We start from the raw sequence: 67731 nt of genomic DNA, 5'->3' as shown, positions 1-67731 counted from the left end.
AGGCTGTGTGTGTGTGTGTGTGTGTGTCTGAGGCTGTGTGTGTGTGTCTGAGGCTGTGTGTGTGTGTGTGTGTGTGTGTGTGTGTGTGTGTGTGTGTGTGTGTGTCTGAGGCTGTGTGTGTGTGTCTGTCTGAGGTGTGTGTGTCTGTCTGAGGCGTGTGTGTGTGTGTGTGTGTGTGTATGTGTGTGTGTGTGTGTGTGTGTGTCTGTCTGTCTGTCTGTCTGAGGTGTGTGTGTCTGAGGCTGTGTGTGTGTGTGTGTGTGTGTCTGAGGCTGTGTGTGTGTGTCTGAGGCTGAGTGTGTGTGTGTGTGTGTGTGTGTGTGTGTGTGTGTGTGTGTGTGTGTGTCTGAGGCTGTGTGTGTGTGTGTGTGTGTGTGTGTGTGTGTGTGTGTGTGTGTGTGTGTGTGTGTGTGTGTGTGTGTGTGTGTGTGTGTGTGTGTGTGTGTGTGTGTCTGAGGCTGTGTGTGTCTGAGGCTGTGTGTGTGTGTGTGTGTGTGTGTGTGCGTGTGTCTGAGGCTGTGTGTGTGTGTCTGAGGCTGTGTGTATGTGTGTCTGAGGCTGTGTGTGTGTGTCTGAGGCTGTGTGTGTGTGTGTGTGTGTGTGTGTGTGTGTGTGTGTGTGTGTGTGTGTGTGTGTGTGTGTGTGTGTGTGTGTGTGTGTGTGTGTGTGTGTGTGTGTCTGAGGCTGTGTGTGTGTGTCTGAGGCTGTGTGTGAGTGTGTCTGAGGGTGTGTGTGAGTGTGTGTCTGAGGCTGTGTGTGTGTGTCTGAGGGTGTGTGTGAGTGTGTCTGAGGGTGTGTGTGAGTGTGTGTCTGAGGCTGTGTGTGTGTGTCTGAGGCTGTGTGTGAGTGTGTCTGAGGGTGTGTGTGGGTGTGTCTGAGGCTCTGTGTGTGTGTGTGTGTGTGTCTGAGGCTGTGTGTGGGTGTGGGTGTGTCTGAGGCTGTGTGTGTCTGAGGCTGTGTGTGTGTGTCTGTCTGGTGTGTGTGGCTGTCTGGTGTGTGTGTGTGTGTGTGTGTGTGTGTGTGTGTGTGTGTGTGTGTGTGTGTGTGTGTGTGTGTGTGTGTGTGTGTGTGTCTGGTGTGTGTGTGGCTGTGTGTGTGTGTGTAGTGTGTGGCTGTGTGTGGCTGTCTGGTGTGTGTGTGTGTGTGTGGCTGTCTGTGTGTGTGTGTGTGTGTGTGTGTTTGTGGCTGTCTGGAGTGTGTGTGTGTGTGTGTGTGTGTGTGTGTGGCTGTCTGGTGTGTCGTGTGTGTGTGTGTGTGTGGCTGTCTGGTGTGAGTGTGTGGCTGTCTGGTGTGTCTGGTGTGTGTATGTGGCTGTCTTGTGTGTGTGTGGCGCTGTGGCGCTGTGGCGCTGTCTGGCGCTGTCTCCCTCTCCCTCCCTGTCACACACGAGTCAGTCAGTCACCCACCCACCCAAGTGTCAGTCACCCACCCCGTCACCCACTCTCTCTCTCTGTCTAGTTAAAATTATGCCCCCCCCCTGAAAACATTTCTGCGGACGCCATGCTACACCTGAGACAGAGACCCCGCAAACAGCTGTGCCTGAGACAGAGACCCTGCATGCAGCAGCACCTGAGACAGAGACCCTGCAAACAGCTGAGTGGAGCAGAAAGGTGCAGGAATTAGCAGCCACACCCAAGGCAGACACACTGCGAACAGCCCAAGCTTAGAGCCTGAATAATGCTGGCAATACACCTGAGACAGAGCAGCAAAGAGCCCAAGCACAGGAAGAAGTGTCTGAGATAGAAATGGCTGAAGCAGTGGAGAACGCTGAACCAGTAGAGGGGGTTGAAGCACAAGAAATGGAGATTCCTAAAATGGGAGAGAAATCCATACAGCCTGAAGCAGCATCAAAGCCCTTAGCAGAAACAGGAGCGGCAAAGGCAAACTCCTTAGGTGAAGCAGGAACAGCAGCAAAACCAACAGAAGCGGCTGAGCCAGCTCCCTACCCCCCTCTGCAACCTGTGCTATAAATGTGGACATTCCTTTAAAGATTGCCCAGAAGCCGAGCACAACCATTATAGGCAGAAGGAAGTGTTTAATGTACAGAATACAGCATCTCATAGTGATAAAGTGAATAAAGCAGAGACATCAGAAAGTCTTTAACTTACACCTGTAGAAGAGGTTTTAAAGTCTCTGGGTCTCCAGCCCAAAGGGGGTCAGATGGAGAACACAGGAGCAATCTGAGTTTTGTACCAAACACAGAAAATTCTACTCAGTGACAATGACATAGGGGCCTATGCTTAAAGCAGTGATAAGTGGTTTTTAGTGCGATAAATGGTTTATAGAGTGGGTAGACCCGTGGGTGTCCAGGGGCCCTCGGGTGGTCCCCATGAGTTTCCAGGGGCCCTTGGGTGGTCCCGGCGGGTCACTAGGAGCCCCTCAGGGGTCCCCGGGTGGAACCCACAGGGCTCTGGGGGGTCCTCGGGTAGTTCCCATGAGTGTTCGTGAGTCCTCGGGTGGTCCCTGCAGGTGTCCGGGGGCCTTCGGGTGGTCCCTGCGGCTCTCCCTGTTGGTCAGCGGTGCCAATCCTGTGCCTCAAAAAGAAATGTCCAATACTTTGGAATAAATACACCCCCCTCGCCCCCCCCCCACTTAACACACAGTACATTAATGGGCAAAAATACTCTTATCCAGATATGGATAATGGTGCATTTGCCCATTTAAAATAAAACATTAACCAGCAGGAATAAAGTAAATAAAACTTTCACATACATCTGCCAGCCGTTGCCAGAAACAATGCAATAAAAAATACAATCTAATGGCCCCTAACCCCTAATCACCTTAGTGGTTTGTAACTGCTATAGTAATTAAGGGCATAACCTTTCTCCCCAGGCAACTACCCCCACCCATTCATTGGTACAGTGGGTACTTCATGCTCATATAATATGGGCATGATTTTCCACTATAGCAATAAATGGTGAAGCTAAAAAAAAGGCCCAAAATATACCACATTACATAGAAAAATCAACACATTACTAATGCTAATAAACCAATTGATTGGCACAGTGGGCACATCATGCCCATATAATATGGGCATGATTTCACACTATGGCAGTCAATGGTCCACCTAAAAAATAAACAACCAACAACAATATCCAATGCAATCAAAACACTCACCAAATAAACAACAATACACAAGTAAACACAACAAAATGACCAACAATCAATTAAGCAAATACCAAATAAACAACAGAATTAACAAATAAAACACCAAAAACAAAACCATCAATAAATAAAAGAAAGCTCCAAATAAACACCAGGCAAACATTTAGGTTTCTGTGCTCGAGCTGTAAATAAAATCAATTGAAGTAATCCATTTGCAGCTGCGAGTGAGGAGCCACTCCACAAACACTCCTATAAATGAGAACTCCAAATGGAGCTCCCAAAATGACAAAAAAACAATGCACACAAAGCGCACCACGGATTAGATATAAAATAATTTTAATACAATAAATATCTGGTCAATAGAACACAAAAGACGTCACAGTAAATAATATTCACGATAATAAAATAAAATAAAATGAAAACCCTATAACACTTTACATAAGTATATAAACATATAAACAATCCCACTGTAGGGTAAAAGACCCAGTGTTAGCTTTGTCAGAGCATAGCAGCCAAACACGAACAGCCAAGAAAATCTAAAGATACTGTCACAGTGGAATTACTAAGAAAAACTCGGTTAAAAACCACAATGAGGGGAATGGACACTAACCACAAGCTCCAGCAGGTGACTTGTGCGAACGCGAAAAAGTCCGGACACCGCGAACACACTGCAGATCTCACCTCTGCTGGCGCTTCCTGGTAGTTCCCTTCCAGCCAATGGGTGAATGCGCAGAGCAAACTCTCGTGACCTCTACGCGTTTCGCAACCCGTGCTTCGTCAGGAGTAACCAAACTATATTTAAAATACATACTGTAAAAGCAAGCATTTGCCAAGAACAACTTGTCACTGTATGTATTGTATTGTATTGTATTGTATGTCTTTATTTATATAGCGCCATTAGTGTACATAGCGCTTCACAGTAGTAATACATGTGGTAATCAAATAAATAACAGATAATATAAATAACAGATCATGGGAATAAGTGCTTTAGACATAAAAGTAACATTTCGGAAGAGGAGTCCCTGCCCTGAGGAGCTTACATTCTAATTGGTAGGTAGGGAGAACGTACAGAGACAGTAGGAGGGAGTTCTGGTAAGTGCGTCTGCAGGGGGCCAATCTTTATGTATCCTGTGTTCAGAATATCCACAGTGCTATTCATATGCTTCTTTAAGCAAGTGTGTCTTAAGGTGGGTCTTAAAGGTGGATAGAGAGGGTGCTAGTCGGGTACTGAGGGGAAGGGCATTCCAGAGGTGTGGGGCAGTCAGTGAAAAAAGTTTAAGGCGGGAGAGGGCTTTAGATACAAAGGGGGTAGAAAGTAGACATCCTTGAGCAGAACGCAAGAGTCGGGATGGTGCATAGCGAGAAATTAGGGCTGAGATGTAAGGAGGAGCAGAAGAGTGTAAAGCTTTAAAAGTGAGGAGAAGAATGGAGTGTGAGATGCGGGATTTGATCGGAAGCCAGGAGAGGGATTTCATGAGGGGAGATGCTGAGACAGATCTAGGAAAGAGTAGAGTGATTCTGGCAGCAGCATTTAGGATAGATTGTAGGGGAGACAGGTGAGAGGCAGGAAGGCCAGACAGCAGGAGGTTACAGTAATCAAGACGGGAGAGAATGAGGGCCTGAGTCAGAGTTTTAGCAGTCGAACAACAGAGGAAAGGGCGTATCTTAGTTATATTGCGGAGGAAAAAGCGACAAGTTTTAGAAATGTTTTGAATGTGAGGGGCGAATGTGAGAGAGGAGTCGAGTGTGACCCCTAGGCAGCGTGCTTGGGCTACTGGGTGAATGATTGTAGTTCCAACAGTAATGTGGAAGGAGGTAGTAGGGCCAGGTTTGGGAGGAAGTATGAGGAGCTCTGTTTTAGCCATGTTGAGTTTAAGGCGTCGGAGGGCCATCCAGGATGATATAGCAGAGAGACATTCAGAAACTTTGGTTTGTACAGCAGGTGTAAGGTCAGGTGTTGAAAAGTATATTTGTGTGTCGTCGGCATAGAGGTGATAATTAAACCCAAAAGATGTTATTAGGTCACCTAGAGAGAGTGTGTACAGAGAAAAGAGAAGAGGTCCCAGGACCCTAAAGGGTCATAAATAAATACATTTGCAATTAAAGGGAAATAAAAAAATGACAATAACAATAAAAATACAATGAAAAAACCTGTAAAATAAAAATAACATATATTCGTTGTTTTTTTCTTACCTTTAGATGTCTTCACCCTCCAATTCCAGGGGTCTCTGCAAGCTCTCGAACAAAATCCACAATCCAAAACAGCAATGGGCCACAGGTAAAGTCCAAAGTACTTTTCTTCTTTCTTTATCTTCATCTGTTAATTGTAATCCATTTGGGGTTCTTCTTTCTTCTTCTGTATCTTCATCCATCTTCATCTGCAACCTTGTTGTAATCCTATTGGGGAGGAGGTCCTCACTCCTCGGCTTCTTGGCATCAAATGAGGCTGCACAGGCTTTTATAGGGCCTGTGACGTCACCTTTTTGTGGCAAATGTATGCCAAAGTGCCTCGCTCCACTGAAAGTGGCAACTATTAATGTAAATAGCATCAATATAAGAAAGACACAGACGGAAGTAGGTGTGTTTTCCAGTCTAGATAGAGTTAATCTCCTCAGAGAAAGATCAGCAGCTGAAATCTGATTAATCAGGGGCTGGGCTCCTCAGTGAAATGAGGAAGTGTTTTAAAAGACTGAAAGCTGCCATGCACGGAGAGAGGCTGTTTTCCCCAGAGAAGGGTGGAGATAGAAGTGCTCCCAAGCTGCGGAAGCTGGTTGAATAGTGCCTACAGAGGAGAGTTTCTCTGGGCTCAGGTGGGGCCGAGTTCCCCTAAGAAGGAAAGGACGCAAGATCGTGCTGAAGCAGGGATATCTTCTTCATAAGGACTAAAATAAACAAAACCCTTACTCTTGTATGAAATGACTGTGTTACATTGTTACATATGCTAGGGCATGTTTTGGCGTGGGAACCAGCTTAGCTGGCCATGCAGTTATTGAGGGCGAAAGCTACGGTGTAGTTAGCTTTCCCTAAAGGGAATAGGAGTTTATTTTATTGTTTGGTTTTCTTAAAGGGACGGTGGGCCTGTTGGTATATGATTTAATCCCTGTAAATAAACCCCTGCTTAGAAAATACAGTGTTTCCGGCCTTACATTGGGATAAAAGAGACTGCAACGTGGTGTGGGCATCAGAATATGGTGGAGTTGAATGTGGGCAGTCCAAAAGGTGCTGCACTCAAGCAGAAAAAACACATTTTTTTCTGAAGAAAGTGAAAGTTGTAGCTGGCAATTGCTGAGCATAAAGTCTGTCCCGTCTGATACGAAGAATTGAGGAAATAGCGCATCCAATAGGTCAAGGTGAAGAATACACCCGAAGGTAGAAAATGGAGGATACAATGTGTTTTATGTGTAATGTGTCTGGCCACACAAAACAATGTCCTTTCAGGAATGACTATCCCGGTGTGGTCCCACAAAAGGAACTGCAACAGAGATGTTTATAGTGTGGAAAGCTGAATCATACCAAAGACTCTCCCTTCAGGCTGGATGATGATGATGACAATGATGATGATGACTCCTGCAATGAGGCCCCGCGAAGAGGACAGTCTCCATTTTCAGCAGGACCTCCAGAAAAATTATACCCTGTGTGTTCAGGAAGGCGCAGGTCAGAAAAGACTAGAGATGAGCTACAGCCCAAAGCATTTGGCGCAATAGTCACGGGAATGACGACCAGCCTAGAGATGACAAAGGCTACCGCTACCGCCATATACAGAGAGCCGAGCGAATCAGAGAAAACAAGTGCTGACTTGAAAACTATACTATGAGATGTCCCAGAAAGATGTGCAAAACGTCATCACAGATTTAGAAGTTTCTCAGCAAGAGGCTCACGCGCTCAAAACAGAGCTGGAACTTTCAAGCCATGAGGTCTACGCTCACAGCACTGAGGTCTGTGAATTGAAGGTTTCTGAGGAAGAGATCCTGATTCGTTTAGAAACAGTAAAAAGAGGCAAATACAAGTCTGGGACAGAAAAATTCAGACCTGACTGACCAGATCAGTGAAGGTGATAAGAAGCTTCACCAATCAAAAAAAGTGAAGAAGCAATTGATCCAGGAGAAGTTAGAGGTGCAGGAAGCACTGCAGAATGCAGAGAGGATGCAACGTGTCTCCCTGGAGCAGCACACACAAGCAGCGCACCTACGGCAGAGCCAGCTGCAAGAGCTACGTGCAAGTCTGCAAGCGGCCAAGGAGAAGCAGCGAGTCCTACAGGAAGCAAGTGACCAGGCAAATAACCAAGTACAAGTGTTACAGGAATGGCTGAGTACCCAGTATGTCCCCACAGAGCAATATGAGGAGCTGAAGGAGGAGCTTAGATGCCAGGTGACTCTGTATGAGAGGGAGCGGGAGAAGGTCCAGAAACTGGAGAAAGAGCTGTAGAAGCAGAGAGGCAGCTCCATCCCCATGAGTCAGTACGCCAAGGAGAAAGAGGCCTGGAAAACAGAAGCAGCGATGATCCTAACGACAAAAACTGCAGAGCTCCAAAAGAGGAAGGAGGCGCTGATGCAAACCCTGAGCAGGCACCGGGAAGAGGGGAATGCCCTGAGAGGGGACTTGCAGGATCAAACTGAAGAACTGCAGATGCAGATTGCTGAGCACAAGATATAGCTCTCCGAGAGGGAGGAGGTGTCCGTCAGTCAGGTGGCTTGCCTGACATTGCGCTATGAACCCGAGATGGCCGATACCCGTGAGCTGCTGGACCACACAGCTGATGAGGGTCTGGCTGCCGCTGGAGCTGGACAAGGTCCGGGAGGAGCACCGGCAGCTGCAGATCAGAAAGAGTGGAAAAGAGACAGATTGAAGCCTTGCTCTGAGTCTGCTAGGAGATGTGAAATTGCGACTCAACACCAAAGAAGCTGAACCTGAGGAAGGACCTGGAGTCTGAGCGTGCTGGCCGCAAGATGGCAGAGAAACAAAAGCGCAAACTTGATTGGTGCGGGGCTGCTGCTGGGGGGGATTGGTGTGGGGCTGCTGCTGGGGGAGATTGGTGTGGGGCTGCTGCTGGGGGAGATTGGTGCGGGGCTGCTTCTGGGGGGGATTGGTGTGGGGCTGCTGCTGGGGGGGATTGGTGTGGGGCTGCTGCTGGGGGGGATTGGTGTGGGGCTGCTGCTGGGGGAGATTGGTGTGGGGCTGCTGCTGGGGGGGATTGGTGTGGGGCTGCTGCTGAGGGAGATTGGTGCAGGGCTGCTGCTGGGGGGGATTGGTGTGGGGCTGCTGCTGGGGGAGATTTGTGCGGGGCTGCTGCTGGGGAGGATTGGTGTGGGGCTGCTGCTGGGATGGATTGGTGTGGGGCTGCTGCTGGGGGGGATTGGTGTGGGGCTGCTGCTGGGGGGGATTGGTGCGGGGCTGCTGCTGGGGGAGATTGGTGCGGGGCTTCTGCTGAGGAGGATTGGTGTGGGGCTGCTGCTGGGATGGATTGGTGTGGGGCTGCTGCTGGGGGGGATTGGTGTGGGGCTGCTGCTGGGGGGGATTGGTGTGGGGCTGCTGTTGGGGGGGATTGGTGTGGGGCTGCTGCTGGTGGGGATTGGTACGGGCTGCTGCTGGGAGGATCGGTGCGGGGCTGCTGCTGGGGGAGATCGGTGCGGGGCTGCTGCTGGGGGAGATTGGTGCGGGGCTGCTGCTGGGGAGGATTGGTGTGGGGCTGCTGCTGGGATGGATTGGTGTGGGGCTGCTGCTGGGGGGGATTGGTGTGGGGCTGCTGCTGGGGGGGATTGGTGCGGGGCTGCTGCTGGGGGAGATTGGTGCGGGGCTGCTGCTGGGGAGGATTGGTGTGGGGCTGCTGCTGGGATGGATTGGTGTGGGGCTGCTGCTGGGGGGGATTGGTGTGGGGCTGCTGCTGGGGGGGATTGGTGTGGGGCTGCTGTTGGGGGGGATTGGTGTGGGGCTGCTGCTGGTGGGGATTGGTACGGGCTGCTGCTGGGAGGATCGGTGCGGGGCTGCTGCTGGGGGATATCGGTGCGGGGCTGCTGCTGGGGGAGATTGGTGTGGGGCTGCTGCTGGGGGAGATTGGTGTGGGGCTGCTGCTGGGGGGGATCGGTGTGGGGCTGCTGCTGGGTGAGATTGGTGCGGGGCTGCTGCTGGGGGGGATTGGTGTGGGGCTTCTGCTGGGGGAGATTGGTGTGGGGCTGCTGCTGGGGGAGATCGGTGTGGGGCTGCTGCTGGGGGGGATTTGTGTGGGGCTGCTGCTGGGGGGGATTGGTGTGGGGCTTCTGCTGGGGGGGGGGGTGTGGGGCTGCTGCTGGGGGGATTGGTGTGGGTTTTCTGCTGGGGGGGAATGGTGTGGGGCTTCTGCTGGGGGGGGGTTGGTGTGGGGCTGCTGCTGGGGGAGATTGGTGCGGGGCTGCTGCTGGGGGGGATTGGTGCGGGGCTGCTGCTGGGGGGGGTTGGTGTGGGGCTGCTGCTGGGGGGGATTGGTGTGGGGCTGCTGCTGGGGGGAAGTGCGGCTGCTGGGGGAATGTTGCGACCCCGGTTATAGCGCAGTCGGATCGGGTGGCCCTCGAGGACCGCGCTATAACGGGGTTGAGCTGTATATACAAATATATTCAGGGACATCAAAAGGAGCTTCCAAAATAACAATTCATACCGAGGGCAGTACAAAGGACACAGGGTCATACACCTTAATATTGGAGGGAAGAAGATTTCACCAGCAACAAAGGAAAGGGTTCTTTACAGTAAGGGCAGTTACAATGTGGAATTAATTACCCATGGAGGCGGTGATGGCAGATACAATAGATTTGTTCAAATAAAGGTTGAACATCTTTTTAGAAAGGAAAGGTATACAGGGATATACCAAAAAAGTAAACATGGGAAGGATATTTATCCAGGGATTAAACCGATTGCCAATTCTTGGAGTCAGGAAGGAATTTATTTTTCCACTTGTGAGACAGCATTGGATGATATTTCACTGTGGTTTTTGTTTGCCTTCCTCTGAATCAATATTCTGTAAGTACGGATATAGGATAAAGTATCTCTCGTCTAAATTAAGCATAGGATGAATTGATGGATTTACGGCATACAGTCTTTTTTCAACCTCATCTACTATGTAACTATGTAAGAAGCAGCACATCTAACATAACAAGTAAAGTTAACAAATAATAACAACAACGTGTCTAATGGTACCGGTTTATGGGTTGGAATCAACGCTACGAAAGTAGACGTAGAGTTAGGGCGAGAAGAGGTGGACACAGTTTTGGTCGTGGTGGATGTGTTGGGTGTGGTGATTAGGAATCGAAAAAAGTTAAATGAGTAAAAGGTGGTGCGCCTTTCGTCTCAAAACAAGTATAAGCGGAAGTACAATGACTTGGTCACTGAATCCAAACCTCCTTGGCCTCCCCCATCCTCGTCTCTTTATAGTAGACAATGAACCTCCCTCAGTGTTGCAATTTTAAATGGGAAACTGGTAGTTCAGGTCAGCCTTACTCCAAGGCTACTAGTACTGGTGCTGAAACTAGAACTGCTAATGTGGAGAAGCATTGTATTATGGAGAATGTTAATGAAACTGTCCAGTTCTAGGGAGAAGCCAGGTTCACCTCCACCACTGACACCAGCGTCAGCTGCTGCTCTGCCAGTTACTGCTGCCAGCAGTGCCAAGACCAGAGGAACACCATTGGAACGCCATTCTTGACACATTTAAAAACATGAATGAATGCCGAACAAGCTCTGGCATTAATAGCACAAGACTCTTGCAGTGTGAGGTAAACCAGCTGACATCTAGCAGCGTTCACTGGCTACTAACAGCATGCCTCCCCTCCCAGGGATGTCTATTTTATTGATTATGACCTTGAAAGAATTGCAGGCACAAAGTAATAATTGTACAAACACTTAATGAGAAGTAGAGCTCAAAACTAAGTATACGGTGACAGTGGTGCTAGCCATTAGCTGGTTTTGCTCACACTGCTAGAGCTGTTATCCTGAATACCCATATTGCCTTCCACATAAGGTGCCTTAGAATCACGTACTGCAGTTTGGTAACTTCTAGCTATTTAAAAATAAAGTATTTCAATTCAGTATGTGGCTGGCACTCTAGTACAATAGATGGCAAATAACTGAGGCCTGGCACCATATTCCATTCCACATAAGGTGCCTTAGAATCTGCTGTTTCGACACTAGGCTACACAATTAAGCAACGACAATCTGTATGCCATTGGCACTGATTGAAAGTGCACTCAGGAGTAACCCCTCTGTGTTTATTTATACCCCCGCAGGGCCAGCCCAGTCTAGTCTACAGGGACCTCTACCCAGCTCTGTTCCTCACCCTCTCCCTCCCCCTGTGTGCAGGGGTATGTTATTGAGGGTAAGGGTCAAGCGGGAGAAGTTTTATGAGCATACCATGCTCTAGTCCCATTAGTCATACACTGACATTGTTTGCTGCTTGTTGGTTTAGCTTGGGTTACACTACCCTTAGCCATTTGGGCTAGCGTGACTGCCCTATATATAGGCACACATTGGCAGTGCTTGTTATAGGTATTTAGCATTACAGTGCTTTATCAGTTTAATATATTTTTAGACATTCTCAATATTCTCAGTGTTTGGTCCTCGTCCTTTTAATGTATATCTATTAAATTTGATTTTAATATTATCATATTCAAGCTACTATTTGGACCTCTTTTCATATCACCAATTTTCTCATGTGTGACAGTTACACACAGGGTATTTGTTTTCCCCTACAAGCATTTAGTGCATGCCACAGGGACCTTGTCCGCTCGGAGTGTCTTTGCTCTATCCGGATACTTCTGTTTTGGGGTCTAATTACCTTCCCTAGTGCACTTGTTCAATGACCTCTGGTCATCATAGGTAGAGCAGGTGTCTTCTCTGTGTATTTTAGGGCTACAAATATGCAATGGTGTACGTATATATGTGTTGGAGAACTCACAGACGTAAGAAAGTAGGCCTCCATTTGAATCCCAACAAGACCAAAGTGATGTTCAAGAAATGTGTCAAGTCTACAAATGTCGAAATCGATGGAATAGAACTGGAGGAAGTCGAAGAATAAACTCAATGGCCTGGAGGCATCAAACTTCTTTAAGTGTTAATATCACACCCGGTAAAACAATAAAAATATGCAATTTTAAGATGGGAAATATCAAGATTGCAGAGTTAATATGGTGCGATATATGGGGGGGGAATTTGCAATGCGGGAATTAATGCAATTACAGTGCCGCGATCACATTAATACTATTTCTATCATAGACGTCAGCAATAACTATTATTACAGAATTCTCTGACAGAAATAACATTAACTCGTTTGATTCCTATGGTTACCAATGTATACCACAGCCAAATTAGGGGGTTAAACAAAAAATAAATGAAAAAACACAACCTTAAAACATTGTACACCTCAGTGGCTAGTAAATTATTCTCATGCAATGCTTAACTGACCTCTAAGGTGACCAAGGGGTGAACCCTTTGTGTAACCAAATTGGAAATCCTAAGCACCCTCCCCTGGGAAACTACCCCATCATCCAACCCCCTACCAACATACGCCCAACAGACATACCCCCCCCCCCGCCATCGACTAATGGCCAATAGCCCTGTTAGACAAATCAGGTTAATAGTGCGTTTGGCCAAACATGTCTTAACCATAAACATATTAAATGTCACAGTGGCTACTTAGGCTCTCTCAATGGGGGGACCAGATTGCCAATGTGGCTATCAATGGTAAGCATTAATATTATAAAGATACTTTATTTCACCTCTTGACACAAAAAAAACAATGGTCTAGTAACCGCAAAGGTAATGAAGAGGTCAACTCTTCTTTCAAACCAAACCCCCCCCCCCACCCCCCGCCCAACATGCAACTATCCCCCCCCCCGCCCCCCAAAGTAATGGGCAATAACTAAATTAGCCAGGTGGTGGCAAAATGGCTGTTGTCCATTGAAAAGCAGTAAAAAAGATAACAAATACATGAAATAATATTAACACATTTATAAAATAGCCATTAATTTCACTGATTGCAACTGTGGCTACAATGCCTCCCCCCAATTGGGGCTTTGATAGCCACATTGGCAATTAATGTAGACCTTAAATAAATAAATAAATGTATTACTTACACTAGCCAGGGTGAAGGCCATCCTTCTCATCCTCAGGGGCACCCGGAGATACATCCAATAAAGGGCTGATGACCAACTGAAAAGACAAGTCGATGCCCAATGGCCAATACAATGAAAAATCCCAAAAACCATTCAAAAGTTGCTAGTCGTTAGGCCTCCTGGGAAGGTTGGCGGGAGGGGGTTAACCTCTAGGTTACCTGGGCAATGCTTTACTAGTCGCTAACGCAGGTAGGTCGGGCTGACATGTTAATCCCGTAATGTATGGCCTTTAATAACGTGGCCTCTTTTTAATCGGATCTGATGATTTTTTGGTTGTGCATCATTGATGTACTGTATTGCAGAATTTTGTTTTGGGCGACAACACCGCATTTTTAGGTGATTGCAGCCTGATTTATCCACTCCTATCTTTGCCTGCAAACCACAGTGGATGGGAACATACTGCATTGAATTAAATCAATGGGAGAATGAAGATGGGAATGAGGCATTAGGAAGAAAAAAAAAAATATTTCAAGGGTACCCTCCAAGACTGAAGTGTTTGAGCTACGTGGAGAAGAGAGGCTGTAACCACAGTACCTGGGAGATCCTTTGATGGGGAGCAGGGGGGGGGGATGCGTCATCCGACAGTGGATCAACAAGGGAAGATGGAAGATGTTGATAATATATATGTGTGGGTGTGTTTATACATATATCCCATTTATACAATAGGATTTTGTGGATCTGTGTCTCAGACAACATTTTCCATCGAGGATCTCTTGGCTCATAGCTCATTACTCCATAACTCTCCTAACTCTGTGCCCAGAACATACTTGAAAATGAGAGGCAACTCTCAATGCATTACTTCCTTTTAACCTATTTTATATATAATTAAGATCAACGTCTCAATTTACAGGAAAGGGCATCAGTCGTACATCTCATTTGTACTATAAAACTTGTATAGCACGCGGTTGTGTCTCAGTTTTTTAGGACGGAACCTCCATAGTAAATCACATTAATACTATATACTGTACCTTTTATAAGGTGCGTGTCTCATTTTATCAGGACAGAGTTTACATCATACATCCCATTTATATAATAGAATATAAGATATATATACATATATACTATGGGCAGCGGCAGTGCCAGCCTCCCTTTCACACACGTTTTTTTAATGAATAATTCAAACAACTCAGGAATATACATTTTGTGTTGCCAATAATTTATAAGAATAAAGTTATGAATAAATTAATAAGTTTCATACAAAGCAAGTTATAATGATATACAATTGTACAATACATGGGATGTATACAGTATATAAATATGTTTTTTTACATATATATATATATAAATACACATACACACACACACACACACATATATATATATATATATATATATATATATATATATATATATATATATATATATACATATATATATATATATATATATATATATATATATATATATATATATATTTATAGATATATAATATAGAGATACATATATATATATATATATATATATATATATATATATATATATATATATACACATATACACAGAGAGGGATACATACTGTATATTTAAAAACAATTTATGCAATACATGTATATGTATGTATAGATGCGTACATATATGCGTCTCTAGCTATAAATATTTATGAATATATTAGTATATATTGATGCAGCCAGACTTTCTGTCTCCGGTGCCGGGGAAGAAAAAAGTGAAAATCAGTGGCACTGGAGACTGTTTCTGCCACGCCTACGCTGTGGGGGTCCCTGCTTCCAATTGTGACCCACAGAGCTTACAGTCTAGCTATTCTCAGTAGGAGTAGGATATTAACCGAGACATCAAAAAGACGATCCAATAAAGGATTTACAGTATGTCTATGAGGTTGATTGGTGACTTTGTCCCGATAGGTAAGGTCTTGGGCGCATCTCATGGTGCTCTCTTGTTGATGAAGGTCTCCTGTTAAAGTCATGGTGGTCTCTTGTTGACGAGGGTCTTCTGTTAAAGTTTTCTCTTGGCCGTGAACCCCCCTCAGGGTCGTAGTGTACGTGGGGTCTTCCAGAGATGTTCCCGTCCAAATGGGGAGCGTACGTAGGATAATAGGTTACTGAGTACATTCCAGTTCTCCCGCACTTCAGTACCTGCAGAGGAAAGAGCTCAGGGTTACATTAAGTTATAGGGTTAGTGGCACGGGAAATGTATTAGGATTAGTATTAGGGTTCATGTATTAGGTTAGTGTATAATGGTTAGGGTTAGTGTTAGGGCTGATATTATATGCTTAGTGGGTTGGGTCAGAGTTCGTGTTAGGATTCATGTTAAGCTAATGTACAGATATTAGTGTAAATGGTTTGTTAGGGTTAGGGTTGCTATCTTATGTTTAGAGTTTTGTTTATTAAATGTTAATGTTAGTTTTACATTTTGTATTTATTGTTTGTGTGTTATACTGTATGTTTAGTGTGTTAGGTTAGTATTAGGGTTTATATTGTAAGTTTAGTGTGTTTGGTTAGTGTTAATGTTAGGGTTGATATTGTATGATTAGTGTGTTAGGTAAGTGTTAGTGTTTGGGTTGATATTGTATGATTAGTGTGTTGTGTTAGTGTTAGTATTAGGGTTTATATTGTAAGTTTAGTGTGTTGGGTTAGTTTTAGTGTAAGGTTGACATTGTATGATTAGTGTGTTGGGTTAGTGTTAGTGTTAGGGTTGATATTGTATGATTGGTGTGTTAGGTTAATATTAGGGTTGATATTGTATGATTAGTGTGTTGGGTTAGTGTTAGTGTTAGGGTTGATATTGTATGATTAGTGTGCTAGGTAAGTGTTAGTGTTAGGGTTGATATTGGATGATTAGTGTGTTGGGTTAGTGTTAGTGTTAGGGTTTATATTGTATGATTAGTGTGTTAGATTAGTGTTAGGGTTGACACTGTATGTTTAGTGTGTTAGGTAAGTGTTAGCGTTAGGGTTTATATTGTATGATTAGTGTGTTAGATTAGTGTTAGGGTTGATATTGTATGATTAGTGTGTTGGGTTAGTGTTAGTGTTAGGATTGATATTGTATGATTAGTGTGTTAGGTTAGTGTTAGTGTTTGGGTTGATATTGTATGATTAGTGTGTTGGGTTAGTGTTAGTGTTTGGGTTTATATTGTATGATTAGTATGTTAGATTAGTGTTAGGGTTGATATTGTATGATTGGTGTGTTAGGTAAGTGTTAGAGTTTGTGTTGATGTTGTATGATTAGTGTGTTAGGTTAATATTAGGGTTGATATTGTATGATTAGTGTGTTGGGATAGTGTTAGTGTTTGAGTTGATATTGTATGATTAGTGTGTTGGGTTAGTGTTAGTGTTTGGGTTGATATTGTATGATTAGTGTGTTAGGTTAGTGTTAGTGTTAGGGTTGATATTGTATGATTAGTGTGTTGGGTTATAGTTGGGGTTCATGTCAGGCTAATTATGTTCATGTTACACTAATAATGTTAGGATTAGTGTTAGGGTTTGTGTTAAGGTTATGGATAGTACTGGGGTTGGTAATACATGTTTGGTGTGATGAGTTAGTGTTAGGGATTATGTTAGGCTAATGCAGAAGGATTAGTGTAAGGGTTTGTGTTAAGGTTATGGTTGTTAGGTTTGGTGTTATAGGTGGTGGGTCAGTTTTAGGGACAAGATCAGGTAATCAGGTAATTAGGGTTAATGTGTTATGGTTAGGTTTCTGTGTTGGGATATAACGTGGAAGATTAAACAATCCTGTTTATGGTGTTTAGTAATGTTTATAGGGCAAATACTCACTGCGCAAAGCAAACCCAGGAGTAGGGAAACAGCAAGTGCAGCAACCAGTGCGAGAAGAATAATACCCCAGATTGGCACTGTAAGAGAGCAAGAGATTATGTACTGCAGTATATAATAATGCTGAGTATCTCTGTATACTGATAATGAACACGCTGCGCTGTATAAAGATTCTCAATATCTATACAGTACACTGATAGTGAACACGTCGTTATGTATAATGTTGATGAGTTTCTATACACTGATAATGAACATGCTGCGCTGTATAATGATGATGAGTATCTCTCTTACCTGCAGAAATGGCAGACGATGCTTGAGTTGTGCTTGTGGTACTCTGTATCACTGTGCTGCCTCCTCCTGCTACAGCTGCAGATAAAACAGTGATTGAGAGAGTGGCTCAGTGAGTAAAAGACACTGACTGGCACTGAGAGTTTGAAGCAGGGGAGCCTGGGAGAAGGAGCGGCTCAGTGAGTAAAGACACTGACTGGCACTGAGAGTTTGAAGCAGGGGAGCCTGGGAGAAGGAGCGGCTCAGTGAGTAAAGACACTGACTGGCACTGAGTGTGAAGCAGGGGAACCTGGGAGAAGGAGCGGCTCAGTGAGTAAAAGACACTGACTGGCACTGAGCGTGAAGCAGGGGAACCTGGGAGAAGGAGCGGCTCAGTGAGTAAAGACACTGACTGGCACTGAGCGTGAAGCAGGGGAACCTGGGAGAAGGAGCGGCTCAGTGAGTAAAGACACTGACTGGCACTGAGTGTGAAGCAGGGGAGCCTGGGAGAAGCAGCGGCTCAGTGAGTAAAGACACTGACTGGCACTGAGTGTGAAGCAGGTGAGCCTGGGAGAAGCAGCGGCTCAGTGAGTAAAGACACTGACTGGCACTGAGTGTGAAGCAGGGGAGCCTGGGAGAAGGAGCGGCTCAGTGAGTAAAGACACTGGCACTGAGTGTGAAGCAGGGGAGCCTGGGAGAAGCAGCGGCTCAGTGAGTAAAGACACTGACTGGCACTGAGTGTGAAGCAGGGGAGCCTGGGAGAAGCAGCAGCTCAGTGAGTAAAGACACTGACTGGCACTGAGTGTGAAGCAGGGGAACCTGGGAGAAGGAGCGGCTCAGTGAGTAAAGACACTGACTGGCACTGAGTGTGAAGCAGCGGAACCTGGGAGAAGGAGCGGCTCAGTGAGTAAAGACACAGACTGGCACTGAGTGTGAAGCAGGGGAACCTGGGAGAAGGAGCGGCTCAGTGAGTAAAGACACTGTCTGGCACTGAGTGTGAAGCAGGGGAACCTGGGAGAAGGAGCGGCTCAGCGAGTAAAGACACTGACTGGCACTGAGTGTGAAGCAGGGGAACCTGGGAGAAGGAGCGACTCAGCGAGTAAAGACACTGACTGGCACTGAGTGTGATGCAGGGGAACCTGGTTCAATTCCCTGTGTCGGCTCCTTGTGACCTTGGACAAGTCACTTTATCTCCCTGTGCCTCAGGCACCAAAAAACATAGATTGTAAGCTCCACAGGGCATGGACCTGTGTCTGCAAAATGTCTCTGTAAAGCGCTACGTACGACTAGCAGCGCTATACAAAAACATGCTATTATATATATATATAATAGCATGTATAATATAATATATAATAGCAGGTATATACATACCATTGTGTGAAAAAGAAAGTACACCCTCTTTGAATTCTATGGTTTTACATATCAGGACATAATAACAATCAACTGTTCCTTAGCAGGTCTTAAAATTAGGTAAATACAACCTCAGATGAACAACAACACATATTACACTGTGTCATGATTTATTTAACACAAATACACCTTTGAGTTGGCTATCTGGCTGAACCCCCCCTGCTCCAAGTAAGTTCCTTTGAAGCTCAGAGCAGCTCAAAAAAACAGTCCTGACCAGTTCCAGACTCAGTATTATTATGACATGCTCCGACACAGCAGACAGAGGCCAGTGGATTACAGCTTTGAGATCAGATTTCATAAACCGTGGATATAACCGCAGTATTGTAGAATCCACAAAGCCACCAGAATACCAAGAAGTGATACTCCTTGAATACAGACAGAAAGAGACAAGCGACAGGGTTCCTTTGGTGGTAACATATAACTCACACCTAGAAGCCCTACGCAAGATCGCCAGGAAACTACAACCCATTCTCAAGGAAGATACAAGACTGCAACAGTTCTTCCCTGAAACACCCTTATTATCATACAGACAACCTCATAATCTCAAGGAAATGATGGTGAGGAGTAAAGTACAGTATTCAACAGTACAACTGAATGCGGGACAAGACCATGCCAGGACGCAAGATGCAAAACCTGCGCAATACTCCACACCGCGGGCACAATACAAATACCACAACGGAATCTGGAGTACAAAATCAGAGGAAGGTTCACCTGTTCCTCCAGCAATGTCGTGTACTGTACCTCATCATGTCCATGAAATGCCAAGGGGACTGCTACTACATAGGTGAGACGGGACTGGGGCTAAACAAGAGAATGAACCTGCATCGCCACAGCATCACACGTGGCACAAGAGACAGTCTTGTCTGCGAACATTTCTCTGACTCTGGCCACAAGATGAATGATCTGAATGTGGCCATACTCAAAGGTAATCTTAGAACACTGAAAGAGAGACGGTTGCATGAATACAAATTTATGCAACTTTTCGGGACACTTAGCGATGGCCTAAACCTAGACCGAAGTTTTATGAGTCACTACTGACATGAGAGAAATCTCTTCCCATGAGTGCTAAAGGCCATGTCCATACATACTGCCATATGTATATATGCACACACAGCTGTCCCTTACACATACAAATTCTCTATGTAATTCCATCCCTATATACTAATAGGGACCACATAGTATCGACACACACTTTTAGTAATGCTAGAGCCTCTTACATTTCCACACCTACCCACCCCATTGATATACACTTCCACTCCACACAAACCTTTTGTAAAGGGCTGTAAACATTGTGGGCTCTTTACCAATTTATATTTACATACATACACACACACACACTTTTCTATCACTAACATTCAGGGACTATTTAACACCACAAGTCATAAATCGCATACTACACAGGGGGGGGGGGGGGGTTAGGTTTCAGTCACAGATAACATTCCTACAGTATATGCACTGTTTTTAAGATTAACCATGCTGCTTTATTCAATGAACCATCGCCGGAAGAAGAGATCAGCGTATCTCGAAAGCTCACACAAATAAAAGCATTTCGTTAGCCAATGAACGGTATCATCTATTCATTTTTTATTATAAAAGCTTGGCTAACACGGTCTCTCTCTCTCTCTCTCTCTCTCTCTCTCTGTATATATATATATACAGTACCGACACAGTTTATTCTATTGCGGCTAGAAAGAAAGCCACGAGGTTTCCCGGCTTTGATACTGAATCGCCTCGGCGTGCCGCGCGTCACCGATGCGCGGTCACGCTTCATCGGGAGCGTGCGCAAACGGCGTGCATGCCCAGGGCTCCCCGAAGGGAGCCCTGGTGTCCCGAGATGTGAGGGAGGTGCCTCGATCGGAGGACCGATCCTCCGAGGCTCCGGCGCGCGCACGGGACACCTCGGCGCGCGCCCGGTATCTGTCGCGGCCGAGACCGGGAAAATGTTAGAATAAACTTGGCAGCGACAGTATATATATATATATATATATATATATATAGAGAGAGAGAGAGAGAGAGAGAGAGAGAGAGAGAGAGAGAGAGAGAGAGAGAGAGAGAGAGAGAGAGAGAGAGATACATACACATACAGATGGCAGGTGCACACTATAAGCACATAAAGAAAAAATAAATGAACTTAACAGATGATGGGGTGCAGGCAGAAGGACAGGGATCACCAGCAAGTCCAGGAGATATGAGGTGAAAGAAGTCCCCAGCACTCTCCATAAAGTAACAAAAGAAGTAGGTTTGTTCAACATGAGGCAAATCAATGCATACAGTGCAACGTTTCCGACCTCACTCGCTCCTTTCTCAAGCTATTGCTTTACTTGCAGGTCTCTGAATGGGACCGTATGTGTCAGTCCAGTGCTTTCCTTACCCTTACCCAACACTTTTCTAATCGGAGAAAGAGAAGAGGGAGAGCTAGGAGTAATCAGTCACCCTTATGTGACCACAATAAACATGTCACTGTCATTAGTACACTTTTCTCCTGGGGGGGGGGGGAATGTCCCCTTAAACATGTCACTGTCAATAGTACATTTGGGTGAGAGAACAGACTGACATTTAAGACGGAATATCAATTCAAAGAAATCTCAAGGAATATATTTAAAAATAGCTTGTGACTTACTTGTGGTCCCTGTATTGGTACTTCCATTTGTGGTGGTCTCTGTATTGGTACTTCCACTTGTGGTTGTCCCTGTATTGGTACTTCCGCTTGTGGTGGTCCCTGTATTGGTACTTCCGCTTGTGGTGGTCCCTGTATTGGTACTTCCACTTGTGGTTGTCCCTGTATTGGTACTTCCACTTGTGGTGGTCCCTGTAGTGGTACTGCCACTTGTGGTGGTCCCTGTATTGGTACTGCCACTTGTGGTGGTCCCTGTATTGGTACTGCCACTTGTGGTGGTCCCTGTATTGGTACTTCCGCTTGTGGTGGTCCCTGTATTGGTACTTCCGCTTGTGGTGGTCTCTGTATTGGTACTTCCACTTGTGGTGGTCCCTGTATTGGTACTTCCACTTGTGGTGGTCCCTGTATGGGTACTTCCAGTTGTGGTGGTCCCTGTATTGGTACTTCCGCTTGTGGTGGTCCCTGTATTGGTATTTCCACTTGTGGTGGTCCCTGTATTGGTACTTCCACTTGTGGTGGTCCCTGTATTGGTACTTCCACTTGTGGTGGTCCCTGTATTGGTACTTTCGCTTGTGGTGGTCCCTGTATTCGTACTTCCACTTGTGGTTGTCCCTGTATTGGTACTTCCACTTGTGGTGGTCCCTGTAGTGGTACTGCCACTTGTGGTGGTCCCTGTATTGGTACTGCCACTTGTGGTGGTCCCTGTATTGGTACTGCCACTTGTGGTGGTCCCTGGATTGGTACTTCCGCTTGTGGTGGTCCCTGTATTGGTACTTCCGCTTGTGGTGGTCTCTGTATTGGTACTTCCACTTGTGGTGGTCCCTGTATTGGTACTTCCACTTGTGGTGGTCCCTGTATTGGTACTTCCAGTTGTAGTGGTCCCTGTATTGGTACTTCCACTTGTGGTGGTCCCTGTATTGGTACTTCCGCTTGTGGTGGTCCCTGTATTGGTACTTTCACTTGTGGTGGTCCCTGTATTGGTACTTCCACTTGTGGTGGTCCCTGTATTGGTACTTCCACTTGTGGTGGTCCCTGTATTGGTACTTCCACTTGTGGTGGTCCCTGTATTGGTACTTCCACTTGTGGTGGTCCCTGTATTGGTGCTTCCGCTTGTGGTGGTCCCTGTATTGGTACTGCCACTTGTGGTGGTCCCTGTATTGGTACTTCCACTTATGGTTGTCCCTGTATTGGTACTTCCGCTTGTGGTGGTCCCTGTATTGGTACTTCCGCTTGTGGTGGTCCCTGTATTGGTACTTCCACTTGTGGTGGTCCCTGTATTTGTACTTCCGCTTGTGGTTGTCCCTGTATTGGTACTTCCGCTTGTGGTGGTCCCTGTATTGGTACTTCCGCTTGTGGTGGTCCCTGTATTGGTGCTTCCACTTGTGGTGGTCCCTGTATTTGTACTTCCACTAGCAGTGGTCCCTGTATTGGTACTTCCACTTGTGGTTGTCCCTGTATTGGTACTTCCGCTTGCGGTGGTCCCTGTATTGGTACTGATGCTTGTGGTGGTCCCTGTATTGGTACTGCGACTTGTGGTGGTCCCTGTATTGGTACTTCCACTTGTGGTAGTTCCTGTATTGGTACTTCCGCTTTTGGTGGTCCCTGTATTGGTGCTTCCACTTGTGGTGGTCCCTGTATTGGTACTGCCACCTGTGGTGGTCCCTGCATTGGTACTTCCGCTTGTGGTGGTCCCTGTATTGGTACTTACGCTTAGGGTGGTGCCTGTATTGGTACTTTCACTTGTGGTGGTCCCTGTATTGGTACTTCCACTTGTGGTAGTTCCTGTATTGGTACTTCCGCTTGTGGTGGTCCCTGTATTGGTGCTTCCACTTGTGGTGGTCCCTGTATTGGTACTGCCACCTGTGGTGGTCCCTGCATTGGTACTTCCACTTGTGGTGGTCCCTGTATTGGTACTTACAATTGTAGTGGTGACTGCATTAGTAGTGGTGGCTGCAGTAGTAGTGGGTGCCACAGAAGTAGTGGGTGCCACAGTAGTAGTGGGTGCTGCAGTAGTAGTCTGGGCTGCAGTAGTAATTGGGGCTGCAGTAGTAGAGGGGACTGCTGTAGTAATTGTATCTGTCATGATTGTTACTGTAATAGTGGGGGCTGTAGTAGTAATTGGGGCTGGTGTAGTCGTGGGGGCAACAGTAGTAGTGGGGGATGCTGTTGTAGTTGGTGCTGTAGTGGTGTCTGTAGTGGTTGCTACAGTAGTAGTGGGTGCAACAGTAGTAGTTGGGGCTGCTATAGTTGTGGGTGTTGCAGTAGTAGTGGAAGCTGCAGTAGTAGTGGTTGCTGCAGAAGTACTGGGGACTTCAGTGGTAGTGGGGGCTGCTGTAGTAGTGGGGGTTGCTGTAGTAGTTGGGGTTGCTGTAGTAGTGGGTGCTGCTGCAGTAGTAGTGGGTGCTGCTGTAGTAGTGGGGCCTGCAGTAGTAGTGGGTGCTGCTGTAGTAGTGGGGGCTGCAGTAGTAATGGCGGCTGCAGTAGTAGTAGGGGCTGCAGTAGTAGTGGGGGCTGCAGTAGTAGTGGGGGCTACAGTAGTAGTGGGGGCTGCAGTAGTAGTGGGGGCTGCAGTAGTAGTGGGGGCTGCAGTAGTAGTGGGGGCTACAGTAGTTGTGGGGGCTGCAGTAGTAGTGGGGGCTGCAGTAGTTGTGGGGGCTGCAGTAGTTGTGGGTGCAGCTGTAGTTGTGGGGGCTGCAGTAGTTGTGGGGACTGCAGTAGTTGTGGGGGCTGCTGTAGTAGTGGGGGCTGCAGTAGTTGTGGGTGCTGTAGTAGTTGTGGGGGCTGCAGTAGTTGTGGGGGCTGCAGTAGTAGTGGGAGCTACAGTAGTAGTGGGGTCTGCAGTAGTTGTGGGGGCTGCAGTAGTAGTGGGGGCTGCAGTAGTTGTGGGTGCTGTAGTAGTTGTGGGGGCTGCAGTAGTTGTGGGGGCTACAGTAGTAGTGGGGGCTGCAGTAGTTGTGGGTGCTGCAGAAGTACTGGGGACTTCAGTGGTAGTGGGGGCTGCTGTAGTAGTGGGGGTTGCTGTAGTAGTTGGGGTTGCTGTAGTAGTGGGTGCTGCTGCAGTAGTAGTGGGTGCTGCTGTAGTAGTGGGGCCTGCAGTAGTAGTGGGAGCTACAGTAGTAGTGGGGTCTGCAGTAGTTGTGGGGGCTGCAGTAGTAGTGGGGGCTGCAGTAGTTGTGGGGGCTGCAGTAGTTGTGGGGTCTGCAGTAGTTGTGGGGGCTGCAGTAGTAGTGGGGAGAACAGTAGTAGTGGGGGCTGCAGTAGTAGTGGGGGCTGCAGTAGTAGTGGGGGCTGCAGTAGTAGTGGGGGCTACAGTAGTTGTGGGGGCTGCAGTAGTAGTGGGGGCTGCAGTAGTTGTGGGGGCTGCAGTAGTTGTGGGTGCAGCTGTAGTTGTGGGGGCTGCAGTAGTTGTGGGGACTGCAGTAGTTGTGGGGGCTGCTGTAGTAGTGGGGGCTGCAGTAGTTGTGGGTGCTGTAGTAGTTGTGGGGGCTGCAGTAGTTGTGGGGGCTGCAGTAGTAGTGGGAGCTACAGTAGTAGTGGGGTCTGCAGTAGTTGTGGGGGCTGCAGTAGTAGTGGGGGCTGCAGTAGTTGTGGGTGCTGTAGTAGTTGTGGGGGCTGCAGTAGTTGTGGGGGCTACAGTAGTAGTGGGGGCTGCAGTAGTTGTGGGTGCTACAGTTGTAGTGGGAGCTGCAGTAGTTGTGGGGGCTGCAGTAGTTGTGGGGGCTACAGTAGTAGTGGGGGCTGCAGTAGTTGTGGGAGCTACAGTAGTAGTGGGGGCTGTAGTAGTTGTGGGGGCTGCAGTAGTAGTGGGGGCTGCAGTAGTTGTGGGGGCTGTAGTAGTTGTGGGGGCTGCAGTAGTAGTGGGGGCTGTAGTAGTTGTGGGAGCTGCAGTAGTAGTGGGGGCTGTAGTAGTAGTGGGGGCTGCAGTAGATGTGGGGGCTGCAGTAGTAGTGGGGGCTACAGTAGTTGTGGGGGCTGCAGTAGTAGTGGGGGCTGCAGTAGTTGTGGGGGCTGTAGTAGATGTGGGGGCTGCAGTAGTAGTGGGGGCTGCAGTAGTAGTTGGTGCAATAGTTGTAGTTGTATCTGTAGTGGGTGCTACAGTAGTAGTGGGTGCTATTGTAGTAGTGGGGGCTGCAGTAGTTATGGGGGCTGCAGTTGTTGTGGGGGCTGCAGTTGTAGTGGGGGCTGCAGTAGTAGTGGGTGCTGCAGTTGTAGTTGCATCTGTAGTGGGTGCTACAGTAGTAGTGGGGGCTACTGTAGTAGTGGGCGCTGCTGTAGTAGTGGGTGCTGCAGTAGTTGTGGGGGCTGCAGTAGTTGTGGGGGCTGCAGTAGTTGTGGGGGCTGCAGTAGTAGTGGGGGCTACAGTAGTAGTGGGGGCTGCAGTAGTTGTGGGGGCTGCAGTAGAAGTGGGGGCTGCAGTAGTTGTGGGGGCTGTAGTAGATGTGGGGGCTGCAGTAGTTGTGGGTGCTGCAGTAGTTGTGGGTGCTGCAGTAGTAGTTGGTGCTGCAGTAGTAGTGGGTGCTGCAGTAGTTGTGGGGGCTGCAGTAGTAGTTGGTGCTGCATTAGTAGTTGGTGCAACAGTTGTTGTATCTGTAGAGGGTGCTACAGTAGTTTTGGGTGCTGTAGTAGTAGTGGGTGCTGCAGTAGTAGTGGGGGCTGCAGTAGTTGTTGGTGCAACAGTTGTTGTATCTGTAGGGGGTGCAGTGGTAGAAATAGTATTATTTTTGCTCTCTTCTAGAAAGCAAGACGTAATTAATTTAACACCCAGAGTGAAATATAACTGGAGAGGGGGGAAAAGGTGGGGAGGGGAAGAGGATGGTGGTGAGAAGGGGGGGAAGGAACGGGAGGGGGGAGGAGGGGGAGAGGGGAGTTGAGGAAGGGTAGTTAGGGGAGGGGACATAGGGTGGATGAGGGGAGATGGGGAGGGGGAAAAGATGGGAGGGGGCAAGAGGGGAGTTGGGGGAGGGAACGGAGGGTGGAAGAGGGGAGTTGGGGGAGGGGACAGAGGGTGGAAGAGGGGAGTTGGGGGAGGGGACAGAGGGTGGAAGAGGGGAGTTGGGGGAGGGGACAGAGGGTGGAAGAGAGGAGTTGGGGGAGGGACAGAGTGTGGAAGAGGGGAGTTGGGGGAGGGGACAGAGGGTGGAAGAGGGTAGTTGGTGGAGGGGGCAAGAGGGGAGGGAAGGGGGCAAGAGGGGAGGGAGGGAGGGAAGGGGGCAAGAGGGGAGGGAGGGAGGGAGTGGGGGCAAGAGGGGAGGGAGGGAGGGAGTGGGGGCAAGAGGGGAGGAAGGGAGTGGGGGCAAGAGGGGAGGGAGGGAGGTAGTGGGGGCAAGAGGGGAGGGAGGGAGTGGGGGCAAGAGGGGAGGGAGTGAAGGAGTGGGAGCAAGAGGGGAGGGAGGGAGGGGGTAGGGGCAAGAGGGGAGGGAGGGAGGGGGTGGGGGCAAGAGGGGAGGGAGTGGGGGCAAGAGGGGAGGGAGGGAGTGGGGGCAAGAGGGGAGGGAGGGAGGGAGTGGGGGCAAGAGGGGAGGGAGGGAGGGAGTGGGGGCAAGAGGGGAGGGAGGGAGGGAGTGGGGGCAAGAGGGGAGGGAGGGAGGGAGTGGGGGCAAGAGGGGAGGGAGGGAGTGGAGGGAGTGGGGGCAAGAGGGGAGTGGGGGTAAGAGGGGAGGGAGGGAGGGAGTGGGGGCAAGAGGGGAGGGAGGGAGTTGGGGCAAGAGGGGAGGGAAGGAGGGAGTGGGGGCAAGAGGGGAGGGAGGGAGTGGGGGCAAGAGGGGAGGGAGGGAGATGGGGCAAGAGGGGAGGGAGTGGGGGCAAGAGGGGAGGGAGGGAGTGGGGGCAAGAGGGGAGGGAGGGAGGGAGTGGGGGCAAGAGGGGAGGGAGGGAGTAGGGGCAAGAGGGGAGGGAGGGAGGGAGTGGGGGCAAGAGGGGAGGGAGGGAGTGGAGGGAGTGGGGGCAAGAGGGGAGGGAGGGAGGGAGTGGGGGCAAGAGGGGAGGGAGGGAGGGAGTGGGGGCAAGAGGGGAGGGAGGGAGGGAGTGGAGGGAGTGGGGGCAAGAGGGGAGTGGGGGCAAGAGGGGAGGGAGGGAGGGAGTAGGGGCAAGAGGGGAGGGAGGGAGGGAGTGGGGGCAAGAGGGGAGGGAGGGAGGGAGTGGGGGCAAGAGGGGAGGGAGGGAGTGGGGGCAAGAGGGGAGGGAGTGGGGGCAAGAGGGGAGGGAGGGAGGGAGGGAGTGGGGGCAAGAGGGGAGGGAGGGAGGGAGTGGGGGCAAGGGAGAGGGAGGGAGGGAGTTGGGGCAAGAGGGGAGGGAGGGAGTGGGGGCAAGAGGGATGGGAGGATATGGGGGCAAGAGGGGAGGGAGGAAATGGGGGCAAGAGGGGAGGGAGGGAGGGAGTGGGGGCAAGAGGGGAGGGAGGGAGGGAGTGGGGGCAAGAGGGGAGGGAGGGAGGGAGTGGGGGCAAGAGGGGAGGGAGTGGGGGCAAGAGGGGAGGGAGGGAGTGGGGGCAAGAGGGGAGGGAGGGAGGGAGTGGGGGCAAGAGGGGAGGGAGGGAGGGAGTGGGGGCAAGAGGGGAGGGAGGAAGTGGGGGCAAGAGGGGAGGGAGGGAGGGAGTGGGGGAAAGAGGGGAGGGAGGGAGGGAGTGGGGGCAAGAGGGGAGGGAGGGAGTGGGGGCAAGAGGGGAGGGAGTGGGGGCAAGAGGGGAGGGAGGGAGGGAGTGGGGGCAAGAGGGGAGGGAGGGAGGGAGTGGGGGCAAGAGGGGAGGGAGGGAGTGGGGGCAAGAGGGGAGGGAGGGAGGGAGTGGGGGCAAGAGGGGAGGGAGGGAGGGAGTGGGGGCAAGAGGGGAGGGAGGGAGGGAGTGGGGGCAAGAGGGGAGGGAGGGAGGGAGTGGGGGCAAGAGGGGAGGGAGGGAGGGAGTGGGGGCAAGAGGGGAGGAAGGGAGGGAGTGGGGGCAAGAGGGGAGGGAGTGGGGGCAAGAGGGGAGGGAGGGATGGAGTGGGGGCAAGAGGGGAGGGAGGGATGGAGTGGGGCCAAGAGGGGAGGGAGGGAGTGGGGGCAAAAGGGGAGGGAGTGGGGGCAAGAGGGGAGGGAGGGAGTGGGGGCAAAAGGAGAGGGAGGGAGGGAGTGGGGGCAAGAGGGGAGGGAGGGAGTGGGGGCAAGAGGGGAGGGAGGGAGTGGGGGCAAGAGGGGAGGGGAGGAGGGAGTGGGGGCAAGACAGGAGGGAGGGAGGGAGTGGGGGCAAGAGGGGTGGGAAGGAGTGGGGGCAATAGCGGTGGGAAGGAGTGGGGGCAATAGCGGAGGGAGGGAGTTGGGGCAAGAGGGGTGGGAGGGAGTGGAGGCAAGAGGGGAAAGTGGGTGCAAGAGGGGAGGGAGGTGAAGGGAGGTGCAAAAGTGGACTGAAGGAGAAAATTCTGAGAGAAGAGACAGATAACGACGTGTGAAACACAGGGGGGGAACTGGGGGGTAGGTAATATGCGACGTACCTGCAGGTGTAGTATCGGCACCTGAAACACAAAGACAGATTGTTTAAGTATTTGTGACTCCTTTGTGTCAGAATACCACATTACATACACAGAGACATTATTACTCCCGCTGGTACTATTATTATTTTTAGTATTATTATTTAGTATTATTATAGGTAGTATTATTTTTTGCTCTCTTCTAGAAAGCAAGACATAATTAATTTAACACCCAGAGTGAACTGGAGAGGGGGGGAAAGTTGGGGAGGGGAAGAGGATGGTGGTGAGAAGGGGGGGAAGGAATGGGAGGGAGGAGGAGGGAGAGAGGGGAGTTGAGGGAGGGTAGTTAGGGGAGGGGACATAGGGTGGAAGAGGGGAGATGGGGGAGGGGGACAAGATGGGAGGGGGCAAGAGGGGAGTTGGGGAGGGAACGGAGGGTGGAAGAGGGGAGTTGGGGGAGGGGACAGAGGGTGGAAGAGGGTAGTTGGGGGAGGGGGCAAGAGGGGAGGTGGCAAGAGGGGAGGGAAGGGGGCAAGAGGGTGGAAGAGGGTAGTTGGGGGAGGGGGCAAGGGGGGAGGGGGCAAGAGGGGAGGGAAGGGGGCAAGAAGGGAGGGAGGGAGTGGGGGCAAGAGGGGAGGGAGGGAGTGGGGGCAAGAGGGGAGGGAGGGAGTGGGGGCAAGAGGGGAGGGAGGTAGTGGGGGCAAGAGGGGAGGGAGGGAGGGAGTGGGGGCAAGAGGGGAGGGAGGGAGGGAGTGGGGGAAAGAGGGGAGGGAGGGAGTGGGGGCAAGAGGGGAGGGAGGGAGTGGGGGCAAGAGGGGAGGGAGGGAGGGAGGGAGTGGGGGCAAGAGGGGAGGGAGGGAGGGAGTGGGAGCAAGAGGGGAGGGAGGGAGTGGGGGCAAGAGGGGAGGGAGGGAGTGGGGGCAAGAGGGGAGGGAGGGAGTGGGGGCAAGAGGGGTGGGAGGGAGTGGGGGCAAGAGGGGTGGGAGGGAGTGGGGGCAAGAGGGGTGGGAGGAAGTGGGTGTAATGGGGAGGGAGGGAGTGGAGGCAAGAGGGGAAAGTGGGGGCAAGAGGGGAGGGAGGGGAAGGGAGGGGCAAAAGTGGAGGGAAGGAGAAAATTCTGAGAGGAGAGACTGATAACGACGTGTGAAACACAGGGGGGGATACTGGGGGTAGGTAATATACGACGTACCTGCAGGTGTAGTATCGGCACCTGAAACACACAGACAGATTGTGTAAGTATTTGTGCCTCCTTTGTGTCAGAATACCACATAACATACAGAAGTAACAGACATTATTACTCCCGCTGGTACATTGCAATGGGAATTACACAACGCGCCAGCAGGAGCAAGTTAATAGCATTAACCGCCACGCAGAAAGGCGACACGGCTAACATGTAATTGTATCTGCTGGCTCCTAATCCACAGCAATCATGGTCTATTCATAATCCAGTACTGTTCTGCAGTGAAGAGCTCAAACTGCAATAGATATAAACACAGGACAGTCTGATCCTGTCCCTGATACTCTGCAGTCAGGAGGCACCCTTGCAGAGAGAGGCTGTGTGTGGTTGAGCTTCCACTAGGGGCTCAGCATGGCTTCAGACCCAGGAGGGGGTGGTGGTGCTGGGGCAGAGGAATCTGGGAACCCCAGTGGATGTGGCCTGGATGTGTGTGAAACTGATGAACTTTTGCCAACGGAAAGGGATTTAATAAGAATTCAGAGAGAAAAGACAAGAGAGAAAGAGAATGCTGAGCATGAGGGAATGGAGGAAGAGACACAAGGAACAGGTGAGGTGCTGGTTCTGTCCGGGGAAAGTAACATACAAACCCAGAGCAGTAAATGCCAGCAGCAAAGTAATGTTATAACTGAGAGCAAGAAGAAAAGAGAGGCTGAGCTGGAAAAGAGCAGGCGCGCAGCAGAGAGAGCAGGCGTGCAGCACAGAGAGAGCAGGCGTGCAGCACAGAGAGAGCAGGTGAGTATCACAGAGCAAGCAAGTGCGCAGAACAGAGAGAGCAGGCGCGCAGCCAGAGAGCAGGCGCGCAGCACAGAGAGCAGGCGCACAGCACATAGAGAGCAGGCGTGCAGCACAGAGAGAGCAGGCGCGCAGCACAGAGAGAGCAGGCGCGCAGCACAGAGAGAGCAGGCGCGCAGCACAGAGAGAGCAGGCACGCAGCACAGAGAGAGCAGGCACACAGAACAGAGTGAGCAGGCACACAGAACAGAGACAGCAAACAGATGGCACAGAGAGAGCAGGCGCGCAGCACAGAGAGAGCAAGCAGACAAACAAGCCTTATAGTAAAGTGCCCAAACACTATGCAAAGGCTGAATGTGCCAAGGGAAGAGAGGCTGAGTCCTCAGCACATGGAAACTGAGGCTGATAGCTTCCTACATGCAGCAGGAATCAGTCAGGAGCCAAACACAGGTAAATTGCAAACTGCAAAACCAATATATATATATATCTATATTCACAGCGTTTCTCTGTGTACGGAGCATGCTGCTGGTGAAAAGATTGGTCATATATATGGGAAAAAAACAGAAGGATAATCCCTACGCTTCTCCCATTGGGATAGCAATACATGGGGAAATAAATATACATAGTGAAACCTAAGTCTGTAAGACAAAGGACACTTTTGGTTACATCCTTTGATCAAATAATGACAAGCCCGCTAACCAACGTCAAGGTAAGTCTCAGTAGCAGGTCCATATAGATCAGGGGTGGGGAACGTCCGGCCTGCGGGCCATGTAAGACCCGCGAAATCATTTGGTCCGGCCCCCGGGAAGCAAGCCAGCAAGAATGGTTTAAAAAAAAAATTTTTTTTTTAAAAAAACTCCTTTTTTCCTGATTGGCTGCCCGTGCTGTCACTCTGTCAAGATTTTTTTTTTTTGGCCCGCCTCTTCCTACGGCACTGCCCCCTCCCTTCTTTCCTCCAGTATTGCCGGGCTCCTTAGGCTCCGCCCCTCTGTCCCTCCCTTTAGGCTCCGCCCCTCTGTCCCTCCCTTTAGGCTCCGCCCCCTGTCACTCCCTTTAGGCTCCGCCCCTCTGTCACTCCCTTTAGGCTCCGCGGGCCTGCCAGTCTCTCAGCTGCACTGGCTATGCAGCTCCAGCTGCCCATCCACGGGCCCCAGGTAACCCACATGCCCCTCCCAGGCACCTTACCCACCCCAAGGGGGAGATAAATTATTTTTGTGTGTGTTTGCAGAGGTGGGCTTATTGTGTGTGTGTCACTGTGTGTGTGTGTGTGTCAATGTCACTGTGTGTGTGTGTGTGTCTGGTACTGTCACTGTGTGTCTGGCACTGTCACTGCGTGTGTCTGGCACTGTCACTGTGTGTGTCTGGCACTGTCACTGTGTGTGTCTGGCACTGTCACTGTGTGTCTCTCTATCTGTGTGTTTGTCACTGTCACTGTGTGTGTGTCACTGTCAGTGTGTGTGTGTGTGTGTGTGTGTGTGTGTGTGTGTGTGTGTGTGTGTGTGTGTGTGTGTGTGTGTGTGTGTGTGTGTGTGTGTGTGTGTGTGTGTGTGTGTGTGTGTGTGTGTGTCACTGTCTGTGTGTATGTGTGTGTGTCACTGTCTCTGTATGTGTGTGTGTGTGTCTCACTGTCTCTCTGTGTGTGTGTGTGTGTGTGTGTGTGTGTCTCACTGTCTCTGTGTGTGTGTCTCACTGTCTCTGTGTGTCTCACTGTCACTGTTTTTCTCTCTGTCTGTGTGTGTGTCACTGTCACTGTGTGTGTCTGGCACTGTCACTGTGTGTCTCTCTATCTGTGTGTTTGTCACTGTCACTGTGTGTGTGTCACTGTCACTGTGTGTGTGTGTGTGTGTGTGTGTGTGTGTGTGTGTGTGTGTGTGTGTGTGTGTGTGTGTGTGTGTGTGTGTGTGTGTGTGTGTGTGTGTGTGTGTGTGTGTGTCACTGTCTGTGTGTGTGTATGTGTGTGTGTCACTGTCTCTGTATGTGTGTGTGTGTCTCGCTGTCTCTGTGTGTGTGTGTGTGTGTGTGTGTGTGTCTCACTGTCTCTGTGTGTGTGTCTCACTGTCTCTGTGTGTCTCACTGTCACTGTTTTTCTCTCTGTCTGTGTGTGTGTCACTGTCACTGTGTGTGTCTGGCACTGTCACTGTGTGTGTCTGGCACTGTCACTGTGTGTGACTGGCACTGTCATTGTGTGTCTCTCTGTCACTGTGTGTGTCACTGTGTGTGTGTGTGTGTGTCACTGTCTCTGTGTGTGTGTGTCTCACTGTCTGTGTGTTTGGGTGTCACTGTCTGTGTCTTGGTCATTGTGTTTGTGTGTCACTGTCTGTGTGTGGCAGCAGCCGCCTGAGGTGATTAAGGACCCGAGTATCACCAGGGTGGCGCGGGTATGCAGCGCTCCGGGGGGGAGAGGGTATAAGAGGCTTGGGGGATAGAAGAACGAGTCTGCGGTGGGAGAGACACCTCACTACCGCCTCTCCTCCTCCTCCCCACACCGGACAGCAGTTGGGGAGGGTACCTGCTCCGATCCCCCCGTGCACTTACATGGCCCTCCTCCCCACACCGGGTGGCAGAGGAGGGCACCTGCTTCGATCCCCCCTGCTCAGATTCCCCCCCTCCCCCTTGCGCATTTACACAGTCCTCCTTCTCCCCACACCGAGCAGCAGTTGTGGAGGGCACCTGCTCCGACCCCCCCCGATCAGATTTCCCTCCCCCTGTGTGTCAGAGAGAGAGAGAGTGTTTGTGTCTGAGAGAGTTTGTGTGTCAGAGAGAGAGAGTATTTGTGTCTGAGAGAGTGTGTGTGTCTGAGATAGTGTGTGTGTGTGTCAGTGTGTGTGTGTGTGTCAGAGTGTGTGCGTGCGTGTGTGTGTCTGAGAGTGTGTGTGTCTGAGAGTGTGTGTGTCAGTGTGTGTGTGTGTGTCTGAGAGAGTGTGTGTGTGTCTGAGAGTGTGTGTGTGTGTGTGTGTGTGTGTGTGTGTCAGAGAGTGTGTGTGTGTGTGTGTGTGTCAGAGAGTGTGTGTGTGTGTGTGTGTGTGTGTGTCAGTGTGTGTGTCAGTGTGTGTGTGTGTGTGTGTGTCTGGGCGAGTGTGTGTGTGTGTGTCAGAGAGTGTGTGTGTCAGAGAGAGAGTGTGTGTGTGTGTCAGAGAGCGTGTGTGTGTCAGAGAGTGTGTGTATCAGAGAGAGAATGTGTGTGTGTGTGTGTGTCAGAGAGCGTGTGTGTCAGAGAGTGGAAAAGAAGGGAGCCTCACGCCCCCTGGAACTCTTTGATAAAGCGCACCAAGTCGTGCGAAATGCATAAGAGTGGGTCTATGTTGCTTTTGTGCCATTAAAGCTTTTGCAGTTATCTGAGTGGTCCCGGTCTGTTATCTTCACCACTGGGCAGTTGCACCACCTTACCTTCTACTGTATCCTGTATCAGAGTGTGTGTGTCAGAGAGTGTGTGTGTCTGAGAGAGAGAGAGAGTGTGTCTGAGAGAGAGTGTGTCTGAGAGAGAGAGAGTGTGTCTGAGAGAGAGAGAGTGTGTCTGAGAAAGAGTGTGTCTGAGAGAGAGGAGAGTGTGTGTCTGAGAGAGAGAGTGTGTGTCTGAGAGAGAGAGAGAGAGTGTGTGTCTGAGAGAGAGTGTGTGTCTGAGAGAGAGAGTGTGTGTGTCTGAGAGAGTGTGTGTCTGAGAGAGAGTGTGTGTCTGAGAGAGAGTGTGTGTCTGAGAGAGAGTGTGTGTCTGAGAGAGTGTGTGTCTGAGAGAGTGTGTGTTTGAGAGAGAGTGTGTCTGAGAGAGAGTGTGTCTGAGAGAGAGAGAGTGTGTGTCTGAGAGAGAGAGTGTGTGTCTGAGAGAGAGAGTGTGTGTCTGAGAGAGAGATAGTGTGTGTCTGAGAGAGAGAGAGTGTGTGACTGAGTGTGTGACTGAGAGTGTGTGACTGAGAGTGTGTGACTGAGAGTGTGTGACTGAGAGTGTGTGACTGAGTGTGTGACTGAGTGTGTGTGTCTGAGAGTGTGTGTCTGAGAGTGTGTGTCTGAGAGTGTGTGTCTGAGAGAGAGTGTGTGTCTGAGAGAGTGTGTGTCTGAGAGAGAGTGTGTGTCTGAGAGAGAGTGTGTGTCTGAGAGAGAGAGTGTGTGTCTGAGAGAGAGAGTGTGTGTCTGAGAGAGAGAGTGTGTGTCTGAGAGAGAGTGTGTGTGTCTGAGAGAGAGTGTGTGTCTGGGAGAGTGTGTGTCTGAGAGAGAGACTGTGTGTCTGAGAGAGTGTGTGTGTCTGAGAGTGTGTGTGAGTCTGTGAGAGTGTGTGTGTGTCAGAGAGAGGGAGAGTGTGTGTGTCTGAGAGAGAGAGAGAGTGTGTGTGTCTGAGAGAGAGAGAGAGAAAGAGTGTGTGTGTCAGAGAGAGAGAGTGTGTGTGTCTGAGAGAGACAGAGAGAGTGTATGTGTCTGAGAGAGAGAGTGTGTGTGTCTGAGAGAGAGAGAGAGAGAGAGAGAGAGAGAGAGTGTGTGTCTGAGAGAGAGTGTGTGTGTGTGTCTGAGAGAGAGAGAGTGTGTGTCTCAGAGAGAGAGGGTGTGGCTGAGAGAGAGAGAGTGTGTGGCTGAGAGAGAGAGTGTGTGTGGCTGAGAGTGTGTGTGTGTGTGTGTGTGTGTGTGTGTGTGTGTGTGTGTGTGTGTGTGTGTGTGTGTGTGTGTGTGTGTGTGTGTGTGTGTGTGTGTGTGTGTGTGTGTGTGTGTGTGTGTGTGTGTGTGTGTGTGTGTGTGTGTGTGTGTGTGAGAGTGTGTATGTCTGAGAGAGAGAGTGTGTGTCTGAGAGTGAGTGTGTGTGTGTGTGTCTGAGAGAGAGAGTGTGTATGTCTGAGAGAGAGAGTGTGTGCGTCTGAGAGTGAGAGTGTGTGTGTGAGAGAGAGAGTGTGTGTCTGAGAGAGAGTGTGTGTGTCTGAGAGAGAGTGTGTGTCTGGGAGAGTGTGTGTCTGAGAGAGAGACTGTGTGTCTGAGAGAGTGTGTGTGTCTGAGAGTGTGTGTGAGTCTGTGAGAGTGTGTGTGTGTCAGAGAGAGGGAGAGTGTTTGTCTGAGAGAGAGAGCGAGAGTGTGTGTGTCTGAGAGAGAGAGAGAGAAAGAGTGTGTGTGTCAGAGAGAGAGAGAGTGTGTGTGTCTGAGAGAGAGAGTGTGTGTGTGTCTCAGAGAGAGAGAGAGTGTGTGTCTCAGAGAGAGAGGGTGTGGCTGAGAGAGAGAGAGTGTGTGGCTGAGAGAGAGAGTGTGTGTGGCTGAGAGTGTGTGTGTGTGTGTGTGTGTGTGTGTGTGTGTGTGTGTGTGTGTGTGTGTGTGTGTGTGTGTGTGTGTGTGTGTGTGTGTGTGTGTGTGTGTGTGTGTGTGTGTGTGTGTGTGTGTGTCTGAGAGTGAGTGTGTGTGTGTGTCTGAGAGAGAGAGTGTGTATGTCTGAGAGAGAGAGTGTGTGTGTCTGAGAGTGAGAGTGTGTGTGTGTCAGAGAGAGGGTGTGTGTGTCTTAGAGAGAGAAAGAGTGTGTGTCTGAGAGTGGGTCTGAGAGTCTTGAGAGTTGGTCTGACAGTCTGAGAGTGGATCTGACAGTCTGAGAGTGGGTCTGACAGTCTGAGAGTGGGTCTGAGAGTCTGAGTGACAGTGGGTCTGAGTCTGAGTGACAGTGGGTCTGAGAGTGAGAGTGAGTCTGAGAGAGAGTGGGTCTGAGATCCTGAGAGAGAGAGTGGGTCTGTGAGTCTGAGAGAGAGTGGGTCTGAGAGTCTGAGCGAGAGAGTGGGTCTGAGAGAGAGAGTGGGTCTGAGAGTCTGATTTCCCTACCCCCTGCCCGATTTCTGTGCGTGTGCTCGTGCACAGACACCAACCCACAGTCAGTCATAGTCACCCACCACCCAAGAGTCAGTCAGTCACCCAAAGAGAAGCAGTTCCAGCGATCACATTAGTGGTGAGTTCATTAAATGTTTGACCAAATATAGCAGGCTAATTTTTAAGTTGATAATTTTGGATGGCCCTCGAATGATTTTATAAATATCAAAATGGCCCTTGGCAGAAAAAAGGTTCCCGACCCCTGATATAGATCCTTTATCCTAATGGGGTCTTACCCCTATCCAACATCCCAGATGACAAGGTTTGCAGGCTTGAAAGTGACTCCATGATCCTGACCCTTATAATCTGCAGTCAGAAGATCACCCTACATTAGAAATAATCCCAGGACTGTCTGAGCCTGTCCATCATAATATCAATTTGGGACGTCACTCTACACTCGATTAAAAAAAAAAACAGGATTTTGTGAGTCTGTACTGAATAATTTATAGGTCCGAAGATCATACTGAATTACAAAATCCATATTAGTAAATCCCATACATAAATATTTTCAAACATTTTTACTTCTATAAAAGATCTTGAATGACCTAGAACATTTAAAAAAAAAAAAAAAAAAAAAAAAAAAGCCAAATGTGAGTTCTGTATGGGAGATAAGGGACTACCTTGTCTTGCATGTAAGGCTTTACCATACTCATAATCTTCTTAACTCCCTATAAGAACTCTAATGTTCAATTTAAGAATAACTCTAAGGTTTACTATTACAGAGAAAAATCTCATGAGCTTGATACTTAATTACTCTCTCAACTTTATTAGAAAAACGTACATTTCTAGAGCCGCCTACTGTACTATTTTTTGAGTGATCAAACTATATATATATATATATATATATATATATATATATATATATATATATTTTAAGTATCATAATATATCAACTAATATTTCTAAACCCTACCTTTGAAAGAATAGAATTGAAAATAATTGAGGAATCAATCAGGAGAGGGGCAGTAGTGGATTTGGTAATATTGAACAATGTAGAAGTAATAACAAATATTCAAGTCCTTGAACATTTGGGTAACAGTGATCATAACATGGTCTCATTTTAAATAAATGATAAAAAAAACTGATTACTTGGGTTCAACAAAGACCTTAAACTTTAGAAAGGCAGACTTTAATAAACTGAGGTCTAATCTACAACTGGTATGATGTTTTTGCAGGGAAAAATGTAGAAGATAAATGGGCAGTCTTTAAAACATTGTTAGAAAAGCACACTCATCAGTGTATACCCTTGGGTAATAAGTATAAAAGAAACAAGTCAAAACCAATGTGGCTAAATAAACAGGTAGGGGAGGAAATGGACAAGAAGAGGAAGGCGTTTAGATTCTTTAAGTCAGAAGGGACAGAGACATCGTATCAGAATTATAAGGAATGTAACAAAAATTGCAAAAGGGCAATCAAATTTGCAAAAATTGATAATGAAAAAAGGATTGCAATAGAAAGTAAGGTCAACCCTAAAAAGTTCTTTAAGTACCTTAATAACAAAAAAATGAGAAAAGAAAATATAAGACCCTTTCAGTGTGAAATGGGTAGGCAAATTATTGGAGATAAGGAAAAAGCAGAGGTATTAAAAAAATTCTTTGCCTCTGTGTTTACCAGGGAAGAATCAATTTCAATAGTAGTGCCGCAGGAGGAAGCCACAACCTCCATATTAATGAAAAATTGGTTAAATGAGGAATAAGTTCATAAGCGGCTTAGAAAAAATGAAAGTAAATAAGGCACCTGGCCCCGATGGCATACATCCAGGAGTTCTCAAGGAGTTAAGCTTAGTAATAGCAAAACCATTATATTTAATATTCAAGGACTCCAGTTCCACAGGCTCAGTACCACAAGATTGGCGTAAAGCAGATGTGGTGCCTATATTTAAAAAGGGAACTAGATGACAACCGGGGGAAAATAGACCCATAAACCTGATTTCAATAGTGGGGAAACTACTTGAAGGTTTAATACGGGATAATATTCAGGAATACCTAAAGGAAAACAAAATTATTACTAATAGTCAGCATGGATTTATGAAGGATAGATCATGCCAAACTAACTTTATTTGTTTCTTTGAGGAGGTAAGTAGGAATTTAGACCAGGGTAATGCAGTTGATGTGGTTTACTTAGATTTTGCATAGGCTTTTGATACGGTTTCACACAAGAGGTTGGTGTACAAAATAAAGCAAATTGGACTAAGTAATAATATATGCACCTGGATTGAAAACTGGTTGAAGGACAGACAACAGAGGGTTGTCATAAATAGAACTTTTTCAGGTAGGGCTAAAGTTGTGAGAGGAGTACCTCAGGGATCGGTACTGGGACCCCTGCTTTTTAACTTGTTTATTAATGACCTTGAGGTTGGCATCGAGAGCAAAGTCTCCATCTTTGCTGATGATACTAAATTGTTTAAGGTAGAATCAGAGCAGGATGTAATTTCTCTTCAGGGCAGGTAAATGGCAGATGAGGTTTAATACAGATAAATGTAAGGTTATGCATTTGGTAAGCAAGAATATACAGGCAAATACAAATTAAATGAGGATAAATTGGGGGAATCCTTGATGGAGAAGGATTTAGGAGTGCTTAGCAAAAGTGCCCAAAGTCATGCAGTAGCTGCAAAGGTAAACAAGATCTTATCTTGCATAAAACTGGCAATGGATGGAAGGGAAGTAAACATAATTATGCCTCTTTACAAAGCATTAGTATGACAACACCTTGAATATTGAGTCCAATTTTGGGCACCAATCCTAAGACAAGACATTATGGAACTAGAGAGAGTGCAGAGAAGAGCCACCAAATTAATAAAGGGGATGGACAATCTAACTTATGAGGAGAGGCTAGCTAAATTAGATTTATTTACATTAGAAAAGAGGCGTCTAAGAGGGGATATGTTAACTATATACAAATAAATTCGGGGACAATACAAGGAGCTTTCAAAAGAACTATTCACCCCACGGGCAGTACAAAGGACTCTTGGTTATCCCTTAAGGTTGGAGGAAAGGAGATTTCACCAGCAACAAAGGAAAGGGTTATTTACACTAAGGGCAGTTAAAATGTGGAATTCATTACCCATGGAGACTGTGATGGCACATACAATAGATTTGTTTAAAAAAAGGTTGGACATCTTTTTAGAAAGGATATATATACAGGGATATACCAAATAAGTATACATGGGAAGGATGTTGATCCAGGGATTAATCCGATTGTCAATTCTTGGAGTAAGGAAGGAATTTATTTTCCCCTTATGAGATATCATTGGATGATATTTCACTGGGGTTTTTTGTTTGCCTTCCTCTGGATCAATAAGTAAGTATAGATATAGGATAAAGTATCTGTTCTGTAAATTTAGCATAGGTTGAACTTGATGAACGTATGTCTTTTTCAACCTCATCTACTATGTAACTATGTAGAACAGAAGAGTGTAACTTAAGAAAAGTCACTGAGTTCTAAATGAAGGATAAATATCTACATTGTATGTTGCACAATGATCTATCTATTTTTAGTTCTTCATAACTTCTAGTTATAATTTGATACCACAAGCCATCAGTGTTAATTTCCTATCCAAGCTTCAAGTTAATATTTACAGAAATATATAATAAATCACATTCTTATTCCCACATTTATTTAGAAAAAATAATTTCTAGTGCCTGGTATAATATTGTGAGTGTCTGTAGTTACTATTATTATTATTATTATTATTATTATTATTTACATCTGTCCTAATATTATTTCTAATATATTTTTGCAAAGACTACATTTGCTATGAAAGAATAGAATAGAGATGAAAAATATACTATCGAAAAAAGTAATGTTAGGTTCAGGATAGATGATAAGGGTCTACCTTGTCTTGTGCACAATTATCTACCTTCAGGTTGCCCTTAGTCTTTAACCTCTTGTTATAATTTTACACCATGAGACACATATTAAATGCTTCTCTCAGTTTCTGGAGCTTGATACAGTATGAAATCACTCTCTCAGTTTCCATTTTAGAGAATTTTTTGGTTCCTTAGGTTTCATTAAAATTCATGTTTTAGCTCCAATTATATGAGAATCCATAACTCTGTAGACCTTTGTATTACAATACTCTCTTAGCTTCAAATAATTGTAAAAAAGACCCTTCAGTTTATAGACCTTTATATTAATTTTGTATCTTTGCCTCAAATTAACGAGAAAACGTATTTTCCTAAACTTTGTGTTACTGTACATTACTGTCTTGTATTCAAATGAATGAGAACACGTCAGATTCTAGACCTTGGTATAAATTTACTACCATAGCCGAGTTTCGAGAATCTAATTTTCGAGAACTCATTATTACAACTATGCTACTCTCTTTCCACCAAATTACTGAGAAAATGATTTTTCTAGAATGTTCACTACTGTATATGAAAGTTAATTTTGATGAGATTTAGAAAAAAACATCCAAAACGTACCTGTGCTATCAAAGTACAGGGCAGAGAGCAGAAGAATGTTGGCCATGAGAAGCCACTTCAAGGATCCCATCGTTTAGCTTCTCTTGAGGTCCTTTGATCTTAGTCCTTGAAGTGTCCAAGTTAGTGATCCAGGAGCATCCACAACGTTGTAATAATGGGAATATTAATTCAGTGGGGTTTTATATAGTTGTCTCGTGAGCAAAGGAGAGCCTACCCGTGTCATTTCTCAGAAGTGACACCCTGTGACATTCTGCATAAGTATTTTTTTTCTCCAAGCATTGAGGCAATTAGCTTAAATAGTTTACACCTTATTAAGAGATGTAATGCCTGAAAAGAGTCACCTAAAGAAACAGGTGGAAGATTCACGTTTTCACATTGACAGAAGTAACCTATGAGGGTTTTTTTGGTGTGCGATAGCTGTGTTTGCTGAGTCAAGAGGAGGGTTTTGACAGGTAGCCATGGTAGAAATGGAAGGATTAGTGTGAGACATAGCTGTGCATACCTGTGTATACTGTAGAGGCTATGTTTTATGGAGAGAGGAGCAGACAGAAATTGTTGTACGTCTTGTGTTCAGAGAGTGAAGGAGAGCAAGAGGTAGCTGTGTATGAGATATATATATATATATATATATATATATATATATAGAGAGAGAGAGAGAGAGAGAGAGAGAGAGAGAGAGAGAGAGAGAGAGAGAGAAAGCGAGAGAGAGAGAGAGGAGTGTATATTATAGAGAGGGGGGATAAGAGTGAGAAATGACGGTGAATTTGATACTCAGAGAGGAGCAGAGCGAGAGATCAAGTGCATATTATACAGAGAGGATATATTACTGGCCCCTTTGACAGTGAAGGGGTTAATATTTATTTTCAGGTTGACTATCTGTAATTACACTCCTTCATATTGCATTCAAAAGTATTCATCCCTCCATCTGAGTTTTCCCCACGCATGCGCGCATAACTAATTAATTTTTATCCTGAAGGGAGATGAATCATCAGATTTATAAATATGAAATAAATTACAGGTGCATAAATAACAACCTATTTTTACCAACACTTTTTCGTGGTATTGTAATTCAATGACATCTTATCCTTAGAACATCCTCTTTAATGCACATGCGATAATATTTTTGGATTTTAAAAATCAACACTCCCAAAATGTTTTTACAAATAGAACCAGACTTGTTATAAACAGGTTTTCCCGGAGAAGGGACGCAAATGATTTTTATGCCGCAAATTCAAGCAACGGCATTTTCGATTCACTTTCCCGTCACGCACGCACTTACCGTAACGCTATCCTACTGTCTCTGTGAGTTCTCCCTACTTACTAATAGAACTGGGCAGAACAGCCCAAATTCATTGTCCCCGATAGTTTATGCCAAATCCATCTAAAAACTGGCCATGGATTGTACATAAAAAAATCACAGTGGATTGTTGATAATGACTTCCCTGAGGAAGAGACAGTCTTGCCTTGAAATGTGTAGGGTTACCTTGGAATACTCTCGAGCACACCGTAGCTGGGAACAGCTCAGAGCTGGGAGAAGTGACGTCATTTGGAGAAGCCAGCTGGCGACACGACCGAGGAGGTGGACCTGAGCAGCTGATCCAGTGCGTCCCCATGACCACATGAACTGAACAGTTTGTTGTCTCCCGGATGCTCAGGTTTGGCACATTGTGGATCGGGTAGACAGATTTGTTTTGAGGGGGGCTGGGATTGATCCAGCGGTCTTGGTACATGTTGGCACCAATGACAAAGTTAGAGAAAGATTTGGGGGATCTAGACCAAAAGCTTAAGGCAAGGACCTCCAAGGTGGTATTTCTGAAATACTACCAGTGCCATGCGCTACCGCAGGGAGACTTGGGAGGTTAGTTGAAGGCTAAGAAAGTGGTGCAGGAAGGAGGGGTTTGGGTTTTTAGAGCACTGGGACTCCTTTTCTGATTGGTGCCATCTTTATTCTAGGGAAGGATTGCACCTCAATGAAGAGGGATCTTCTGTGCTAGGGGGAGAATGTTAAAAAGGTTGGAGGACGATTTCCTTCTACAAAATCTGGGAACCATGGCTGACCCAAACAGCAAATTAATACTGCTCCACCTCCCAATTAACGACAGACGAGACAAGGGTGCGATCCCGCATGGGAAACTGAGGAGAACGGGACCTCCCCCAACCCCCCCACCCCACCCCCACCCCCACCCCTCTTCTCCCCCCTCTTTTTTCTATTTCCCCCCTCTCGCTAGCTCCTTTGACCCAGGACGAAGGGTCGGGGACATGTCAAGACCATGTCAACAACAAAAAAGAAAACCCTGTATTAGGCCAATATATATTTGTAACACTGTATGCTGTATTAATGCCTAATAAAAAAATTTGAAACAAAAAAAAATGTCGGCGGAGATTTTAAACTAGGATGGAGGGGGGAGGGGAATGAAACAGATAATAAACTAAATAGAATAGATGAGAAAATAACAAGGGGTTGTGTAGGAAATATGGGGGCAAGTGCGAGTTTGACAAGCAGCGGGTCACTAATAGCACATACAGATAATACTAGAAAACGTCTAAAGACTAAACCCAATTGGAGCAGAAAGGAAGGAGCAGATAATAGTACAGGCTGAAAAAAAACTTAAATGCATGCTTGCTAATGCAAGAAGCCTGACAGATAAAATGGGGGAGCTTGAATTAATAGCTGCAAGGGAGCAGTATGATATCATAGACATTACTGAAACATGGTGGGATGAAACTCATGACTGGGCAGTTAATTAAGAGGGTTATTCCCTTTTTCGGAAGGATCGAGCAAATAGAAGAGGAGGAGGAGTTTGTTTATATGTTAAACCGGATATAAAACCTATTATAAGGGAAAATATTTATGAAGGGAATGATGAAAATGTAGAGACTTTGGGGATAGAAATTAGCAGTGGAGGTAAAAGTATAAAGAAAATGTTTGTGGGAATATGCTATAAACCACCAAATATCTGTGAGATTGAGGAAGCTAAAATACTTTTGCAAATGGAGAAGGCATCAAAACTGGGTCATGTTTGCATAATGGGGGATTTTAATTATCCAGACATAGACTGGGGCAATGAGATTAGCGTTACAACAAAAGGGAACAGGTTTTTGGGGGTGCTTAAAGATAATTATAAGGTTTCTGAGGAAGAGATCCTGATTCGTTTAGAGACGGTAAAAGGAGCAAATACAAGTCTGGGACAGAAAAATTCAGACTTGACTGACCAGATCAGTGAAGGTGATAAGAAGCTTCACCAAGCAGAAAAAGTGAAGAAGCAATTGATCCAGGAGAAGTTAGAGGTGCAGGAAGCACTGCAGAATGCAGAGAGGGTGCAACGTGTCTCCCTGGAGCAGCACACACAAGCAGCGCACCTACGGCAGAGCCAGCTGCAAGAGCTACGTGCAAGCAGCCAAGGAGAAGCAGCGAGTCCTACAGGAAGCAAGTGACCAGGCAACTAACCAAGTACAAATGTTACAGGAACGGCTGAGTACCCAGTATGTCCCCACAGAGCAGCATGAGTAGCTGAAGGCCATGCTGCGTGTCACCAGAGCATCGCTGGAGCCGGAGCTTAGATGCCAGGTGACTCTGTATGAGAGGGAGCGGGAGAAGTTCCAGAAACTGGAGAAAGAGCTGTAGAAGCAGAGAGGCAGCTCCATCCCCATGAGTCAGTACGCCAAGGAGAAAGAGGCCTGGAAAACAGAAGCAGCGATGATCCTAACGACAAAAACTTCAGTGCTCCAAAAGAGGAAGGAGGCGCTGATGCAAACCCTGAGCAGGCACCGGGAAGAGGGGAATGCCCTGAGAGGGGACTTGCAGGGTCAAACTGAATAACTGCAGATGCAGATTGCTGAGCGCAAGATATAGCTCTCCGAGAGGGAGAAGGTTACCGTCAGTCATGTGGCTTGCCTGACATTGCGCTATGAACCCGAGATAGCCGATACCCGTGAGCTGCTGGACCACACAGCTGATGAGGGTCCGGATGCAGCTGAAACAAGGTCCGGGAGGAGCACCGGCAGATGCAGATCAGAAATAGAGGAAAAGAAACAGATTTAAGCCTTGCTCTGAGTCTGCTAGGAGATGTGGAATCGCGAATCAACACCCAAGAAGCTGAACTAGCAGCTGCACTGAGTGGAAAAAGAAATGCAGAAGGACAGCTTCAAGACTTGAGGTAGGACCTGGAGTCTGAGCGTGCTGGCCGCAAGATGGCAGAGAAACAAAAACGCGACCTGGGGGAGGAACTTGAGGTTCTGAAGACTGAGCGGGACGCTACGTTGGACTCTACTGCTGCCCAGCAGGAGGTTTCTCAGCTGAAGTTCGAGAAAAAGATATGCCTGGCCCAGGCGTCTATCCCACAGAACCTAATGCCCTTGAAGACAATGGTACAGTGAGAGCTGGGGACACCACTCAATGGAAAAAACAAGATTACAAAGTTTGAACCGCCTGAGCACGTGAGGCGCTCCAGGAAACGTGACTGCAATACCTTTGCAGTACTACAGTGTACTTTCCGCAAGGCACGGAATGGGAAGACCAAGTCGCGACGGAGTAGCACAGTAAGGATCCAGTCATACTGCAGTGCCCATGGGACCCAAAGTGGTCTCCTTGCCAGTGAACATGAACAATTGGAGATCCAGACAATTAATGTGAGGAGGGTGGAGGTTATCCCTTTTTTCTTTCTTTTTTTTCCTTCCCCTTCACGGTAGGGGTACCGATTTCCCTACTGTACTCATACACCTTTATAGTTATGACATAGTTTGCTGGATTAAGTCCCTGGCTATGCTCATTTAGGGTATTATAATGAGAATATAAAACAATTATTAGGCATTAGTCTCACTTTGTCATTGCTCTAATATGTCATTAAGTTACAGTCTTTGTAAGCTAGTTTTTTTCCCTTTTAATAATTTTCTTTTAAGCTTTTGATTAAATCATAATAATATCTTACTTATTTAATTAATTATTATCACTGTTTAAATCACCATGTACCAGCATGAGGTTTTTTATTTGACACATATTAATTGTCATGTCTTCTGTATTTAATCGGCATGTTTTGTTCTACAACCTTTGATTAGGTTGGTGTGTTTCTGTCCGCACAGTCCCGCTTGCATTTATAGGAAAATAATTGTGCCGTCACTTTTTTGGTGATCATTTTTTAGTTTTTATTGGGGTCCCTTGGCATCCTGCGGGAGTTCGGGGTCCCCCTATCCTGTGTACTGTACACGGTCCTTCTCCCTGTCTGTTGCAGAGGGGGGCGGGTCGGGATCCTTTCCACGGGTTGTGTCAAACCAAGTGACTCCTTTGCCACACAGACTCAGGTTCCAAACGTAATCACGTCACTAGTATATTTTAGCCCAATTGGTAGGAACGCAGGATCTGTTCTTTGATTTCCATATATGTGAAGACAATCATTTCACCGCCGGCATACTTATAAAGGGAGGAGCGCAGGTACTACGTACAATATGTGTTTTCCATAAATGTTAGGCCAATTCGTTTCCATGCTGCATTCTCCATACGGGCATTTAATTACAGTGTTACTGGTACATTTCATCATAAGGTGTAGGTTTTGGCTGACTTGGTTACTGTTTTACTAAACAATTCCTTGAAGGTGTATGGCTGCTCCCTACAGGAGTTCCTTACCAATTCTTCAATTAACATAAAGGTATATTACCCCTCAGTGTCAGTCTACACATCACCCTCCACTGAAGAGCAGGTGAGTGTTTATGGCTGATAGAAAGAAGGGAGATGTGTAAGTTTTAATATTTCACACTATGATATATTTGTGCACTCACAGCTTACCTTTATGATAATGGAAGTTTGTTACTGGCTTTGGCCAGCTTTTAATTGCACTAAATTATGAATAAGCATATGCTTCTTTTATTTAACTGCTTCAGGGCACTTTCACATACTTCACAAAGTGTAGTCCATAGGACACAAACACATTTTTATATATAATACAGTGTAGGTACATGCTAAGCGGAGTTTACCTTGACACAGTTGGCAGGCGTGAGTCATGTTTTGATCAAAAGACACAACCAAGTTATTCTTTTGTTACACGAACCTAGGTTTGAAATGTAAAAAATGTCACTGGGACTGTCTGAACCTGTCCCTGATAATTTAAAGCTATGTCACCCTGTGTTAGGTACTGTATACACCAAGGATTATGTGATCCTGTCCCTGATAATATGCAGCCAGGAGGTCACCCATCATTACATATAAACCCAGGACTGTCTGATCCTGTCCCTGATATTCTGCAATCGGGCGGTTACCCCACATTAGATATAAAACCAGGCCTGAGAATGTGGTGAATATATACAACAAAGCGCTCTTCCCTATAAGAATACTGGAGGGCTAACTATCAATACAGCAAGAACTGTGGTGGCAGTAAAAGTGCACAGTGATATCAACCAAAAAGTGCCTAAAATGCTACAAAAAACCACAACGCTATTGGGTATGAGTGAATGCTAACTCTGCTCACATAATTGGAGAGCGAGTGGCTGAGTGAGTAAAGACACTGACTGGCACTGAGTGTTTGAAGCAGGGGAGCCTGGTTCAATTCCCAGTGTTGGCTCCTTGTGACCTTGGGCGAGTCACTTTAGCTCCCTGTGCCTCAGGCACCAAAAACATAGATTGTAAGCTCCACGTGGGCAGGGACCTGTGCCTGCAAAATGTCTCTGTAAAGCGCTATGTTAAACTAGCAGCGCTATACAAGAACATGCTATTATTTTATTATTATTATTGAAGTGAAACTTCTTTAGTGGCACCTCTGATGGGATAAAACTGGATAGATGGGGGGCGTAATGTGAAACGGAAGTGACGTCACGTAATGGACGCCGCTCCGCTCACACGTCCCCTGTCACATGTGGCGGCGGCGGCGATAGCCGCCATCGCCGCCGCACCCCTCACCCTCCCACACACCCCACACCCGGTTGCTCACATATGCGGCGGCAATAGCCTCCGCTCCTAACTGCCGCTGTTCCGACGCCCGCTGCCATGCCGCGCGCCATGCATGCGCAGAAGCGGCTGGCAGCGGCGCCGTTCCCCGCCCGCTGACATGCTGATGGACAGGAGGAGGGAGGCTGGCGCTGACGCCGCTCCTAACAGCCTGGGAATGGGGGGGGTTTGAGCGCGCCGCCGGGGGTGGGGAAGGGGGGAGCTTGAGCGCGCCGCCGGGGGGTGAGGAAGGGGGGAGCTTGAGCGCGACGCTGGGTTGTGGGGAAGGGGGGAGCTTGAGCGCACCGCCGGGTTGTGGGGAAGGGGGGAGCTTGAGCGCACCGCCGGGTTGTGGGGAAGGGGGGAGCTTGAGCGCACCGCCGGGGGGTGGGGAAGGGTGGAGCTTGAGCGCACCGCCGGGGGGGGAGCTTGAGCGCGCCGCCGGGGGGTGGGGGGGTATCTGCTCAGAAGACTCAGACTGAGCCCCCCGGGTCCGCAGCTCCGCCGGGGTTGGGGGGAGTCAGGAGAGAGGGGGCAGGACACAGACAGAGAGACATACGGTGTGTACACACAGAGAGATACACATACACTGATAGACACACACACATTGACTGACACACACACACTTACTCTGACGCATGCACACACTCTGACGCACGCACACACACTCTGACGCACGCACACACACTTTGACGCACGCACGCGCACACTCTGACACGCACACACTCTGACACACACTGACGCACGCACGCACACCCCAGTGATGTACCGAACACCGCCCCTGAATGATGTGCCTATTCCTTCCCCCCCCCTGTGAGCTCCCCCACCCGCTCAACATTCATGATGCTGATACTGCTGCCAATAAACACACACACAAACACACTGACGCATGCACACTTTGACGCACGCACACTTTGACGCACGCGCACGCACACTGACTGTCACACATACGCACGCACACTGACTGACACACATACGCACGCACACTGACTGACACACATACTGTCTGACACACATACACACACTGACTGACACACATACACACACTGACCGACACAGAGAGACATTCACACAACACAGAGAGCGAGAGAGACATATACTGACACACACACACACACACACACATTGACTGACACACACACACACACTGACTGACACACACACACACACACATTGACTGACACACACACAAACACATTGACTGACACACATGCACACACTGACACACATGCACACACTGACTGACACACATACACACACTGACCGGTACAGATACATACACTGACCGGCACAGATACATACACTGACTGACACACACACAAACAAACACACATACATACTCTTTGACTGACACACATACATACTCACTGACTGACACATACACTGACTGACACATGTGTGCCGAGCACGCGCGTTATAAGTCAGTTTCTGTGACAAAAGTCAAAGAAGTTTCACTTACTATGCGCGTGCACAGCACACACAGCTTTTTTTTTATACCCTATTACATAACACACAGTGAACAACAAAAAGGGCAAACTTAGTGAATTATAAAAAGTGCCCTTTTTAACCTAAAATACTACAGACAACAACAATACGTAATGGAATTGATGCTGGTAATTAGAAACGAACTATAATCACATACTGTAGCGCCGACGAGTATTCTAAAGCAAATCTGGGGCAATCGCCAACAAGACCCAGGTACATGCTGGGCACATGCTGGGTACATGCTGGGTACATTTCAGTGACATTTCTGCAGACAGACTAATGGCCCATCGGATTAACATTGGGGGTCCCTGGCAGTCCCATTCAAACTGGGACTGCCTGGGACCCCTGCTGTGTTAATCCGATGGGCCATTCGTCTCTGCAGAAATGTCACTGAAATGTTGCAGCATGTACCCAGCATGTACCCAGCATGTACCCAGCATGTACCCAGCATGTACCCAGCATGTACCCAGCATGTACCCAGCATGCACCTGGGTCTTGTTGGTGATTGCCCCAGATTTTCCAAGGCAAGTTTAAGGCACGTTTTAGAATACTCGTCGGCGCAACTGTATGTGATACCCAATATAAAGTGCACAATGCAACAAGTCTATCCAAAATGACGTGTAAACCTTAATATATATATATATATATATATATATATATATATATATATATATATATATATATATATATATATATATATATATATATATATATATATATATATATATATATTAAGGTTATATATATATATATATATATATATATATATATATATATTAAGGATATATATATATATATATATATATATATATATATATATATATATATATATATAGTTTACACGTCATTTTGGATAGACTTGTTGCATTGCCTCTTGGCTGCCCTGACATTTTAAACTTATGTGATATTTGGGATTTAGCAACATATACATAACCATTGTTTGTAATTAGTCACATTGTATATATATATATAATATAATTAGAGAACACAATGTCCTTGGCACAGAGAAGAGGTATAACTACTGTACCACTCCCGAACAGGTGTAGTATAACAGTCCAGGTAAAGAGTATTTCTAGGTGTTCAATCTCCTCCAGATATACAGTAACAGAGCTGTAAATGAAGAGAAAAGGACCATTGCGCAGTAACTTCTTAAATTTAGAATACTACTGTATATAATCCCTTGAGATTGCCTATTTACAGCAAAATAAAAGGATATAGTGCTTCGATTGGTATCTTTGGTCTTGATCAGGTGATGTCCCAGAACCTCATATTCAAAGTTTTCCTCCGAACCGATCAATACCCACGCAATAAACAAACATACATGGCATAATACCAAAAGAACATTGATTTATTTATTTTTTTAAAAAGCACAAGACATACATCACTCACATTGTAGCGTGTCTTAGCCCGTGACACTTGAATGCCGTCCGTAGTTGGGAGAGTCCGGTATCCTGTGCAAACTGCCAAGGTAAGTTCTAACACTCTCTCCCTTCGCGGCCGCCACCAGAGTGAACTGCCTCCCCGATGACGTCGGCGCTGCTTGGGGAATCCCTTCTCTTGCCACCTCACGGACGGATGCTGCTAGGCTCCATCCTGCGCGTTTCGTGACCGTCACTTCGTCAGGGGTAGGGAGCACTTCTAATTGACTGATCGATTTCCAAACATTCCAATTCCTTTTTGTTCAGGATGTTGTCTTTAAATCCCCTTTGTGGAAGATCACAGAGCCCCTTTTTGAAATCTATAGTGGGATTACTTGACAGTTTTCTACAGGGGATTACATCACTAAGGATTCTCATGGACTCCTTTCTATAGTAACCGGCATCCATAATACCCATTTCCCCCCCACCTTTGTCTGCAGATTGAATGACTATGTTTGTATTACTTTCTAACTGTTTGACCGCGTTCTTCTCTACTGGGCTAAGGTTGTGAGATTCTCCATATCTCTGATTTTCCAGTTCTGTAAAGGTACCAATGAAATTCCCACGTGTGGCCTTAGGGTAAAATGATGAAGGATTTTTAAATGGAGTTAGAGGAGCTTTTCTTATGTTGTTACTAGGGTCGATCGTGATTCTACTGACTGCATCCTTTATAAAATATTTCTTAAGGGTCAGTCTTCTCACACATCTGTGTACATCAATGTATAAACTGAACATGTTTGGTCTTTGTGTGGGGGCAAAATTAAGCCCTGTCGACAAGACCCTGTTCTCAGCTTCCGTTGTTTTTATAACTACTGATATTAAAGACATTACTACTTTTTACCGAATTCTGATTTTTTTCTCTTTTTCCGTTTTCCTCCTCCTCTTTGCTCTGAATCCACGGTTCTTTTTCTTCCGGTTGACCGTGATATTCTCTGCCTCCATATGGGATTGTCTATCCCATTTCCTCTCTATACCTTTGATTTTGCTGCAATCTCAAAAGGATTATGTAGTATTCTAAATTTAAGAAGTTACTGTGCAATGGTCTTTTTCTCTTCCCTTCCAGCTCTGCTATATCTGGAGGAGATTGAACAAACTGTAAAGACTCGTTGCCTGGACTGTTATACTACACCTGTTCGGGAGTGGTAGTTACACCTCTATCTGCGCCAAGGACATCGTGTTCTCTAATTGTTATAAAACCAGGCCTGCCTGCTCCTGTCCCTGATATTCTGCGTTCAGGTCCGTCAGCCTACATTACATATAAAAAATTGGCTTAAATCCCAAAAAAAAACCGCTGCACCACCAAATTAACAGCGCGAGGAGGGTGATAATAAAAACGATTTGTGTAACCCTCTCCTAGTTTTGGCATAATACATTATTTTTATTATCACCCTCTTCACTGTTAATTTGGTGGTGCAGCGTTTTTTTTGGCTTTAAGCCAATTTTTTTCTATTGCCTGTTAAACTACTAACGTTTTGCACACAAAACGGATTTTCGCCCTGCAAGTGAAGAAACTCCTATTAATGTGGACACCACTAAGGAGAGCTAGAACTTTCATCTATTTGTGAGTATCACTCCATTTATTACTAGACTATCTTGTAACTGTAGCCGTGGCTCGGTAAGGCTAATATTCTGCCCTAAGGCTGGCAGTAAACCCTTGTACTATCAGGTTGCAAGTAGTCATCATGGGGTTTTCCCCCTCCGAGGAACTGCATTAGAGTGACAGCGGGTGGCGGTGACATCAGGCCCTGGCATGACCAATCATGATCAGGACCTGGTGCCCTCCTCCTGGCAATACTTAAAGGCAGGACCGCCCTAAATTTAGGGTTGCCTTTCCCCACTTGAGGAAGGCAGGTCGCAGAGTGGAAAGGCTGAGATTGGGGCCTTCTCCAGTCCTCTTCTCTCCGGGGGAGAGTGAGTGTAGACTATACCTCTACCTTCACTAAGGAGATGGGGAAGAGCTAGGACGGCTGTGGGTGCCCTTGGCCTGTAGTGGCGGTCCAGGGACCATCATCCGGTGAATCCCAAGAGACTGTATTGGACAGATCCTACCGTGTTCCTGTTACTGCAGAGTGTAATAATAAACCCGTTCCTGTTTGCAATATACCTCCTGCCTGGTGCGTGACCTTACTGGGGGAGAGATAATAAATTCTACCGTGGGAGATCACCTTCAGTTCCTGGAGCCTACGGCAGATGGAGGCGCTGCACTGCTAAGGAGATATGTGGGGTATGAACCGCAGAAGCCTGTTCCTGTGTCCCAACAACCATCATCGGAAGACTAAGCCCTCCTGTTACCAGCAGGTATATGCATCATACACCCTGCAATGGCCCTTATCTGCGATTGGGTGGGGGATACACCGTTACATAACACACGGTTTATCTATGCGTTGGGACATATATGGTCCACAGACCGCAGTTCAATGCTAAATCCTCTACAAAAATACTCGAATTATTATCATCACTAAAGGCTTGCTAGAGGGTATTTCCTATATGTTCATTATAGAAAGGATACTGGATTATTATCCATACCAGTTTTCCTCTCTTTTATAGTGAATCCCATATGTTTAGAGCCCCAGTTCTCCCTTTTTTTAGGGAACACTGTTTACTACATTGCATATACCTGTACACCCAGAACTGCCCAAGCTTGTCCCTGATACTCAGTAGTCAGAAGGTCACCTGACATTAGGAATAAACCCAGGACTGTCTGATCCTGTCTCTCATAATCTGACTTTGGGAGGTCACTCTACATTAAAATGATAAGGGGCTACCGTGTCTTGTGCACAGTTTTCTACCTTCAGGAGGCCCTGAGTCCTTAAAGCTGCAGTTCAAGCTGCCGTTTTTAAAAAATATGTATATTTTTTTCCCATTCAATATGTGCATCAATACAATCTGCACACTGACAAGTGATTAGCTAAGATGCAGATCGATCCGTTCTCCTGCAATCGATCGCTTGTTCGGGGCTATTTAATACAGTTCTTGCACATCATTGTGGGCAATGTAGTTCCTTTAATAAGATTGACTAAGCAGTTACTAGATACAATTGGTGCACTGCTAGAGAGAGGGCAGGGCTAAAGAGCCAGAGCCTATCAGAAGGGGAAGGGAGCTGTGACTTGGGAAATGCTTCCAACATTAGAAACATTAAAAATATCTTTAAAACATTTTTTCATTTTAAGTATTTTCTCGTAGTACAGAACTGATTTATAAAAAAAAAAACACACATATAGGATGTTGCTTGAACTGCAGCTTTAACCTCTTGTTATAATGTGACACCACAATAAATTTATATTAAATGCTTCTCTTAGTTTCTGGAGCTTAACACAGTATGAAATTACTCTATTTCCATTTTAGAGAATATTTTGTTTCATGGGGTTTTAATTAAATGTGATTTTAGCTTCAATTTTCTGAGAATCCTTCACTGTGTAGACCTAGATCTTTTGTATTAAATTACTCTCTTAGCTTCAAATAATGGTAAAATAGAATACCCCTCAGTTTATAGACTTTGATATTAATTTTGTATCTTTTTATCAAATGAACAAAAAAAGCTATTTTGCAGAACTCGGTATTCAAGGGTGCGAAAGATTTTTTTTTTGGGGGGGGGTGCTGCGATTACAGGGGGGGGGTGCTGCGATTACAGAGGGACCGCGCTCTTCAGCGTGAGGCTTCTTAAACTCACCTAAATTCAGCCGACTTTGGGTTTTTTGGGTGTGCAAAATCTGTGTTTGCTGAGTCAAGGGGAGTGATATGAAAGATAGCCATGGTAGAAATGGAAGGAGTAGAGGGAGACACAGCTGTGTGTAACTGTGAACGCGCTGGTAAGAAGCTGTGTTTTATGGCGAGAGGAGTAGACAGAAATTGTTGTACACTACCTCTTGTTGAGCGAGAGAGGCAGAGAGAGAGAGAGAGAGGCAGGCAGAGAGAGGCAGAGAGAGAGAGAGGCAGAGAGAGAGAGAGAGAGAACAGAGGGAGAGAGAGAGCAGAGTGAGAGATGGCTCTGTGTTTCATGCAGAGAGGGAGAGAGGCATAGAGAGAGAGAGAGGCAGAGAGCAGAGAGAGAGAGAGCAGAGAGAGAGAGAGAGCAGAGAGAGAGAGAGAGAGAGAGAGAGCAGAGAGAGAGATAGAGCAGAGAGAGAGAGAGAGAGATAGAGCAGAGAGAGAGAGAGAGAGAGAGAGAGAGAGCAGATTGAGAGATGGATGTGCGTTTCATACAGAGAGAGGACCAGAGTGAGAGAGACAATGCATATTATAAATAGTTAATATATTGCTGCACCCTCTTACAATGAAGGAGTTAATATTTATTTTCAGATTAACTAATTACATTTCTTCGTATATCATTCAAAAGAATTCACCCCTCGATCTGCGTTTCCCCCGCTCATGCGCGCATAACTAATTATTTGTTAACCTGAAGGGAGATGAATCATCGGGTTATAAACATCAAATAATTACAGGTACATCAGTAACAACTCATGTTTACTAACCCTTTACATGCCATTAATCTAACTCAATGACATCTTATCCATACAACTCCCTCTTTAATGCACACGCGAGAATATTTTAGGAACTTACAAATAAACACTCCCAACATGTCTTCACAACTAGAACAATATTTGTTGTAAACAGGTTTTCCCCGGAGATGGGGCGTGATTTTTTATTTTTTGCTGCAAATTCAAGCAACACAGCATTGCATTTTTCGATGACTTTCACTTGGCATACACACTTACTGTACATGTAACCCTTATAGGCTAATGCTCGCTCTTAACACAGCTTTTAAGCACAGCCAAATTGAGTTCCAGGACTTTTGCGGGTACATCCTGGTAACCTAAAGACTTTGTTTTAAGGACTATCTGAGTTAGGAAAGGTTTGTTTTTATCTCAGATCCCCCCAGTAAGTGTGTTTTCTTCTGTAAATTGTAATTTATTGTGTGCATGTCTGTTTCCAAGAATAAATCGCAATTTGTTTTACTTCTTGGTTTTGCTCGGTGATATGATCCCGGTATAAAGGTGTAAATACAATGTTTCGATGGGGGTAAGCCCTGCAAGCGGGCGCCCTGCACCTGGGAAAGGCTAGATCTGAATCCCCAGTAAGTGTGTATATTTCTATGTTTTGTGTTTTGTTGTATTTCTGAGGTTTTATCAAAATAAACCCCCATTTTATTTCACTGTCTTGTTTTGCCTATTGAATGATCCCAAAAATATAAATGTGTTAAAAGAACTGCTCTACCATGACAATTAATATAGGTGTTATTAATCACTAAGATGATAAGGGGTTAGGGGCCATGTATTGATACGTGTAATTTTGCTGCCAACGGAAGACATGGATCTGGAGTATGCTGATGAGGACACCCTTTATGATGGCAGGGGTAAATAGAAAGTTTAATTTACTTTATGCTGCCTGGCAATGTTTGCTTTGAATGGGCAAATGAGCTATTATCCATAATGTATCTGTATAATAGTAATTTTGCCCATTACTGTACCTTATGTGTTGGGGAGGGAGTTGTTGGGGGTAGAGGAGGTGGATAGTAAATGTGTTATGTTTATTTTTGTTAATTGGGGGTAGCGGGATTAGGTGAAGGGGGTAGTAGCCAAATGGATGGATTTTTAGGCCTACCCGGTGAAAGCGGGATTGGTTAACCCCTTCATTACATTAGCGGTATTAACCCCCGGCATCAATCTGATGCAGAAAAAATGCATTTTGTTATCTGTCCTGTCTCGCTGCCTCTGAGCAGCTTCTCACCATTTTGGGAGAAACTCGCCATTCTATAGCTGCAATTAGCCTCGATAACCTAATCACGGCTACTAGAATTGCACGAGTTTCAGAACCTGCCGATAAGTCGTTAATCGCCGGTCACCCAGCGGTTTTTTTTTTGCCAGCTGAATTTTTTGGCGGTGCAGGCCTTTGTCGGTCACTTATCGAGGCTTGCTGAATTGTAGTAAGCATTTTGGCCGATAAGTGCTCGATAAGTGGCTTATGAACACTTATAGAATAGGCTCCTATGTGTTTGGAGGAACCTGCTGATTGTATTGAACTCACCATCCCAAATTGAAATAAGGTTATCTATAAATCGCTTATAGAAAATAATGTGCTGGCAATAAGGATTTGTGCTACCATAAACGTGAGTGTGCTCCCATAACCCCATAAAAAGGTTAGCGTAAGAGGGGGCAAATGATGTCCCCATTGCTGTACCCTTCCTCTGTAACAAAATACTGTGAATTAAAATGAAAATAATTGTGAGCGAGTAAGAAAGTGATAGAATCTGTGATGAAGGTGCGATGGATAAAGGTGAAGATTGTAAATAATAATCTATAGTTGTAAGACCGTGAAAGTGATCAATGGTTGTGTATAAGGATGTGACATCCATGGTGACCCAATATTAGCTCTTTCTCCAGAACACATCCTCCATAGCTAACAAGAGATCTGTCGTGTCACGAATACAGTAGGGTAGACCCATCAATAGTGGTTGAAGAAATCCATCCACATACTGTGAAAGACCATCTCCCAAAGACCCAATGCTCGACACGATGGGCCAGCTTGAAGGGCAGTTGAGCGACTTGTGGATGTTTGGGAGATGGTGAAACACTGGCATGACTGGATGTGAACAATTTACAGTAAGAATTAATATCCTTTAGGGTTTAGCACATGTAACATGTTTCCTAACTCAAGGAGATCTTTCTGTTCTATTAGAAAACTAGATGTAAGATCCCTACTGAGCTTGGTATAGAACTCAGTATCACCCAATTGTATAAGAGCCTCTTTTCGATAGTTGGATGTTAATTGAATGACAATGGCTTCACCCTTTGTCCGCACTTTTGATCACAATGAAATCATTATCCCTAAGGATTTTTAGATCTTATTTTTCTTTAGTTGAAAGATTATCAAAGGCAGGGTGTGAATATGTAAATCCACCTGCCAAAATCCTAAGGTCCCTTTCTACCAGCTTCTCAAAAGCAGAGATATAGGGTCCCTTGTAAAAATTAAGTATAAATAAAGATTTATTCCTGAGGCCAGTATCCATGTGACCAAAAAAGGGGTGATCATCATTAAATGCATCAATAGAACCTTCCTTAAACAATCAGGGATAACTGCTGACTCTTTGAATGTAAAATGTGAGCCACAAGGCCTGTCTCAAGGGTTCCATTGGTATCATCTATTTTATCCTGTTCAACAGATTTATTACTATAAAGCTTTTTGAGATCCCGTTTTCTGGTGAATTTTTGTAGGTCTATGACCGTTTGAAACAAATCTAAATTCTTGCAGTATGTGGAGCGAAATTAAGTTCCTTGTTTAGTGGAAGAACGTGCTCAGATGTACGGACAGTGCCCGAAATTTCCTTCACTTTGTTGTTCAAGAGTATTTCTTTCTCTTTCTCTGTCCGTTGAGCCAACCTTTAACTTTTTTTCCTCGTCGCGGCCTCTTCCATATTTGCAAAGGAAGTGGATAGTGCTTGGAATGTAGATCTTCCTTCATCTCCATGGTATGTGGTCATCAAGGGTCTGTCGGTACAGTATATCCATGTGCTGAATCTCTGTTCTTCCATTGGGAGTCAGATTTGGTGAATTAAACTGATGGTCTGTCAAATCAGAGGTGTCAGAGTCGAAGCTGGAGGTATCCGTGTGACGAGTCTTGAGATTTGATTTCTTGGGGGTTTTCTTATGTTGAAATCTCTCCGTCTGTTTATTTTGAGGAGTGGAGTAAAAGGATGGCTGGCTGATGCCTGTTGAGATCCATGGCCGGAATTACAGTATCTTTTGCCAGATATAGACTTGGTTTCTATTCCAGGCGTTCCCATTTAAACTTATCCTGATTTTTCTTCATAATGTTTTTTTTCCATCAACTCAATATTCTTCAAAAGTACCTCATCATTGTGTTTAAACTGCTTCATTGACTCAAATGTATTTGTGTCTGCAAATATTTAACGTCCAACTCTAGAAACACGTTTTTCTCTGATTTTAGACCATTAATTTCAGCCCCGAGGACACCCTACTTCCCGAATTACAGGCCCCAGAATGAGGTGACGGTATCTCCGTAATGTTTAAATTAGATTGTTATCTTGTTTTTAATCATCTGTGTTAAACTCCTGGAGTCTCTGTAAATCCACATTGCTTGTCCTGAGGAAGGCAGGAGAACTCTCAAAAGCGTGTCTTATGTAGCCGAGCACCCTCTTATCTCCGGTGCTGGGAGAGAGATTGCCATGGCAATTGGAGCTGCCGGAGGTCCACGGTGGACCCGGAGTAGGGGGCCGCCATCTTAGATGTTCGCGCATGTGCAGAAGCAGTGGTGTGCATGCGCAGTAGAGAGATTTTGCGGCGGTCATTACAGGGGGCTCCGCACACACAGCATTGTGGGATTACAAGTCCCAGGATCCTTTGGGAGATAGGGTCACCTGGGGGCAGTACAGCCAATAGGGCTAGAGAACAGGAGAGAGTGTTGGCGTGAAAAGAGACTGCGCGCATAGTCGAACGGAGGACAACAAAGAGACAGGTAGTGTCCAGGAAGCAGTGCTTCTCTGGACTAGGTCAGGACTCGCCCCCAAGGCTCCAGTTAGGTCGCGATACCTCCAAACAGTACTATATCGTAGGGAAGGCCCCAGATAGGGACACTCCCCTTATTTCTGTTGTAGTAGTGTTGCACTGGTGACCGGACGACAACGCGGTGCCCTGCGGCCTGGGACCAGGCCAGGGCCCTATAGACTTTATGGGAGACACGCCTGCTGGAGCTCCTCCACGAGGTGGATCATACCTGTAAGGCGAGAGGGGATTTTGCAGACCCCGCATCGTGGGACTGCAGCTCTACAATAGAGGATCTCCACTATTCCCTGGTCGTAGCCAGGAAGGTACCCACTGTGCACCATCACAACACAAGTGGGGTAGTACTACCTCACATTTTGGTGGGGCTGCTCATGTGGACATAGGTTTACAGGTGCCCAGGGCACCCTCAGTACTTTGGGGGACTCGCTCTTGGTATTGGGTATTGTGTGGGTATTGCATTGTGGTATTGTTATTGTTATCGTTATCACATGTGCGTGCGTCAGTAAACCTTTGTTATATATACACCTGTGTTTGTGTCTCTTATTACTGCTATTGGTTCCTGTTCGGGGTTATCCAACCAACGCTGGGATCCCTCATAGGTGGAGGCGCTGTACCGAGAGGAGAAAGAGCTCATCCCGGGCACCCAGTGGCGGAGGCTTAGGCCTCCTGTGAGCAACAGGTATATTCAGCACGCTTAGTTCCCTTAGTCATTGGGCAGGGGTCTCCAAACTCCGTCCTCAAGAGCCGCCAACAGGCCGGCTTTTATGGATATCCCTGTTTCCTCACAGGTGGCTCAGTCTTTGACTGAGCCACTGATTGAGCCACCTGTATTGAAACAGGGATATCCATAAAAGCCAGTCTAGGCGGCTCTTGAGGACTGAGTTTGGAGAGCCCTGACATACAGTAGGGAAAGGGGGCTACACATATAATATCAATTGTGGGTTAAATTAAAAAAAAAACATATCACCTAACTCTGAAGTCCTCTTTATTCTGCACTAACACAGCTACTTCTATTTATTTAATTACTGTATAAAACTCTACATTTCATCTTTTATAAATCCCTCTTAACACAGTACTTACAGCACAGACGTAGGAGACATCCAAACGCTCCACCGGTTCGAGACATCATTGTGTTTGAATTAGTTTTGCACGTAAAAAGGGCACCCAGATGCACATAAATGAGGACCCCTGATGAAGGGATCAGGCCACTGAGGACAATGGAATTGCTAAGCAAGCTATGAGGATGGACCCCACATGATGTATCACATGGGAACCCACATACAGTAAGCGTGAATAAATATGTGCCAATGAGTACAATACCATCTGCTACTGTACATGTGGATTTCAACACACAGAACCCCAAGAAGCTCATTTTGGGAACCTCTGAGCCCCCACAAAAAATATATATGTATCAAAAAGGAGTGCTGCTGAGCGTGGCGAATGCATAAAACAAAGAACAAAAAGCCCAATGCTACATCCAATATGACAGAAATACACAGTCAAATACTTATATATTCTCTTGAAAAAGGGTCATTTTGTTTAACCCTTTTGGCCAAAGCGTCGTAAGCCTGTGAGCCCCGACAAGGCAGACCTTGCTCACAGGTCCTAACACTATCAGATAAAATACTAATACACCTATACTAGGATCAAAATTCTCATTTACCTCTATTAAGAGGGAGAAAGACCAACATTGGATCCATATCCAGTAAAATGATAGAGACCTGCTAACTAGGGCAGCGGGGAGGGGTGAGCTTGACAATTGGGAGGGAGGGGCCACTAACCTCCAACAGCTGAGACCAGCTGTCAATAAGTTAAACAACACACAGAAACCCCCAGAAGCTCATTTTGAGAACCCCTGAGCACCCACAAAAATATCTATCTATATAAGTGTCAAAAAATGAGTCTGTATTTCATCCTGACCATCAACATTTCCCACCTAGAGTCCTATAATCTGTAAAGTAGCCTCAGAATCCCTTAACCAACACACCGCAGGAAAGGCGATCTTTCTGCAGTGCTGGGATGAGAACATTAATTGGCAGGATACTTTTATTGTCTGTTCTCCTTTTATGAGCTATGTTAATTACGTGTAACAGAGTAACATGTACAATTTGTCTCTTCATTTCATCTATCATAACAATGTATTCTCTGCCTATAAAAGACCTTTTATGAGTGTTTCCTTTTGTCTTTCCTAGGGGCGGAAATCCCAAAATAGAAAACACGGAGGTGCTCTCAAAAGAGTCCAGTTTGTGGCACACCACCAGCGTGGAATAAAATATAACTTTTATTAATATTAAAAGTGAAGGATTTACATAAACAAATACCACGGTATAAATATGAACAGTGATTAAAATATACAAAGTGCAAGACCGCGCTTATACCGCGCTTATACTGCCGGCGACGCGACCGGACGTCGCCAATGCGAAAGTTTGTCATTTCTATTTTGTAGACGTCGCTGGCTTCAAGGCCGGTGACGTCATCAAGGGGGAAGGCAGAGGGACGGAGAAGCTCTCTGATTGGCTTATAGCCAGTCACATGTGGAGACAGTCTCTCCAAAAATCAAATTCTACTGACTACCAGAATTTTGGTTGCGCTGTCGCTCCATCGCGCCGTCTGCGGCACGTCCACTGTAGGCTACGTCCACTATAGGCGACGTCCACATCTGACTGTCTCTAAACCAATCAAATTGTGCAGCCCACCCCTTTTAGACATCGCTAAAAGTTAAATTACAACTTTCGCCAGTGGCGACGTCACCGGTCGCGTCGCCGTCGCCAGCACTATAAGCGCGGCCTTTCGATGACGTTGCTACACAAGCTTCTTAATTGAACTGGTGTAAATAATTCCAGTATAGGAAGCCGTAGATTAAGTAGATGGTCATATAGTAAATACCATCACAATAAGAGAGAGTGTGGCATAGACTGATGATAATAGATCAATGATTATAATATCGTGTGACTCCCTAAGGTGATCCACATAAATGAGACCCCTGATGAAGGGATCAGGCCACTGAGGACAATGGAATTGCTAAGCAAGCTATGAGGATGGACTCCACATGGGAACCCACATACAGTAAGCATGTATAAATATGTTTAAGAAAGTCAACAGCAATGCAAATGAGGGTCTAGCAGCATTACCCAGATAGTAGAGGTAATAGTCACTTTTACATAAGGCCTGTTCCGTCTCATTTTAGCATTCAATGCCAACGAGTCAACATCCGTTTTGGATTTAACATGGGGTACATTGGATTACAAGTGAATATTAAAGAAGAGAAGGAAATAATGCAAGAAGAAGATGAAAGAAGATGGAAGAAAGAAGATTGTTGTTACCTGATGCTGATCATCGCGGTGGATGGCGGCGGATTGCGGAGGATTCCGATATGCCGGGAATCGGAGGGTGACGACTTCTAAAGATAAGAAAAATATTGAATGTACGCAATTTTCTTTTTTGCATGTTTTTTTTAATTGTATTTGTTTCATTTTATGTTTTGCTTGCTTATTGACTGCCCCTTTAGGGTACAGATAAATACAGTGACAGAAAATGCATTTTTTGGCAAATGCTTGTTTTGAATAATTTTTTTTTCTTTCTATTTCTGTTTATTGTTTTGACTAAATTGTTATGTACTGTATATGTAGCAGCGAACTCATCGAGGCTACTAGCATAGCCCCCCCCCCCTGGATTCTCTGTAAATCCGTATCGCTGATCCCGAGGAAGACAGGAGAACTCTCAAAAGCTTGTCTTATAATATCAATTGTTGGTCCAAATTAAAAAAAGGTATCACCTAACTCTGAAGTCCTCTTTATTCTGCACTAACACGGCTACTTAATTCTATTTAATTAATTACTGTATAAAACGCAACATTTCATCTTTATAAATCCCTCTTAATACTTACAGTACAGATGAAGTAGACACCCAATACTCCAGCAGTAGCAGACCTCATTGTGTTAGAATTAGGCTCACATGAGAAAGGGCGCCCAGTTTTCATGCCAGTGAGTGCACCTAGAGTCCCATGAAATGCAATGTTTAAATGTCACACGTCACGGCCCACAAAATAAAATACAATACAATTAGACAAACACAAATATTTGTCAATAAACCCTTTGATTGTCACTGTGGCAAACCATGCCCACAATACGGGCAAGGATTGTCACAATGGAAATGAATGGGCACCCTAAAAATGTAAAACAAAAACAGAATAAAATACTGTAGTGCCCACGGTTATTCTAACACAAACCAGTGGCAATTGCCAAAAAGACCCAGGTACACCCAGGTACATGCTGGGTACATGCCTTAAACTTGCCTTAAACTAGACCCAGCATTTCTGCATTGATTAATGGCCCATCAAATTAACAGTAGGGGTCCCTGGCAGTCCCATTCAAATGAATGGGACTGCCAGGGACCCCTGCTGTGTTAATCCTATGGGTCATTAGTCAATGCAGAAATGCCTTAAATTTGCCTTAAACTAGACAGGTTACACCCAGCACATACCCAGAATGTAACCGGGCTAATTTAAGGCAAACTTTAGAATACTCGTGGTCTAGTCTGCACATTACAATTCAATAAAAACAAACATTTGCCCAAAAATGCACTGATTGTCAATGTGGTTATCTATAAAGGAGCATAGATAAACACAATGCCAGTTAATGAGCATCCTAAAAAAAAATACATCATTAAATAAAATACAATCAATGTGTTTCTTACCTTTGCCGGGATGAAAATTAACTCTCCACCCAACAGTGGCACCAACTCTTGCCCCACGACGCAATGATCCTTAGCAGCATGATGCCAAGAAGTCCATGATCTTCAGTTGATTGCAGAGGAGGCCCAGATGAGTAGTATCTTCTTTCCTTTCTTTCCTTCTTATATTGATCCTTTTCTTCTTTCTTCAATTGATGCAGGAGATGTTGATCCGCCGGCTTCTTGGGGTCAAATGAGATATGACAGATTACATAAGGCCTGCGAAGTCACATTTGAGTTATTAATGGTACATCCACCAATCCGATTGTGATTTTTTTTTTTTTAATGATGTGTCGTCATCTTAGAGCCAGCCAATCGGGTAACATATGTTTCCCTCCCCTTAAGATGATGTCATTTCAGCTAAAAAAAAATGGAAGCCATCACATGGTACATCCACCAATCGGATTGGTGGAATTACCACGTGATGCCTTTAATTTTTTGGAGTGATGTGACATCACCAAAAAGGGAGAGAGGCAAGTTATGGTACCTGATTGGCTGGCTTCCCGCCATTTTTGGTGAAATCACATCACTCCAAAAAGAGCAAAGGTCACAGGTGTAAGTACATTTGGGTGACAGGAGGGACTGACCCTTTTAAGAAGACCTAAAAGGAATATATTTCAACAAAACTTGGGACTTACTGGTGGTCCCTGTAGTTTCACTTCCACTTGTTGTTGGTTTCCTTAGTGGCATTCCACCTGTGGTGGTTCCTGTAGAGGAAAATCCGCTCGTGGTGGTCCCTCTAGTGGCACGTCCCACTTGGGGTGTTCTCTTTAGTGATACTGCAACTTGTGGTGGTTTCAATAGTGGTACTTCTGTTAGGTGCTGCAGTAGTAGTGGTGGGTGTTGCATGAGTAGTGGATACTGCGGTAGTAATGGATTCTGGTGTAGTAGGGATTAGATAGCCATATTGCTAATCAATTAACCTCCTACATTAATAAAAGTATTTGTTTCCCTTGCCATGATGAAGGTCCCCCTCCCCATCCTCCGCATCAGGAGCAATCGCTGCAAAATCCAATAAAGTGCAGATTCCCAGCCCCTGATGAAGTGCGTAGTACACGCACGAAACGTACGTCGGACCCTGATGACGTCATTACGCTGATGTTAAGCATTGAGACGGAGACCCTAGGAGGCTGAATAATGCAGTTGTATGATGATATTTGGCGTTTAAAATATATCACTAAGACATTGCTATCCAAAGATGTTCCCACGGGAACGAAACACGCGTCGGCTATTGATGACATCAGAGACGTGACCGAAATGCTAGGTTTTGGCTCCCACCGGCAAATGCCTTTTTACTCAGTGATACAGCGTGATTTCAAGCGGGCTGAACTATGATGTGGGCCCACGGAGGCCACCACAAGTACAAGTCAGGTTAATCCTATAAATATATTAAGCTTAGAATCAGTCGTCAGTTTGCTATATGTATGGTGCTCACTATAACACCAAGATCCAGCAGCCGTAAAAGGACTAATAAAGCAATAGAAATCTGATGGCATATATCTCCCTGAGATATGGCTATTAATAGGGGTGGTTCCGTGTTGAACAACTCCACTGTATATATATTTTCTAGACTACAGATATCCTCATGCCACAGCATCTGGCAAGCTATCAGCATCCAGCCCTACCCTTATGCACTAATTAGTTTGCACACACCCTATTTTGTGGTGTAATATACGTAGAGACATTATAGTCTCCTTTACACTTTTTCTTTATCTTTCTTTACACAGTATTACTGGTCTCTTTTTACCAGTTAGGCTACCTACAGTATTCATCTACACTCTCATGTATGGTTCTATATAACTAGTGTATATACAACACACAGCCTATATGTAGCTGCAACATAGTATCACGATGTGGTATTTTGAAGTATCTCTGTGATATAGAGATTTCTTCTCTGTATTGTGGTACCCGATTTTGGTCCTAGCGTATCGTTAGGTTTCAAAGGTATAATTCTCTCTTTCGTTAGGTATCCACAATAAAATATAAAATTATTATTTAATTAGTAGAGGTAGAGTGCTCACAAAATAGGGATTATTTTCTCTTCTGTCTACACTATCTATTCTATACAAAGAGTGCAATTTGGAGATCTGGCGTTACGCCTGTAATGCATCCGTGTTTTTCTATGTCTGATATCACTATCTCCAAGCACCTGTGTATATTAATGTAATACTTGTGGACCTGTGTGAGCGGTAGGTTTAACCATGTAGATTGCTCCCTTTCCCACACACTTTTTAACGAATAATTCAAACAACTCAGGAATATACATTTTGGGTTGCCAATAATTTATAAGAATAAAGTTATGAATAAATTAATAAGTTTCATAAAAAGCAAATTATAATGATATAAAATTGAACAATACATAGGATTTATACAGTATATAAATATGTTCTTGGGGTCAAATGCTGATATATATATATATATATATATATATATATATATATATATATATATATATACACACAAATACAGGGAGAGAGAAAGTGAGCATATACTGTACAGAGTGAGAGAGACATATACAGATGTAGATGCGTCTGTGGCTATAAATATTTAGGATTATTATTAGTATATACTGATGTATCCAGGCTTACTGTCTACGGTGCCGTGACGGAAAAAGTGAGACAGTGGCGCCGGAGACCGTTTCTGCTGCGGCAATGTTGTGGGGACCCTCCTTCCAATTTTGACCCACAGAGCTTACCATCTAGATAGTATTAGTAGGAGTAGGATATTAGCCGAGTCATCAACAGGTCGATCCTATAAAGGATTTACAGTATGCCTAAGGGATTTATTGGTGCTTTTGTCCCGATTGGGAAGGTCTTGGGCGCATCTCATGTTGCTCTCCTGTTGATGAGGGTCTCCTGTTAAAGTCATGTTGATCGCTTGTTGACGAGGGTCTCCTGTTAAAGTCTTCTCCCGGCCGTGAACCCCCCTCAGGGTCGTGGTGTACGTGGGGTCTTCCAGAGATGTTCCCATCCATGTGATTGAAGTACGAAGGATAATAGGTTACGTTGTACATACCAGTTCTCCCGCACTTCAGTACCTGCAGAGGAAAGAGCTCAGGGTTACATTAAGTTATAGGGTTAGTGGCACGGGAAATGTATTAGGATTAGTATTAGGGTTTATGTATTATGTCAGTGTATGATGGATAAGGTTAGTGTTAGGGTTGATATTATATGCTTGCTGGGTTGGGTCAAAGTTAGTGTTAGGATTCATGTTAAGCTAATGTGAAAATATTCGTGTAAGGGGTTTTGTTAAGGTTAGGGTTGAAATCTTAGGTTTATAGTTTTGTGTTTGTTATATTTTAAGTTTAGTGTTAATTTTGCTATTTATTGTTTGAGTGTTGTATTTTTAGTGTGTTAGATTAGTATTTGGGTTAGGGTTGATATTGTATGTTTAGTGTGTTGGGTTAGGGTTGATATTGTATGATTAGTGTGTTAGGTAAGTGTTAGTGTTTGGGTTGATATTGTATGATTAGTGTGTTGGGTTAGTGTTAGTGTTTAGGTTTATATTGTATGTTTAGTGTGTTGTGTTAGTGTTTGGGTTGATATTGTATGATTAGTGTGTTAGGTAAGTGTTAGTGTTTGGGTTGACATTGTATGTTTAGTTTGTTAGGTTAATGTTAGTGTTAGGGTTTATATTGTAGGTTTAGTGTGTTGGGTTAGTGTTGGTATTAGGCTTGATATTGTATGTTTAGTGTGCTAGGTTAGTGTTAGTGTTAGGGTTGATATTGTATGATTAGTGTGTTAGATTAGTGTTAGG

The 67731-nt window shown here is 46.0% G+C and overlaps 1 protein-coding gene across 1 annotated transcript; it reads right to left on the bottom strand.

Annotated features, from left to right (window-relative positions):
• Positions 1–14749: 14749 nt before the first annotated feature.
• LOC142471431 (uncharacterized) lies at positions 14750–40979 on the bottom strand. The gene is made up of 8 exons (XM_075578235.1): positions 40910–40979; positions 28721–28741; positions 24928–25649; positions 23350–23560; positions 21261–21479; positions 17255–17329; positions 16967–17043; positions 14750–15328 (listed from the first exon to the last, which is right to left on the bottom strand). The coding sequence occupies exons 1-8, from the start codon at positions 40977–40979 to the stop codon at positions 15065–15067; spliced, it is 1659 nt and encodes a 552-aa protein (XP_075434350.1). The 3' UTR covers positions 14750–15064.
• Positions 40980–67731: the final 26752 nt, after the last annotated feature.

This window comes from Ascaphus truei, chromosome 20 (genome assembly GCF_040206685.1).
Source record: "Ascaphus truei isolate aAscTru1 chromosome 20, aAscTru1.hap1, whole genome shotgun sequence".
Taxonomy (NCBI): domain Eukaryota; kingdom Metazoa; phylum Chordata; class Amphibia; order Anura; family Ascaphidae; genus Ascaphus; species Ascaphus truei.
Note: the sequence above shows the minus strand (reverse complement) of the source record. Positions and strands in the feature narration are given on the sequence as shown.

Excerpts from the sequence above, each read along its gene's own strand:
- LOC142471431 (XM_075578235.1), bottom strand. The coding sequence starts at position 40,979 with ATGGGATCCTTGAAGTGGCTTCTCATGGCCAACATTCTTCTGCTCTCT. Across the intron at positions 23,561-24,927 it reads CTGCAGCTCCCACTACAACT|TACTTCTGCAGCAACCACTA; the intron begins GTAGCACCCACA and ends TGAAGTCCCCAG. Across the intron at positions 17,044-17,254 it reads ATCGTCTGCCATTTCTGCAG|TGCCAATCTGGGGTATTATT; the intron begins GTAAGAGAGATA and ends GCTCTCTTACAG.